The sequence below is a fragment of the Quercus robur genome, chromosome 12 (assembly GCF_932294415.1).
Source record: "Quercus robur chromosome 12, dhQueRobu3.1, whole genome shotgun sequence".
Classification (NCBI taxonomy): domain Eukaryota; kingdom Viridiplantae; phylum Streptophyta; class Magnoliopsida; order Fagales; family Fagaceae; genus Quercus; species Quercus robur.
The window spans coordinates 9,286,596-9,357,255 of NC_065545.1; the positions used below are offsets into that span (position 1 = coordinate 9,286,596).

General features: G+C 37.3%; 7 protein-coding genes and 3 non-coding genes across 14 annotated transcripts; 3 read left to right on the plus strand and 7 right to left on the minus strand.

Moving 5' to 3' along the window:
- Positions 1-1,989: 1,989 nt before the first annotated feature.
- TRNAF-GAA (transfer RNA phenylalanine (anticodon GAA)) lies at positions 1,990-2,062 on the minus strand. Its single transcript has one exon. It is a non-coding gene; the product is annotated as a tRNA-Phe (tRNA).
- Positions 2,063-2,114: 52 nt separating this feature from the next.
- Positions 2,115-5,522, plus strand: LOC126709603 (autophagy-related protein 8i-like). Its single transcript, XM_050409900.1, has 5 exons — positions 2,115-2,296; positions 2,430-2,485; positions 3,903-3,955; positions 4,988-5,106; positions 5,213-5,522. Exons 1-5 carry the CDS (start codon positions 2,257-2,259, stop codon positions 5,311-5,313), a joined length of 369 nt encoding a protein of 122 aa, XP_050265857.1. The 5' UTR covers positions 2,115-2,256; the 3' UTR covers positions 5,314-5,522.
- An 843-nt stretch (positions 5,523-6,365) lies between these two features.
- On the minus strand, positions 6,366-10,906 carry LOC126710610 (E3 ubiquitin-protein ligase HEL2-like). Its single transcript, XM_050411160.1, has 7 exons — positions 10,434-10,906; positions 9,470-9,772; positions 9,112-9,320; positions 8,970-9,018; positions 8,761-8,850; positions 8,524-8,586; positions 6,366-8,326 (listed from the first exon to the last, which is right to left on the minus strand). The coding sequence occupies exons 1-7, from the start codon at positions 10,599-10,601 to the stop codon at positions 6,710-6,712; spliced, it is 2,499 nt and encodes an 832-aa protein (XP_050267117.1). The 5' UTR covers positions 10,602-10,906; the 3' UTR covers positions 6,366-6,709.
- A 12,752-nt stretch (positions 10,907-23,658) lies between these two features.
- On the minus strand, positions 23,659-25,933 carry LOC126708552 (uncharacterized). Its single transcript, XM_050408336.1, has one exon. It carries the CDS (start codon positions 25,870-25,872, stop codon positions 23,785-23,787), a length of 2,088 nt encoding a protein of 695 aa, XP_050264293.1. The 5' UTR covers positions 25,873-25,933; the 3' UTR covers positions 23,659-23,784.
- A 104-nt stretch (positions 25,934-26,037) lies between these two features.
- On the plus strand, positions 26,038-26,110 carry TRNAA-UGC (transfer RNA alanine (anticodon UGC)). Its single transcript has one exon. It is a non-coding gene; the product is annotated as a tRNA-Ala (tRNA).
- Positions 26,111-26,883: 773 nt separating this feature from the next.
- Positions 26,884-33,494, minus strand: LOC126709411 (uncharacterized). Of its 5 annotated transcripts, none has more exons than XM_050409637.1 (9): positions 33,321-33,494; positions 33,179-33,244; positions 32,717-33,076; positions 32,383-32,635; positions 32,174-32,231; positions 28,015-28,101; positions 27,739-27,873; positions 27,489-27,627; positions 26,884-27,225 (listed from the first exon to the last, which is right to left on the minus strand). In XM_050409637.1, the coding sequence occupies exons 1-9, from the start codon at positions 33,395-33,397 to the stop codon at positions 26,997-26,999; spliced, it is 1,404 nt and encodes a 467-aa protein (XP_050265594.1). In that variant the 5' UTR covers positions 33,398-33,494; the 3' UTR covers positions 26,884-26,996. The 5 variants fall into 5 exon arrangements, with proteins under 5 accessions (XP_050265594.1, XP_050265593.1, XP_050265591.1 ...); XM_050409636.1 differs by lacking the exon at positions 28,015-28,101 and adding an exon at positions 31,132-31,218 and having other exon boundaries at positions 33,321-33,492; XM_050409634.1 differs by lacking the exons at positions 27,739-27,873; positions 28,015-28,101 and adding exons at positions 30,841-30,975; positions 31,132-31,218 and having other exon boundaries at positions 33,321-33,492.
- TRNAA-UGC (transfer RNA alanine (anticodon UGC)) lies at positions 29,157-29,229 on the plus strand. The gene has a single exon. It is a non-coding gene; the product is annotated as a tRNA-Ala (tRNA).
- A 2,864-nt stretch (positions 33,495-36,358) lies between the features above and the next one.
- On the minus strand, positions 36,359-39,863 carry LOC126710316 (uncharacterized). The gene is made up of 8 exons (XM_050410720.1): positions 39,451-39,863; positions 39,220-39,253; positions 38,708-38,860; positions 38,156-38,245; positions 37,214-37,279; positions 36,808-36,902; positions 36,647-36,694; positions 36,359-36,560 (listed from the first exon to the last, which is right to left on the minus strand). The coding sequence occupies exons 1-8, from the start codon at positions 39,720-39,722 to the stop codon at positions 36,443-36,445; spliced, it is 876 nt and encodes a 291-aa protein (XP_050266677.1). The 5' UTR covers positions 39,723-39,863; the 3' UTR covers positions 36,359-36,442.
- Positions 39,864-60,827: 20,964 nt separating this feature from the next.
- LOC126710315 (uncharacterized) lies at positions 60,828-64,566 on the minus strand. Its single transcript, XM_050410719.1, has 8 exons — positions 64,098-64,566; positions 63,025-63,058; positions 62,569-62,805; positions 62,087-62,176; positions 61,855-61,920; positions 61,468-61,559; positions 61,304-61,351; positions 60,828-61,223 (listed from the first exon to the last, which is right to left on the minus strand). Exons 1-8 carry the CDS (start codon positions 64,433-64,435, stop codon positions 61,106-61,108), a joined length of 1,023 nt encoding a protein of 340 aa, XP_050266676.1. The 5' UTR covers positions 64,436-64,566; the 3' UTR covers positions 60,828-61,105.
- A 3,979-nt stretch (positions 64,567-68,545) lies between these two features.
- On the minus strand, positions 68,546-69,810 carry LOC126710080 (short-chain dehydrogenase reductase 3b-like). Its single transcript, XM_050410461.1, has 2 exons — positions 69,662-69,810; positions 68,546-69,532 (listed from the first exon to the last, which is right to left on the minus strand). The coding sequence occupies exons 1-2, from the start codon at positions 69,673-69,675 to the stop codon at positions 68,758-68,760; spliced, it is 789 nt and encodes a 262-aa protein (XP_050266418.1). The 5' UTR covers positions 69,676-69,810; the 3' UTR covers positions 68,546-68,757.
- Between the last annotated feature and the right edge of the window lie 850 nt (positions 69,811-70,660).

Genomic DNA, 70,660 nt, shown 5'->3' on the forward strand with positions numbered 1-70,660 from the left:
TAAAACTCTCAAACAAGAGAATGGAAGAATATTCTAAAATTATTCTTTTTATTCCTTTCCATTCCATTCCATTTCATTCCCTCCTCCCAAGCGGAGCCTTAGTATAGGAAAAAGTTTGGTTTCAAATATGTTTGAAGTTATCTTACTCTAATCTATTACATGGCAATTGAAAAAACAATTTATGTGTAGTTTGGTTACATGACTTTTGTAGGGACGAAATGCCCAGATAAGGATATTGGGCTGTGGGCCGCACCTGAGGACATCAAATAGCCTGAGGACAAATAATTACTAGTGAAGGCAGGAGGATTATTAGGCCAAGGAAGAGGTCTGGTCAAAATGAACAGGTGACATTGTCCGAGGAGTAACCCCTTCTCGACCAACAGAGTGGAAGCCTAAAGTCCAACCACCCATCAAGTACTGGGCAGTAGACAACCGTGATTGGGAGGATAAACTTTAGAAAAAAATGAGTCAACAGAGAATTGAAAAATATCTGGGAAGAAAGCTACTACCAACGCATTGAATACTCTGCATCTAACCCCCTAGCCGCATTAACGTGGAAGTGATACCTGAACAGTAACTTTCAGCCTTACAGCTACCCACAAAGACTTCAAAAAGGTGTTGATGGGACAAGTATCAAGGGGATTAGTAATTTGATCTACACGTGGAGGGCTAAGATGAAAAAGGGGAAGGGAATATATAAGGGAAGGACTCCATTACAAAGGAAAACGAGGAGAAAACCAGAGAAAAAAAAATCATTGTGTAAACAAGAACTTGAATATTTATATGTCTAAGAGAAATATATAAGAACATACTTACCTCAGACTCGACCGATGAGTATTTTTCCTTTTCAAATTATTTGTCTTGTTCATTCTAACACCAACTAGCTTATTGTGATCTACATTCTAACTCATTGAACGTTCAGTAACAAGCCCACTCTCTAACAAATTTATTGTTTTTGACTCATTGGGCCATTGTCCAAATCTCTTGGGTTGTAAACCAAAACATGTCCTTACAACTTTTTTAATGAATTCTTTAAATAATACATATTAGATAATCTTATAATTTTGTAACGTAATGAGTTTGAAAAGATAAATCTAAACATATTTAGAGTCAAACTCTGTCCTATAGAGAATAGTTTCAAATTAAATTCTAGAGTTTATGAATGGTAAACTTTAAAAATTGTAGTAATCAAAATTTTAATTAAACTCAACTCAAAGTATCCTTGGTTTTACATGATATAGCCTTAGAAGTATAGAAATTTGAGTTAAAACTAGAGAAACAAAAAGATTTAAGTGCTAACAGTCTTGAACTTCAAGGCTTAATTTGAAACCATGTTAGATATTTATATGGACAAAGTTTGGCAACAAATTTGGTTGTAGTTTAAGGTTACAACTCCACTTAATATCTTTTTATTAGATGTAAATTTTGACAAATTCACTATTGGGTTACACTTTTTTCTTATATTCTTCATACTTGCAAAATTTCTAGTATATCAAAGATTAAGGTATGTCATCAATCAAATGTTTAAATTTTAAGTTTTTGTAATCTAAAATTATGCATAAAAAATAAGTTTATAGATCGAATAGAAAATTACATTCGATTGACATGAAATTTGACATACGTATTAAGAGTATAAATAATATGCAATTCAAAGATTAGATTTTAAAATATGTAGCCATGTTAATTTTTTTTAAGTGGAGTTGTAGCTTTAGGATACAAACCAAGTTTGTAACAAAACTTTGTACTGTTTAATAAAATAAATAAAAGCTACTTGTGAACTACTATTTGAGTTCAACTGGTAAGATGCTTGCTTAGACTCTTGTAAAAAGTAAATAAAACTATCAAGATTGAAACTTGAGTAGTTAACAAACCAAGTTTAAATTTTGAGAGAGAGAGAAAGAGAGAAGCCTAGCTTTCTTAATAATTTTTCAAAATCCTAAAGTTTGGTATGAAAAAGAGGTTTGGTGAAAAAAACTAATAAACTAAAATTGCGGTGAGCGTGGATCGAACACGCGACCTTCAGATCTTCAGTCTGACGCTCTCCCAACTGAGCTATCCCCGCTTGACGAAAGAAACATTCTTAACATCTAATACATTTTAATATTCCTTAACTTGTACTATCTCACTCTTTCACCTATTCACGTCTTCTTCTTCTTCTTCTTTATCAATTTATCATTATCCCTGAGCAGAAGAGCAAGTACTCTCTGATTCTGAACACGCATTTATTAACACAAAGACAAGCACCCGAAAGCCCAGATGGGAAAAACCATTTCTTTCAAGGACGAGTTCACTTTCGGTCTGTTTTGTTCCATTCTTACTTGCCTTCTCTTCCTCTTCAAAATCTTTTTTTTTTTTTTTTTTTTTGTTTTTGTTTATGTATTATATTCATTCTGAGATGTTTGTTTGTTTCATATGAATCCCATTTGCAGAGCAAAGGTACGAGGAATCACGTGACATCATTGCCAAGTACCCAAACCGAGTCCCTGTATGTTTTCTTATTTTCCCAAAACTCATCAATTTCTATTTGGTTGATTCATATTATTTTTGTACCCCACCACCCAAAATATGAACTTTGAATCAGTTTCAATTATAATTCTCTTCCTCTAGATTTTCCAGATTACTCTATCGAAATTTTCTTAAATTCTAACCGCATTTAATATTTTCAGAATTCCACTAACAATATTCTTAAAATAATAAAATAATATTACAAACAAAATAATTAAGATTATTGTTAATAGAATGCTACTATAGCAAAATTTAGACTATTAAATCACTTAATAATGGTTAAAATTTAAGGAAATCTATTCAGTAGAGATCCTTAAGAAATCTAGAAGATCCAAATCCCTTGTAGTTGTATATAAATTTGGGAAATGCTAATGGCATCGGGTAATGGTTAACAATCCATTTAAAGAAAGTTCTTATGAGAAAAGAAAAAAAATAATATTTTGATAACTTTTTCCATTTTCATTAAAAGTGGTGTCAAAACTTTTCTAAAATAGATTGTTAACCATTGTCCTAAGAGCACCTGTTAACGTGACCCTATAAATTTTTATTGCTAGGATTTAGCTGAGGCCTTGGAACAAGGAGCTAAGAATTATTTCTAGCTTAATTAAGCAAAAATCTAATTTATATTTAAGCATGAAATTTGGTGTGCCTTGTTCCTAAGAATCCGGTTGTGTTAGTTGTGTTATTCAATACTTCAGGGGCAATGGTCTCTCTTCTCACATGAACCATTGACCCCATTATTATAAATTTAATTAGCAAGACCCATTATTATGTGAGAGGAGGAAGAATTGTTGTGTAAGTAATGAATAATTTCTCATATTTTAGTCTAAGAAGCATCGACAATCCAAAATTATGTTGGACAGCCGGAGACACTGTGCATGTGTGTCTGTATTTTTTTGATAAGTATATGTGTCCTCAATGTATTGAAAGGAAAAAATATAAATTTTTTATTTAAAAAAGGATTAAATACGTTTTTAAAGATTTTGACGGTTTTGATTTATTTTGTAAACTAAAAATAAACATGAACTATTCTGAAATAAATAAAATATACCTAACTGTATATTAATTAATTAATTTGTGTATCTCCGTTATGTCTAACTTAATTTTTCAAGAATTGTCATGTCCCGTCTGGTGTTTCATGTCCATGCTTATTTGTACAGATTCAATTGTCTTTATACAAATAAGGCAATTAACCATTAGCAGTCTGTATGCTTAACTAGTATTCACAAAAGGGTGTGCAGCTGTTTGGCTCAAAGTTTGTGTGTTTGAAAACTTCAAACACAATTAAAATACACTCGCTTTCCCCCCCCCCCCCCCCCCCCCCCCCAAAGCTTCTTAAAGTGTAGATATAAATTTACCCCTTCTCCAAGTCATTACTTATTGATTATACATTGCAGTTAATTGTGGAAAGGTATTCAAAAAGCAGACTTCCTGAGATGGAAAAGAAAAAGTAAGTTTCAGCTTTGGCTTTGCTTTCTTGAAGTTCATAAGTTTTTTTCTTTTGTTTATATGCATACTGGGATACACTTTGTTTCAACTTTCAAGATAAATCTCCTTAGTGTGTATTTCTATTGGCTTATTTGCTGAAAATAAGTATAAGTACAATTGTAACTAGAAAAAAAAAATCAGGCTTTAAATGGCTGTACATAAGCAAAAAGTTAAATAAACTCCTGAAAAAAGCTAAACCAAACACACACTACTTCTAGATTAGAATCTCTGCCTGCTGATGTAGCTAAAACTGATCATGTTTATTAGTGCTTTTGGTTGATTAAGTTGTAGTAGTATTAAAGTATTGGCATGCTTATTCAAATCCCTATTTGCTATTTGTTGTTTGCTTTTAGTGAAAGAGAAAGAACCTTTCATTCTCAAGTGTTATCTGGTATCTCAAATCCTTTGGCCTGTTTCCAGACCGGGTCTTACTAGTTCTCAACTTGCAGTATTTTCTTCTATTTGGATACCGGAGAGAGGATTTCAATTTACTGGTCACAAAAATCTAAATATAGAAACCGGAGCATAGGCTTTATAGGAGTACATATTTCAATTTCAGTTTCTTTCCATTTATTAACAGCATGTAGACTAAAATGAACTTGGTTTTTTAGAATGATTTTATGGATATCACATATTGACATACCATTTGTTATCACTGGGCAAGTCATGGAGTCTTGATAGAAGAAGTCAGAGATTTGGGTAAATAAATGAATACTTGTATTTGGAAGGCATGATGAAACCTGTTTTGTTAAAAATGATTGTCTTTTTCCAAAATTTCTGATCTTATGGGAAACCACCTTAGCATCGCTAGACGAATCAACCACATATTTCTGGGCATTGGAGCACTGGGTTTGATATGGTTATAGGGAAAGGTTGGAATATTATTAAAGATCGATTGAGTATAACTTAAACTTGTGTTGCCAATTTTTTGTGCTTATACTGATAATTAGTTTAGCATCTCTATCATACCTCTTTCTTTGCTCTTTGGTGATAGATTCCTGGTTCCCCGAGACATGTCCGTGGGGCAATTCATTCACATTCTGAGTGACAGACTTCATCTAGCCCCTGGAAAAGCTCTCTTTGTATTTGTGAAGAATACCTTACCTCAAACTGGTATAATTTATAAATCCTGTGTTGCTTGCCTTTAATTGAATTTTTTTGCTAGAAGTCTTTTCTGTGTGTGTGTTCTGATTTGCTCTATTATGACTTTGATCTGCAGCAACTTTGATGGACTCTGTTTATGAATCCTTCAAGGATGAGGATGGATTTCTATACATGTGTTACAGCACTGAGAATACCTTCGGCTATGCTACAATTTAGATTTGGGAACACTGAACTCTATACATTGTTGTAATTAAACAGTCGCCTCCCCTCAATGAAGATTATTCTTTAAACTGTACCTTATATAAGATTATTCTTTAAAGCAGCATCTGATGTATCATGTTATGTATGTGTGTGTATGTAGTTTTATGACGTCATTTATTATTTACATTTTAAGAACGTAAAAAATGACAACTTAATTTTGTGCATACAGACCTTTTAATGCTTAGAAATTGCAATTGTTATTCAGTGGAAAGAATCATAAGTTTTGTGTCAATAGATGTTGAGGATGCACTTCACTCCTGCTGAATGTTGTGTATTGTAGTTATGGGTGGTGAATAATTGGGTCAAGGTCCACAAAGGTCAAAATGTAATATGCTTTTACAAATATATTGGATCTCCAGACTGGTTAATAGATTTTGTATAGTTGTGCAGCTGCTATTGTAAAGCAAATTAGTCACTGTGCTTATTTTTAACCAGTAAGTTTTGAAAGATCAACCAAATTTCAGTTAATTATGATATTGTGAAAAGCTGAAATGAAGTTGCTATCAAGGCTTTGTTTGACTCTACCAGCCATAGTGACCCTCATTGGACATTTAGTTAATAGGATTGGTTTTTGGTGGACTGCGTTCTTGAAATTTTTGTGTCCCTCAGAGAAAATATCCAACTATTTATTCTGTTTTTTCCAGGGGATGGCAAGGGCCATATAGGCATATACTATTCCTTAACATAAACCACAAGGCCACGAGTATAATGTTTTGCCTGCACTCTTGTGCTGGAGGAGCTACTACCCTTTCTTTGCCAATGAATAATAGCTCCAATGGCACCCTCGTTAAGATGATTGGATCCACAAAGAGATGAACAGGTAGATAAAGGTCCTAGCCTTCCTACGGGTAGGTTACCCAACACTTATTTCTTTTGCCTGGCATTCCCAGAGAAGTCCCACACAATGCAATTTCATTCATAAAAATATAAAATAAATGATAGAAACATATCACACATGGAACGGTCCTCAATGTAAATTAAATACAGAAACGCCATTGCGAAGTATAAGATTTTCAACCTTTGCACAATATATATTCAAAAGAATTATTGTATATCAACATAACACTTGTGGTTATCAAGAAAGACCAAGAGGTGAAAAAGAAACACCCCCACCATTCAGGCAGCATTGTCTTTGCCTTAAAGATTAGCATGCCACAAAATCAGACTTACGGCTAAACAAGACAATCCAACCCAATTCAAAAAAAAAAAGACGACAATCAAGGCAAGAAATAGAATCCTTGTTGTCTTTTGCCTGATCAAAATATAATTCAGATACTGTATATGATTCTTGTACTTCTGCATGATAACTACTACCAGAATTCAGTAGTTTTAGAATCTCTTGGAAAATTTGCTAGGGGAAGAGTTTTTGACCTCCACCATTTCGCCAGACACCACGCACTGGCAACCCTCCAGTGAGGTTCTGGACATCCACTGCTTCCGGATCTGAGTCAGGATCTTTATTTTTGAGGTCCAAAAGTGATGCCACAGAGCCATCACCTAATCGAGCTCTGAGGAACTTTGAGGATTTCTTTCGTTGCTTACTCCCTCCACCACCATCTCCTATATTTTGATTAGATACACTAACAGCCGATGGGGAATCATTCTGGCCCCTCAGCTTCATTAAAGGTTGACTACCAGTACTTAACTCCATGTGCTGCTCAAAAACCGATTCCTGTGATTTGCCTTTGGATGCTCGGTACCCATCCTTGGATAACATCTCCGCCTCCTGTTCTAAGGGCTTATAGCTTGATTGCAGTTGCTTTACGGTGCTTAAAATGCTATTTGCTAATTTATCCTTTGAATTACTATCTTCAGCAACTACAGACTTCCCTTTACCTTTCTTAGAGCCTTTACTGTCTTTCAAGTGGGCACTACCACGGCCCCAACCATTACCTTGTGGACCATTGCTTCGCAAACTAGCATTATAGGTCTCAACAAGCTCTTTCTGTTTCCGAGGATCAGGACAGAGTCGAGCCAAGTCAACAACAAGATGTGACAGGCCAAACTGCTGCACATAATACAGATATCTTCCCGTGTCAATTAAACCCTGCCGATATTGTCCAGATATGTCTTTAAAAGCAGCGTATCTGTCTTCATCAAATTCAAGAGCAGCACGCATCTTTTCCACCAAAGACCTGTTTGCAACTTGAACATCCTCCACACTTGGCAAGGCCTGGCTACTTGTGGGCAACTTGTTAATTTGTGCTGCAGAAACTGGAGGAAAATCAGATATTGAAGGTTCCACAGATCCTCTCTCCACAAGATCCGGGGCTGATGTGGAGTGGCTGATCCTACTAGTGTTGCCCAAGTCCCTTGAAGAGCCAGCTGACAATTGTGCATGGGTCGAACGAGGTTGAGCCAAACTTGCATAGGTTGATTTTGTCAGTCCATTACCAGTGGAGGTATTGGTCTGACCAGAACTATGTGACATTACAGGTCCTGAATTTGTTGCAGGCCTAAATTGGGTAGAAGTACTTGCTGGTACCACTGGCCCCCGGGTAGCAGCTGGCCAACCCTGAACTGAATTAAGAACAGTCACATTTCTTTGGCGGCGGAGATGTGCTGCCATATTGTTACTAGGCAAACCTTCTGAGTCCTGTTTTGGTTTTTGTTGACTGCTGTTGGGTGCCATACGGAGGGGAGGAAAAGAAGATCCTACCAAAGGAGCATTTCTTGACCCTTGCCCCAAGGCTTGAAGGTACCTTGAAGATGATTCAGAATCCGTTGTGGCTAATGATTCAAATGGCTGAATGATTGGATCAATATCACTTGCATCCCCAGGGTCAGGGGCAACTTGCCCATTGGACGAAGATGATGGATCATGAGATGTACGGTCTGCATTAGCTATCTCCAAACTTGCTTCAATGGCCATAGAAAGTTGATCTTCAGAAGAATCACGTCGAAATGTTCGTCCTCTTCCACGACGACGATCTTGCTCACTACTTCGATACCGAAAGCTAGTTGGTATCTGTGAGGAAAAAGAATAAAAGAAAATAAATAACTAGCCAACGGGAAAAAAAAACTGCAAAAAAGAATATATTCTTCATTGAATAAAAAAGCAGCAATACATGACACTGTGATCCAAAGATCAGAAAAAAAAAATATATATATATATATATATATAGATAAATTATGATGTGCCAACAATTGATAGATTATACATGCCTGCAGGGCAGCATTACGCTTGGAACGTGACATTCGTCCTCCATGTTCAAGAGTATTGTGTCTCTGAAATATCAAAAAGGAAAGCAAGTCAAGCTATTGAAATTAATCCAGAATACCAACTACAATAATATAGCTAAACCATTTCATAAAAATTCAAAATAAAAAACAGGCATATGGGTGTACACATGCAGTGCACACCACAATGCTACATTCACATGCAATATGATAATATATTACCTTCAAATCTGCTTCGGATTGATAAACAATAAACTTTTTGGCAAGGCAGGCCTCATCTTCACATAAGAAATGCTCTTGACGGAAGTGGATCTGTGACAGAGAGCAGCCATTTGTTTATACAGGTATTCTCAAGCTAAAAACAACAATGAAGTGTGGACTTCACAAATTTATTACTAAAAGAAGGGAAAAAAAAAGAACAAGCATCTTGCCTCGAGGTCATCGTAATTCTTGTAATACTCATAGTGTCCAGGATGTTGCCTACATTCAGCAGAATAAAAATCATGAACATTACTAGTCTTCATTGCAATCAAAGCATAGGATTGTCTTCTATGTAGCAGATTGCTTGTTTACCTTTGGCATATATGGCAGGTATAATGTTCAGTAGACATATGGGAGTAAAGTTCGTTTTCCCCATAGAATGGTGATCTGCAAAATTCACACGTAGGATGCCCCATAAAACCACCCCTTTCACTCTCACTTCCATCCACCTCAGAGTCTCCAGTGTTTATATGCTGTTTCAGTTGTACTTTAGTATATAGCTTTTGTTCACAAATAAATACCTGTATCACACAAAGGAAGCCAATGAGGTCCTCATGCAAACCATATAAGAAAAAGATGGCTTTTTCAAAAACCCAAAATCATAATTTTTTTTTTTTTTTGGTAAGTAAAAACCCGAAATCATATAGGAAGTCAGGTATATGCATTTCACCTTCCTCCCTTCCAAACAAAGACTACACATAAACAACTTATGTTGATGGAATAAATGACCCTTCAACTGTTCAATGTTCCTGAACTTTGCTCGACGCTTTGGGCCATCATTTGGTTGCCCCTCCACATTATCACATACACTGCAGGAAAGCCTGCACATTGCCTTGATCATGTTGTAGTGGTCCACATCATCAAAAAACGCTTGTGTATCCTCATGGTACCAGTATGATCCCACTTTACCCTCCTTTACATCGGAGGGCAAGATGGAAAAGTCATTAATCAACCTGGTGTAATCTCCTAAAGCCTGCAACAATAATAAATTCACATGGATTTTAGAATAGATTGAACAGCTGCATGGACAAGGAGTAGAAAAAAAGAGCATTAAATCAACCTCAATCTATCTTTCTAGGTAAAAAAGAAAATTCTCCTAAAATAATGAACCTTCAATTATTAAACTGTAAGAAGCCTCTTGTCATTTAAGCGACAAAATCAGCTAATAATAAACCAAACCCAACGCGCAAAAGTGCATAGATGATAGAACCCAGAACAAGGAGAATAACAAATTCAGCATAAAAAGTTGGGAAGCTCAACATTGAGCAATAGCATCAATAACACAATCATAGTAAAAACACTGGAATTAATCAGAACAAAAATCAACACCACCACATGTCTAAAACCCACCTAGTTCAATGCTTGATTATAAATTTGACAGAAATATAAAGTAGAAAATTTTTCCCTGAAAGCTAACTGAAATTAAAGGAAACAAAAATAAAGTGTGCAGCAATGCAATATGAAAACACACAATGCAGTAAGAGAAACAGTTCGTAACTACAACTGCATCAACATGGTGAAATTGAAATTCAAAGCTACAAATCAAGAATCTAAACAAAATTCATAACAGAAAAAAAAAAAAAAAAAAAAAAAAAAAAAAAAAGAAAGAAAGAAAGAAGGAGAGGAAACTTGACCTTGGTGACGAAAACGATGTCGGACTCGGACTTGCAGATACAGCAACGGCGATCCTCGCAGATGATGCGGAGGCGAGCGACGCAGGTGGAGCAGACCTCTTTGTGGCCACAAGCTCCGTACGCAACCCATTCAAGAGCATCGGCACACACAGCACAGCTATCGTCCATGTCTTTCCCTTCCCCCTCTTTCTCACAAAACCCTAATCGGACGTTGAAGACGAAGATGGAGATCTAAATTTCTAGGGTTCAAAGAAAGGGGCGGCTCTGAACAAAAGACCCAAATTTTACTTTTAGATTTTTTTTTTTTAGTGTTTGAAGAAAGTGATTTTTGTGTGTTGTTTATCTATATATATATATATAGAGATTAAGGTTTATGATTGACGGAATCGGAGTTGAAGTTGGATTCGATGGGGTTGAATATGGGTGGAGTGCTAACGTCTGCTCTGAGAACCTGAGGATTTCAAAGGACAATGACATTATATATATTAATTTTCAACTCTCTTTTTCTTTTTCTTTTTTTTTCTAAGGCGGCGGATTTGGGCTGCAGCTGAGGGCAATTGGGCTTTTATTATGATAAAGAGAACTCCCATTAGGAGTAGGATTTCCATTGCTCCCTTTCTTTTTCCTTTTTTTGGGTAGTACAAAATAGTATTTAAAGTCGGTCTTGTTGCTGAGATTAGGGAATGAGAATGTGTAAGTGGGTAATTTGGAAGAAAATATCTAAGACCACGAAATTTTTTATAACTTTTTGTCATAATTGTGATGTAACAAAGTGTGATTAGTGAAAAAAATAGTAAGTTTATATGTAAGTAATGGTTAACCACTCATAGTCTGTCATGTCAAAGTTTTGATATAAAAATTGTAAAATAATTTGTGGTCCTAAAACTACTCAAATTAGAATTAAATTTGTTTAAAGTCCATGAGTAATTCTTAAGTATTCTCGAAGTAACTCACCATGAATATGAGAGAAGAAAACACCATTTATCTATACTTTGAGAGTGTCTAAGAATTTTTCATGACCATGAGCATGTTAAAGAAATTAAGAAAAAAAATCCAGCATGCTAAAATGCTATTAAATATTAGGAATTTTAGGCAAATCATTTATCATTGATACAAAAATTCGGAGCACGAAGAATGGTGCTTTCTTTTCTTACATTCATGGTAGAGTCCACTCATTAAATTCATAACGAGATCCACCATGACTACGAAAGAAAAGAACACCATTTATCTATACACTAGGAGTGCCTAATAATTTTTTATGACCATGAGCATGTTAAAGAAATTAAGAAAAAAAAATTTCAGCATGCTAAAATGCTATTAAATATTAGAAATTTTAGGCAAATCATTTATCATTGATACAAAAAATCAAATATTATCTAGTGTTATTTAAAAGAATAATTAGGCGTTACAGCTTACTTCTTTTTTCTTTTTCTTTTTTGGGATGATTGAGAGATTTAGCATTTAGGGGGCATAAAAAACCCCTAGTTGCTATTTTACCAACTAACAAGCCAAAAGTAATCATTATTCGAGTATGTATTGCTAAAAAAATTTAGCAACCGTGAACAGTGGGTTCTTAAATATAGAACCTACTGTATCTTGGATGTAAAACCAAAAAAATAATATTCCATTCTCTCTCTCTCTCTCTCTCAAACTGGTGTAGATCAGCAGCTCTCTAGTCTTTCTCTTTCTCTCGATTTTCTCCATCATAACCTCACCATAGGTGTAGATTGGCAATGTTGTGGTGGAGGTTCGGTGGGTTTGGTGTGGGTCTATGGTGGTGGGTCTTGGTGGTTTGTAGTGGTGGTTCAGTTTTTTTTTTTTTTTTTTTTTAATAGGTTGTGGGTGATGTTGGTGAGTAGAAAGTGGGGAAGAGTTGTTGAGTAGAGGAGAGAAAAATATATATTTTATTGGGTAGTTTATATTATTTAATTGGGTTGTATATAAAATAAGAACCGAGATGTTGAATGTATTGCAAAATGAGTTGCTAAAATAAATAAAGCAGTATTTGAGAATGTAAAATATGTATTTTTTTATATCCTTGGATGTGAATGCTTTAACTAGCTCTTCAATTTTAAATATTTTCTTTTGCTTCTAGTGAATCAAAAGGTAATCTGATGAATCTCCCACGTTTGCCAGACAATAAACTACAATAAGCCAATAAGGCTAAAACCATGATTGAAGAAAAAATATATATACAAATTAAGCTAAAACCCAGTTGGCTTATTTAGGAAGACTAGTAATTGCGTAGATTTTGATGATTATTAGGCTAACAAATCTTAAACCAAAATTCAAAGTTTCAAAAAAGAAAATGCTTTAAACAAGTACTGCTATTGAATTCTACTACCTTTCTAGCAAGTTTGCTAGACAAAATGTACACTTTTAAAAAATAAAAAATAAAATTTAAAGAACAACCTTTCTAGCAAGTTTTCATTTAAATATATATATATATATATATATTTTTTTTATTCAGTTTTCATTTAAATATATGAGGTTAGCCGACAATGACCTACATTCTTACTATTGTAGTGATAAAGGGCCCGTTTGGTTTGCCAACTCAAAACATAGTGTTCAGTGTTTAAACACTGAACACTAGTGTCCAAATTTAAGAACAACCCGTTTGGTGACTCATCTTGAAATAGGATTGTTTGAAAATTAGTACTCAAAAACCAGTGTTTGAAACACTATTTTTGAAACATGGTCTGGGCATATTTTAAACAATGAACAGCGTTTTTTGATGGCATTATTGTAATAAAATTGACACTGGATTTTCACTGTGAACAATCCCAGATCAATATCACAACCACCTTTTTCGCCTAGCAACATTCATTTCACTAGTCATTTGCCTAGCAACAATCACCCACAACACGGACCCATATCACTGCTACACCACCAGCCACCCCAGCAAATCACAACAACAATCCCAAAACAAAAATTCGAAGAAAAACCCACCATCAATTCATGCCAATCTTTAAAGTGATCGGACTTGCCACTGCCACTGAACCCCAACAAACCACCAATCACCACCACCATGCCACACGCCAACCGGAAAAGCCATTAAATCATAAACCAACAAACCCATTAAATCAGAAAACCAACAAACCCATTATTTTGGTACCCACGCGATCAAAATCCAATCTCCACAGAACCCACGCGATCAAAACTCCAACGGAATGGAGCCCACACCTATCTAAACTCGATCTCCACGGAACATCGGAACCCACTCGATCAAAACCCCATTGGAACGAAACCCATGCAATCAAAACCCGATCTCCATATACGTTGATCAAAACTCCGATCTCCATAGAACCCACGTTGATTAAAACTCCATTGGAAGCCACCTGATCTTCTTCCGCCGATCAAAACCCCATCGAAACCCACCCAAAATCAAAACCCACCTCGCCACGCCGATCGGTGAACGGAGCCGTGAATCTTCTTTGGCGTCGATGGAGATGAGGACGTGCGTGGGTTTGGCGTCGGCTGATCGGCTGATCGGTAAACGGAGCCGTGGATCTTCTTTGGCGTCGATGGAGATGAGGACATGCGTGGGTTTGGCGTCGGCTGATCGGTGAATGGAGCCGTGGATCTTCTTTGGCGTGGGTTTGGCTTTTTTGTTTTCTGCTCTGAGGGAAGACTGAAGACTGAAGAGAAAGGGATAAAGACAGAAGAAAAGGAAAAGAAGGGATAAAAAACGGATTAAAAAATTATTATTTAATACGTTAGTCAGCTTTTTTTTATCAAACAAAACATACATACCAAACACATATTTTACATTTTTTAAACACTGAAAAACATTGTTTAAACAATGATACCAAACACATTTTTTTGTTTTATTCACACTAAAAACACGTTGTTCAACAACACTTTTTAAACCACAATTTTTACATCTTTTTAAACAACAATTTTTAAAAACTACAACCAAAAAAATATTCTAAAAACATAATGCTCATTTGACTGTTGATAGACATAGAAAAGAGAGGTTTATGGAAGTAGGTGGCTGGTGTTGTCGTGTTGGGTATGCTTGAAAGAAAGTTTTGGTTTGCCGGAGAAGAAAAGAATATATAAAACAAAGAGAGGAGAGAGTAGAGAGACATCCGACGAAACAAAACGCGTCATACAAAAATTTGCACTTTAATCCCAAAAGGAAAAAACAGAAAAGAAAAGAAGCTTTAATCATCACCTTTTATAGGACTATAATGGAATTCCACTTATAGGACTATAATGGAATTCCACTTAAATTTAAAAGTTAGGATATGATGATGGATTAAATCTCAGTAAGCCACTTGTCCAAACAATGGCTTTGGAAGACTTGCAAAATACGACACTCAATTTGAGTAGAAATGATGTGTTGTTGGCCTAAACTTCTCAAAAGTTTAAGTTAAAACTCACCGGACCCAATATGTAAACTGAAGATGGTAAAATATAGAGCCTGATGGGCCTACCTTAATGGGCCTGACGGATCGGAACTGGTGGGCCTGAATAAAGATGATCCCCTGCACCTTGAAGGCCCATTGCTGACAGACGTAGTAAGGGCCCATGATCCGAAGTCCATATCGCCTAGAAAAGCCTTAAGATCCAAAAATGGAAATCCTTACTCACCACGCTCAGAGGAATTTGTATTAGAGTCCCACATGGAAAAGATTTGGAAACCAAGAAGAAAAGTCAACCCTTTGTCACTATAAAAGGCCTACCACCCTCAGAAATCGAGGTACGCTTTAATTGACCCTCTCTAACGCTCTAAGTAAAACAGAAGAATTCTAATTTGACCGTCGGAGAGCTTTTGGCCGGCACCACACCGGTGCTCTCTGAAGGACTTCTTTCGATTGCTTCTGTCGTGCAGGTTCGCTTCGAGTCGCGAGTACGTTGTGACCCATTGGTGACAATTTTCGACGTCATTAGTTGGCGCCGTCTACCTGTAGAGAAAGGCGATCAAGATATAGACATAAAAAAGGACGGATATGAAAAGCATTACAAAATTAAGACGGGTGCATACACGATTGATTTATCACTGCCCAGGTTGTGTCGACGGGCATGTACTCCGTCTCCCCTGGACGGCTCATCCATCTGTCACCCTCCAGGAAGAAGTAGCGACTCTTCCAGTCTCTATTTGAGTCTGGGGTCTCAAAGATCACCTTCAACAAGGGGCTCCGACTAGCAAAACTATACATCCCCCTTGATCCAGAAATCTCGTCTGGACGGTAACAGTGAAGAAATTCACGGACCGTCAGTTTCCTTTCCCCATCCGACATTGCACCGTAAAGAATCTCCATGGCTATGAAGACCCTCAAGGCGTTAGGGGATATTTGGGTGACAGACAACCCCAGATAGTGCAAAAGTTCCCTATGAAGTGTAGAAAGCGGGAATCGAAGTCCAGCCTTCAACGCCTGCTCGTACACTCCGACACTGTCTACCCCTTCATAGTAACACTTCTCCGACACATATGGTAGACGGATGGAAACATAGTCCGGGATTTGGAAGTTGGTTCTGAAAGTGCTGAAATGTTTCTCCCTGATGACGGATGTAAACCTATGCACCGTCCACTCTGGCAACATGATGAACTGCCTTAGTCCATCAGCACCTACAACGGACTCCAGTGCTTGATCCCCGTCATCATCAGAACCCTCTATTTCAACTATCTCCACATCCTCATTTGTTGAGGATGAAGAAGAGGCAGACGGACTCCTATCTTCGCCGGGGCTCTCTTGGTCTTTATGACCGGACGGGTATACATCCTCGTATTCCGTCCCATCACGAACCACCGACTGGTTACTTGACGCACTAGACATTTCCTACAATTGACGATGAAACCTAAGACCGACGGGTTTGAAAGTATTGACGGGTATGGAAAGCCTAACAACAATGCATGGACGGAAATGTAACTTGATTATAGTATTAGAAGTACTTACCACACTTAGCAGAGGAGAGGTGACGGTTGGTGTAATCAGTAGATGTTCGTCCTCGACGGATTACTCTGACAAGGTTGACGGCTTCGCTCTGACAAACGATTTCTGATTGAAAATTGAAAAAATGAGAGAGTGAGGCGCCTTATATATATAGGAGATGCACGGAAGACGAAGCGACGCTTCGATCCTATACAATGGCCATTCAGAGAGTGACACGTGGCATGCTTAATAAATGCTGACAACCTGTCAGTACGCACCAACAGATTTGTACCCATCATGTAACCGTCAACTTGATGAATCTTTCTCTGACGGGTTGATCCATCTGGAACCGTCATCCTATCTTGCATGAATCCGTCATAAAATGCCCGTCATACCCATACGTTAGGATCGTCACCCCATTGATCCTTTGACCTAAAAGGTGACGGACCATTGGGGTGAAGGGGGCAACTGATGACGTCGAAAATTGTCACCAATGAGTCACACCGTACTCGCGACTCGAAGCGAACCTGCACGACAGAAGCAATCGAAAGAAGTCCTTCAGAGAGCCCCCCCAGTGGAACATCTACACCGACGGATCATCCAATCGGCGAGTTGGAGGAGCCGGCATAGTATTGCTGTCACCTGAAGGAGACAAGATTGAATGTATGGTCCGTCTCGACTTCCCCATTACCAACAATGAAGCAGAATACGAAGCGGTGGCGGCAGGACTTGACCTAGCCAAAGCAGCCGGAGCTGAAAGTGTGGTCGTGTATTGCGACTCTCAAGTCGTGACCAATCAAGTAAACGGAGATTATGAATGCAAAGGGGAAAGGTTGAAGAGATATCTTGATCAAGTAAGGGCGAGAGTTGACGGGCTAAAAACAATGGTCGTCCAGATCCCCAGGGGAGAAAATGAGCTCGCCGATCGGCTAGCCAAAGCCGCTTCAGCAGAACATATGATGACACTGGGTAATGTACTTTCCTTTGTTCAAATCTTTCCACTAATAGACCCCGACAACATGCAGGAGATACGCTCCGAAAGAAACTGGACTACACAGATAATTTCATACTTAAAGGACGGGATACTGCCAGAAGAGAAGGAGGCAGCGAGAAAGCTAAAAGTCCAAGCGGCAAGGTTCATCTTGATAAAAGACATTCTTTACAAGAAAGGTTTCTCCCGTCCTTATCTAAGATGTCTCGGGGTTGAAGAGGCAGACTACGTAATGAGGGAAGTACACGAAGGAATATGCGGGAACCATTCCGGATCGCGGTCGTTAGTGCACAAACTGGTACGAGCTGGGTATTACTGGCCAACCATGCAGAAGGATGCCGAGTCTTACGTTAAAAGCTGCGACAAATGCCAAAGGTTCAGCAATTTCATCGGACAACCAGCTGAAGAGCTAACCCCTATAACGGCTCCATGGCCGTTCGCTCAGTGGGGACTAGATATTATGGGACCTTTCCCAACGGCGGTAAGGCAGCTGAAGTTCTTGGTAGTGGGTATTGACTACTTCACAAAATGGGTAGAGGCAGAAGCCTTGGCCACCATTACAGAAAAGAACATTAGAAGTTTTGTCTGGCGGTGCATCGTATGCAGGTTCGGTATTCCTAGAGTTCTTGTCTCAGATAACGGGAGGCAGTTCGACAACGGCCACTTCCGGGATTTCTGCACTCAGCTAGGAATAAAAAACCACTACTCATCACCCGCCCATCCTCAGGCTAATGGCCAGGTTGAAGTCACGAACCGATCCTTGTTAAAGATTATCAAGACTCGGCTCGAGGGGGCAAAGGGCATATGGCCCGAAGAATTGCCGAGCATACTATGGGCATACAGGACAACGGCGAGGACTCCGACAGGAGAGACGCCATTTCGACTGACATACGGGAGCGAGGCGGTCATCCCAGCAGAAGTTGGACTCATAAGTTACAGGGTTCACAACCATGACGAAAGCAGGAATGACGAATCCATGAGGCTACAGCTGGACCTGATAGATGAGGTTAGGTCGGTGGCGGAGCAAAGGATCGCTAGATACAAGAATCGCATGTCCAGACATTACAACACCCGGGTCCGACACAGAAACTTCCAAGTTGGAAACCTCGTACTCAGGAAGGTCATGGGTGCAACTAAAGACCCTGCACAGGGAAAACTCGGCCCCAACTGGGAATGACCTTATAGAGTTACGTCATGGAAAAGGAAAGGAACGTACCACCTGGAGACAACAGATGGAGAGAAGCTACCGCATCCATGGAATGCCGAGCATTTGAGGAAATACTACCAGTAGTAGTGACACGGCAACCAGTTTTTGTTTGAGCTTTTTATAAGTTTCTCTTTTAACTGTCTTTTTTGCTACAATCTTGTCGTGCCCTTTTTAAGCCCAAAGGGGGCAGGCACTTTTTCCTTTACGCATTTCTATAATCAAATATTACTTTGATCTTCTACTTGGATGTCATTATAATTGTCTACAAAATTAACGGAAACTAAATAAAGTCCACAAGATGGACGGATACAAATGCAGTCCACAAGATGGACGGATCATTCTACGGGGATGATAACCTCTTACAGGGATGATCATTCAAGTCCACAAGATGGACGGATATAAATGCAGTCCATAAGATGGACGGATCGCCCTACAAGGACGATCGCCCTCAGTCCACAAAATTGACGGACAAAATGTCCACAAGATGGACGGATCATCCTGCGGGGGTGATATCACCCTACAAGGACGATCACTGTCAGTCCATAAAATGGACAGACACAAAATAAAGTCCACAAGATGGACGGATCATCCTACAAGGATAGTAGCCAAAGTCCACAAGATGGACGGACCACCCTACAGGGATGATATCATCCTACAGGGATGATATGATCCTACAGGGATGATAACTCAAGTCCACAAGATGGACGGATACAATCGAAAGTCCACAAGACGGACGCATCGTCCTACAAGGACGATCACTGTAAGTCCTTAAATGGACGGACATAAAATAAAGTCCACAAGGCCGATGGGCCATCCTACAGGGATGATGACATCCTACAGGGATGATAACTCAAGTCCACAAGGTGGACGGAAATAATAGAGGAACGTGCCCGCGAAGTGGACGGACCACTGACTACGTTAAAATTTTTTACTAGTCCATTAAATAGGCGGTACATTTAAAAGTGATATACAACGCCACGAAGTGGACGGATCCTCATAATGAACCTCTAAAAATAGACGGAGAAGGAAAATCCTCACGGATGTAAATGCTCAATCAACACAAAATAACAAGTCTGCAACGTGGACGGAGTATCACGGATAAACAAATATTCTCATAAAAATCCTTCCTCAAGAAGGAGGACGGACTTTTAAACAAGTTCCAAACAATGATAGAAAGCATATGAACATTAAGCCAAAAGCCCAGAAGGCAAGTGTTTAATACAATTAAAGAGGACGGATTGTTCTGAAAAGTAAATTAAAAAAAAAAAAAAAAAAAAAAGAGGACGGATTGTTCTCAAAATAAATTACATAGAGATTAATCTTTCTTTGGTTCTGCGACTTGGACATCCTTCGACGGGACGGATTCTCCGTCTCCTTGAACAGTGTCTTCGCCAAAAAGGTCCTCCGTATTTTCGGAGGCGACGGGGAGGGCAGAAGTCTGGGCTTGGTCCTCAAGTTTGACCATTGACAAATCCAGCTCTGGGTAGGCCTTCTTGACCTGACGGAGAGAATCATCGAAGCCTTGAAGGAAAGACTCTGACAGCTCGCCCAAGCAGGACTCTGAGTTGCGGTACTCCTCGACGGCTACCTCTTTCACATGACGGATCTCTTCCTTCAGTTCTTTAATCTCCACCTCCTTTTTCTCTATGACCGTCAACGCATCAACCGTCTTCTCCTCCAGCTCTTTCCTTGCCTTCTCAGAAAGCTCCAGCTTCTTCTCCATATTGGACCTCCATTTATGAAGTTGACCAAGCTCTTCCTCCGTCTGCTCCGCCTTGGCACGCACCCGGTCCAAGGTACTCTCACGGTTGAGACACCGGTCCAGTAAACCCTTCATCATGACCAAGGACTGCAAACAAGAAAAGAGCCCGTCACATAATGTAAATAACAACGAACAAGAAAAACAAACATATTTGACGGACATAACCAACCTGAGCAACGGCAAAGAGGCCCGTCTCCCCCATGGCCTCCGTCGAGTGGTTTCCAAGATCTTCATAGTCTTTCGCCGTGATGATAGACGACAGCTTCTCCAAGGCATACTTGGAGTCGTCGCGGAGAAGGGAAGGAGGTCTCTCTTGCTTACCGTCTGGGGCCGTCATCAATCCTTTTCCCGTCCCCTTCTTAGCTGGGGTGACGGTCTTGTTACCCTCAGCCATTAAACCAACCACAGGTTCAAGAGAGACCTTTGGTTGCTTAAATGGACGGTCGGATTTTGATGTCGGTTTCCTCTTCGGGGTTGAAGCCGACACCCTAGGTACCACCTCGCCGGATTCCCTCTTCTTGACGGCTTGAGACTTGATTAAAGCTCTCCATTTTGCGTCTTCCATCTCTGCAAATAATGACGGATGAAATTAAAACTAAGTAAAGTCAGTTAAATGGCAAAGTAAAGTCGACGGGCTTACGTCTATGAACTCGCTCGTCGTATCTAATTGCCTCTTGGGTGGGCTCAGGACCGTCGCAGTACCAATGTATGGTCTTCGGGTTTACCAACTTAGCCCAAGTCCTTTCCTCCGGCGTAGTTTTTCTGCAAATCTTTTCAAGAAAACTAAATTCCTCAAGGCTGACTTGTGGGCGCCGTCTACCTGCAGAGAAAGGCGATCAAGATATAGACATAAAAAAGGACGGATACGAAAAGCATTACAAAATTAAGACGAGTGCATACACGATTGATTTATCACTGCCCAGGTTGTGTCGACAGGCATGTACTCCGTCTCCCCTGGACGGCTCATCCATCTGTCACCCTCCAGGAAGAAGTAGCGACTCTTCCAGTCTCTATTTGAGTCTGGGGTCTCAAAGATCACCTTCAACAAGGGGCTCCGACTAGCAAAACTATACATCCCCCTTGATCCAGAAATCTCGTCTGGACGGTAACAGTGAAGAAATTCACGGACCGTCAGTTTCCTTTCCCCATCCGACATTGCACCGTAAAGAATCTCCATGGCTATGAAGACCCTCCAGGCGTTAGGGGATATCTGGGTGACGGACAACCCCAGATAGTGCAAAGGTTCCCTATGAAGTGTAGAAAGCGGGAATCGAAGTCCAGCCTTCAACGCCTGCTCGTACACTCCGACACCGTCTACCCCTTCATAGTAACACTTCTCCGACACATATGGTAGACGGATGGAAACATAGTCCGGGATTTGGAAGTTGGTTTTGAAAGTGCTGAAATGTTTCTCCCTGATGACGGATGTAAACCTATGCACCGTCCACTCTGGCAACATGATGAACTGCCTTAGTCCATCAGCACCTACAACGGACTCTAGTGCTTGATCCCCGTCGTCATCAGAACCCTCTATTTCAACTATCTCCACATCCTCATTTGTTGAGGATGAAGAAGAGGCAGACGGACTCCTATCTTCGCCGGGGCTCTCTTGGTCTTTATGACCGGACGGGTATACATCCTTGTATTCCGTCCCATCACGAACCACCGACTGGTTACTTGATGCACTAGACATTTCCTACAATTGACGATGAAACCTAAGACCGACGGGTTTGAAAGTATTGACGGGTATGGAAAGCCTAACAACAATGCATGGACGGAAATGTAACTTGATTATAGTATTAGAAGTACTTACCACACTTAGCAGAGGAGAGGTGACGGTTGGTGTAATCAGTAGATGTTCGTCCTCGACGGATTGCTCTGACAAGGTTGACGGCTTCGCTCTGACAAACGATTTCTGATTGAAAATTGAAAAAATGAGAGAGTGAGGCGCCTTATATATATAGGAGATGCACGGAAGACGAAGCGACGCTTCGATCCTATACAACGGCCATTCAGAGAGTGACACGTGGCATGCTTAATAAATGCTGACAACCTGTCAGTACGCACCAACAGATTTGTACCCATCATGTAACCGTCAACTTGATGAATCTTCCTCTGACGGGTTGATCCATCTGGAACCGTCATCCTATCTTGCATGAATCCGTCATAAAATGCCCGTCATACCCATACGTTAGGATCGTCACCCCATTGATCCTTTGACCTAAAAGGTGACGGATCATTGGGGTGAAAGGGGCAACTGAAGATGGTAAAATATAGAGCCTGATGGGCCTACCTTAATGGGCCTGACGGATCGGAACTGGTGGGCCTGAATAAAGATGATCCCCTGCACCTTGAAGGCCCATTGCTGACAGACGTAGTAAGGGCCCATAATCCGAAGTCCATATCGCCTAGAAAAGCCTTAAGATCCAAAAATGGAAATCCTTGCTCACTACGCTCAGACGAATTTGTATTAGAGTCCCACATGGAAAAGATTTGGAAACCAAGAAGAAAAGTCAACCCTTTGTCACTATAAAATGCCTACCACCCTCAAAAATCGAGGTACGCTTTAATTGACCCTCTCTAACGCTCTAAGTAAAACAGAAGAATTCTAACTTGACCGTCGGAGAGCTTTTGGCCGGCACCACACCGGTGCTCTCTGAAGGACTTCTTTCGATTGCTTCTGTCGTGCAGGTTCGCTTCGAGTTGCGAGTACGGTGTGACCCATTGGTGACAATTTTCGACGTCATCATAAACAATAATGAAAACATGATGTTGTTTCCTATTTAAAACTGTAATTTAGATACATCACACAAGGGTTACTTGCTCTTATCCATTCCCCAGGTAGTGTTTTTGTGTCTTCTATGTTCTACTAATGACTGACTTCCATTCTGCTGTGAAGTTCTTTCTTATCTCATTGATAATTCTGGCCATAAGGGGGGGGAGTAAATGCAATGGCATGCGAGTTTTATTCCAGGACAATTGCTCTGATAATTTCACCCTATAATATAACCACTTTTTCTGCACTGAGAAAATGTCAAATATGATTTCTTACTAATTCCAACCAAACTGTTTCTCATAAGACCTCATTATATATGGTACAAAATCTCTTTCTATTGGCTGATTGTTGCATGGTGCAAAGCTGAAACCCAACAACGAATTGGGAAATTTTGATAAATTCTATTTAATGCAACGAATACTTCTTTCCGATTGGATAGCAAAAAGCCAATAGTGTTCGGATCAAACTTTGTGTGGATATATTCAAATGCACTTGGTAGATTTGATCACGATAGTCCAGTCCTGTATGCTTTTTCAATGATTTTAACAATCAGAGGATTAATTCTAGCACTCGTATTCAGCAAATTGGCATTTCTTCAAACAATTATTCGTATCAAAATACATGGATTTTCATTTATTTGTTTTGCTGAATCGAAATTTTATTCACGATACAAGAAAAAAGACAAAAGAAAAATCACACACAACAACACACGTTGCTCAATAAGATGAAAAGTCCATTAGATATCGCATGATATCCAAAGTGGTTCCTCAAACTCGCCTCTCAACTCATCTTCATCTTCATCCTCACTCCTCAAACACAAACGCTCCAAATCCAGCTCCTCACCCCCCGTGTACCACGCTGGAGTGCCATTTTCATAAGCATTACACGTCAGCCTCCTCAGACCGCTCCCATCCAATCTCACCAAGTACAGATCTCCATATGGCTGAAACTGATTGGGCCACGACACCGGCTCAGCCGTCACCCCACCCAAATTAGCCGTAAATAACAGCCACTCCCCATCTTCACTAAAGCACACGTGGTTTATCCTCTCACTGACCACGTCATCCGATCCTTCTGATCCCGCCACGTGGATCCTACGCAAATCAGAGCCGTCCGGTTTAACCACGTAGATGCCGAACGTAGCCACGTCGTCAGGGTTATGTCTGTTAGATGAGAAGGCTATGAGATCTCCTTTAGGTGACCAACTGGGCATTGTATCAATCCACGGCCCCTCCGTTAACCTCCGTAAGCCGCCGTCAACAAACTCGCCGTTAACGGCGTCAACTATGTACAAATTTTTGAACCCAGACCGTCCAGACCGAAACACAATAGACTTGCCGTCAGGGGAACATGACGGAAAAGCGTTATTCCCCGTTTCCTCCTTCGTCAAAATCTTAACGTCGCACTTGACGTCTACACCATCACCGTTGAGATCCGATGGGTCGAATTTGATCCTTGCGATCTGGACCGTTGCTTTTGCTGACTGGAATATCGGTCCCACCGAGGTGTAGATGACGTGTTTCTCTGTGGGACTCCATGCGTTGTAAAATGCTGTACGGCCTTTGAGTAGGGTCCACCGCTTAGAACCGTTTGATTTGAAGACTTTGACGCCTGAGTTGGTATCGAAGTTGGGATTAAACGCGACGAAATCGCCGTTGGGAGAGAAAGAAGGAAACGAAGCGTTTATTCTGAGCATTTTGATTGGTTTTATCGGAGACAAAACCGGGTTCAGGTTTGGAATCGTTGACTCGCCCTGACTTGACCCGGTGCCTCGGAACCGGTGGTACCCGATGAACTTTGAACCCGGGGAGACAAACGGGTTGTAATGGTGGAGATTCGGGTTCAGTGTCTCTGTGACCGGGTGAAAAGTCTCTGACTCGATGTCGAATATCTCCACGTGGCGGAAATTCTTGCCGCGCCTCCGAGTGGCAACGGCGAGTCTTTTCCCGTCGTGTATCGCCGCCGGAGTGAAGCAGTGGAGCCCCGGAGGTGTGACCCGAGTGGCAGTGTTTGGAGGGCCGGAATGTTTGAGATTTCCCAGGACATCAACCCGGAAAATGCTCCACCAACCATCTTCAGCTTGGCGGTGAAAGTAGATGACTGAGTCACCGAACCAGGTGGGCCAGCCACCTCGTTCGCAAACAGTGACACGGTTATCCGGGTCGGATTCTGGGAACACAACTATATCAGTGTTTAGCTCGTGGAACTCACCGCCCCAAGAACGAGACCCGTACGAAGCAACGGCTATAAACTTTCCAGACTGAGAAATAGCTGGACTGTAATCAACAGAACCTAACGGAGTCAAACGGGTAAGGTCCAGTTCATCGATCCGGGTCGAGTAGAGAGCGGACCAGCTCTTGAAGAGCCGGCCGGGATCTTCGTGAGCGGAGATGAAATAGACTCGGTCGTTATTCACGACGGGACGGTCGTGGAAAAGACTTGAGGGCACGAAAGGTAAAGATTTGGGAGAGGACAACCCGGGTCGGGTAAGATAAAAACGGGGCGAACCGGTTCGTTCGGAGACGAAGACGATGGTTTGGTTGTCATCGAGGAATTGGGCATTGAAATTGACAGAGATACCGTCAGTGAGGCGGTGCTCTGGGCCGAGAGTGGTGGGTTGTTGGGGTTGGAGTTGGAGAGAGAAGATGTCGAAGCCATAGTTGGACCTTCCGACTGTGCTGAAGATGATAGTGCCCTTGGGAATGGGATGATCCATTTGAGAGTGAGTGTGGTGAGAGTGGAGACTAAAATAATTATTAGTATTGATAAGGAGAAGCGGGGAGGCTGATGAACCAGTGGTGATACGCATGAGGTGACGTAGCATTTGTCGTCTTTTCTTGACTAATCAGTAAATCCACTCTGATCAAATCTTGCAATGTATGAATTTTCAAAGAGAAAAAATGGATTGGAACGAAATCCTCAAGAGATGGGAACTTGTTTCCCAAGGCAAAAGCGTTTTATAATTACGTTTAAGAGAGATTATCAGCAAGGGGATGTAGCTCACATGGTAGAGCGCTCGCTTTGCATGCGAGAGGTACGGGGTTCGATACCCCGCATCTCCATCTATCTATTTTTTACCCTTTATCTCTTGAGTCTTTTATTCTTGTGAGGAGAGATGTGTTCAAAAAGCCAAATTGAATTTGGCCAAGCCCTTTTTCAAGTCAGCATATGACTAATGGGCCTTCAGATAAGGCCATAAGGGTGACACATCTGCTCATGCTCATCCATCTGAATCTGAATCTGAAAAGTGCAGGCAGATTACTAGATTACGATTCTACTAAGCTTATGAAAGAAAGTTGAAGAATGAAATGGGCGAATAGCTAACCAAATTATAGCCATGAGGAAATTAGTTTTAGACTTGCTCCACTTTTATAATGGCAGAGATAGCCAGTCACATTTTACAAGCTCCCTAATTTTTGCAATATAAAGTAAAAGCTCCCTAATTTAAGAGGAAAGTAAGCAAAGTGTATCAATTGTAGGCTGTTCAAAGAGATTAGAGACTCACTTACTTGTGCAGTATAAAGTTGAACATATTTCACTAAGATTGTGTAACCAGTGAAACATATTTTGTCAGAGTTTTATGGTCAGAACAATACTGCTTTGTGCTTTTCGTCTTTAGTTTTTCTAGAAGGCTAAGATGCTGCTGGAGAGTATGCAATCTGCCGAAGCAGATTGTACCTTGTTCTACCTTGTCCTGGTTAGCTAAACTTTTGCAATACTCGTGTCAATTACCAAATTTCATCCCAAAATTTTTTTGTCAAATTGTCCCTAGCCAAGTCCAAACTGAAGAGATGAATGTTATCGTGTAAATGTATTTCATTCACTTGCCAAGCAATTCTCAGAACTATACTCCTCATTTCAAAACTTGAATAAGAGTGTCATACAGTAACACATTTTAGCAAAATTGGAAATAATACGACCTTACATAAAAGAAAAAACAAAGACATCTCAAAATTGATTAGTATGTCTAGCAATCAGTAAATGGTTTTCAGGAGAAATGCTTGATGGAACATATTTGACAAACTCTGTTTCTAAACCACATTCCTTAACCCACATCAATCTTCCCATGTCAATAATCTGCTTGCACATAAACCCCAAGACTGCCCTTTCAACTGCTTTCATGTTCCTCACAATGTCTTCAACTCCACTTGCATCTCCACCACATTCTTTATTTTCACTGTCATAGCATGAAAAAAAAGTAACTGCGTCAATTATTTAAAATGAAACCCCAACCCAAATTTTTTTCCAAAATTCCTACAAGAAGACTTGAAGAATGAATCTACATTATGACAATTTCAAACTAATTACACTGACTCTAGATATGAAAAAAGCAACTTGGTCAATTGCTTAATATGAAACACCAACCCAAATTTTTTCCCAAAATTCCTACATGAAAACTTGAAGAATGAATCTACATTATGACAATTTCAAACTCATTACATTGACTCTAGATGCAATTTGACATCAGGAACTTCAGGAAGATCTGAACCATGGTCAGCATCTACCGCCCAGCTGGTAAACCATGTAATTACATGAAATTCTTCCTTGGTGATCCCCAAATGTGATAAATATTTTTTACCTGCAGGGTGGCCAGGGTCACAGAGCTAGTGAGCTCATAATAAATTGATCTAAAATTAATAAACATGGCCAGCTATTGCTTCATATTTTCAGGGCAGGATAAATTGATTACTTGTATAGTGTTTCCACTGGCAAAGATGATGGCAACATGTTGCTATAGCTAGACCTCTCAGATTCCGATTAGCACTGCAGTGTTCGACACTATCCTGACTAAAATGTTCAGCAAGGCAACATCTTAGAGTCAAATCTGCAGCCAAAAGTTATAAAAGATGAACTTATTTTGTCACTCAATCCTTCATTAATGACAGTTATTTACATAAAATGCAGTGATTATCCTATGAATTTCATAGTCAAGGTTGTATGGAAATTGCATAAGTATAACAATTACCTGTAGCAGGCCCACAAAGATGTTTACCAATAGCCAGGTAAGGAGATCCTCGTAAAGACTCAACGGCATTCAAGTTTAAATCCTCAACTGCAACAGTTGAAATTTCACAATGTAACAAGGTATGCACGCACAATAAATTGTTATCTTGTTATATTTTATACATAGCAAGAATTCAGCATGTAGATATATGCCATCACTTTGTGACGTAAAACTTTCAGAAGGAACTTAAATCTATAGAAGTTTTTTGCTGGTGAGTATAACATAATACTACCCTCAATAGAGTGGAAATTCGACCCAAGATAACTACAGCTAAGACAATATGGTAGGATATAACTAAGAATCTAAGAATCCTCAAACAATGCAAGTAGGTATCAGACTGCAATATGAAGCTTCCACAACTTAAATTCTATGTAAGAAAAATGCTTCATGCTGTTTAAACAACTAGATGTTACATTTGTTAATCCATAATGCCAAGTACTTTCCAAATGCAAGTGCTCATGGCAGTGGTAAACAGACTATAGCATCACTAAAACACCACCACCTTCATTGCCAGAGTTGCTACACAAGAACAAAAGCTATTCACACCATCACAACACTAAATAAAGTTGTCAACACTGTTTTCACCACCACCATTATCACCAATACTCATTCCTCTCTTAAGTAGTGTAAATTGACTAAACCTAAATACAAGCTGCATAAAAGAAGCTAGTGATACACAATGTATTATTCATGAAGTGTACTTAGCCTTCAAAATATACTATATACATGTTCATGCTCTAGCAAGTACCCATGGTTTGTGAGTTTGCATAAAATCATTGGAAACAACTGAATTCTAAATGCATTACATTACCTTACCTTGTAACTTGGGTTATGCAAAGTACAAATTTCAAAGATTTGAGTCTTTCTTAAACATAGGAGTATAATCTTAGTTAAATGTTCCAGAATAAAGATGTCCTATCAAAATATGTTTTCCAGCATTTGTCGTCTTTTCTTGACTAATCAGTAAAGCCACTCTGATCAAATCTTGCAATGTATGAATTTTCAAAGAGAAAAATGGATTGGAACGAAATCCTCAAGAGATGGGAACTTGTTTCCCAAGGCAAAAGTGTTTTATAATTGCGTTTAAGAGAGATTATCAGCATGGGGATGTAGCTCACATGGTAGAGCGCTCGCTTTGCATGCGAGAGGTACGGGGTTCGATACCCCGCATCTCCATCTATCTATTTTTTCCCCTTTGTCTCTTATTCTTGTGAGGAGAGATGGGTTCAAAAAGCCTAATTGAATTTGGCCAAGCCCTTTTTAAAGTCAGCATATGACTAATGGGCCTTCAGATAAGGCCATAAGGGTGACACATCTGCTCATGCTCATCCATCTGAATCTGAAAAGTGCAGGCAGATTACTAGACTACGATTCTACTAAGCTTATGAAAGAAAGTTGATGAATGAAATGGGCGAATAGCTAACCAAATTATAGCCATGAGGAAATTAGTTTTAGACTTGCTCCACTTTTATAATGGCAGAGATAGCCAGTCACATTTTACAAGCTCCCTAACTTTTGCAATATAAAGTAAAAGCTCCCTAATTTAAGAGGAAAGTAAGCAAAGTGTATCAATTGTAGGCTGTTCAAAGAGATTAGAGACTCACTTACATGTGCAGTATAAAGTTGAACATATTTCACTAAGATTGTGTAACCAGTGAAACATATTTTGTCAGAGTTATATGATCAGAACGATACTGCTTTGTGCTTTTCCTCTTTAGTTTTTCTAGAAGGCTAACATGCTGCTGGAGAGTATGCAATCTACCAAAGCAGATTGTACCTTGTTCTACCTTGTGCTGATTAGCTATACTTTTGCAATACTCGTGTCAATTACCAAATTTCATCCCAAAAAAAATTTGTCAAATTGTCCCTAGCCAAGTCCAAACTGAAGAGATGAATGTTATCGTGTAAATGTATTTCATTCACTTGCCAAGCAATTCTCAGAACTCTACTCCTCATTTCAAAACTTGAATAAGAGTGTCATACAAAAACACATTCTAGCAAAATTGGAAATCATACAACCTTACATAAAAGAAAAAACAAAGACATCTCAAAATTGATTAGTATGTCTGGCAATCAGTAAATGGTTTTCAGGAGAAATGCTTGATGGAACATATTTGACAAACTCTGTTTCTAAACCACATTCCTTGACCCACATCAATCTTCCCATGTCAATAATCTGCTTGCACATAAACCCCAAGACTGCCCTTTCAACTGCTTTCATGTTCCTCACAATGTCTTCAACTCCACTTGCATCTCCACCACATTCTTTATTTTCACTGTCATAGCATGAAAAAAGTAACTGCGTCAATTGCTTAAAATGAAACACCAACCCAAATTTTTTTCCAAAATTCCTACAAGAAAACTTGAAGAATGAATCTACATTATGACAATTTCAAACTAATTACACAGACTCTAGAAATGAAAAAAGTAACTTGGTCAATTGCTTAAAATGAAACACCGACACAAATTTTTTCCCAAAATTTCTACAAGAAAACTTGAAGAATGAATCTACATTATGACAATTTCAAACTCATTACATTGACTCTAGTTGCAATTTGACATCAGGAACTTCAGGAAGATCTGAACCATGGTCAGCATCTACCGCCCAACTGGTAAACCATGTAATTGCATGAAATTCTTCCTTGGTGATCCCCAAATGTGATAAATATTTTTTACCTGCAGGGTGGCCAGGGTCACAGAGCTAGTGAGCTCATAATAAATTGATCTAAAATTAATAAACATGGCCAGCTACTGCTTCATATTTTCAGGGCAGGATAAATTGATTACTTGTATAGTGTTTCCACTGGCAAAGATGATGGCAACATGTTGCTATAGCTAGACCTCTCAGATTCCGATTAGCACTGCAGTGTTCGACACTATCCTGACTAAAATGTTCAGCAAGGCAACATCTTAGAGTCAAATCTGCAGCCAAAAGTTATAAAAGATGAACTTATTTTGTCACTCAATCCTTCATTAATGTCACTCAATCCTTCATTAATGACAGTTATTTACATAAAATGCAGTGATTATCCTATGAATTTCATAGTCAAGGTTGTATGGAAATTGCATAACAATTACCTGTAGCAGGCCCACAAAGATGTTTACCAATAGCCAGGTAAGGAGATCCTCGTAAAGACTCAACAGCATTCAAGTTTAAATCCTCAACTGCAACCGTTGAAATTTCACAATGTAACAAGGTATGCACGCACAATAAATTGTTATCTTGTTAGATTTTATACATAGCAAGAATTCAGCATGTAGATATATGCCATCACTTTGTGACATAAAACTTTCAGAAGGAACTTAAATCTATAGAAGTTTATTGCTGGTGAGTATAACATAATACTACCCTCAATAGAGTGGAAATTCGAACCAAGATAACTACAGCTAAGACAATATAGAAGGATATAACTAAGAATCTAAGAATCCTCAAACAATGCAAATAGGTATCAGACAGCAATATGAAGCTTACACAACTTAAATTCTATGTAAGAAAAATGCTTCATGCTGTTTAAACAGCTAGATGTTACATTTGTTAATCCATAATGCTAAGTACTTTCCAAATGCAAGTGCTCATGGCAGTGGTAAACAGACTATAGCATCACTAAAACACCACCACCTTCATTGCCAGGGTTGCTACAAAAGAACAAAAGCTATTCAAACCATCACAACACTAAATAAAGTTGTCAACACTGTTTTCACCACCACCATTATCACCAATACTCATTCCTCTCTTGAGTGGTGTAAATTGACTAAACCCAAATACAAGCTGCATAAAAGAAGCTAGTGGTACGCAATGTATTATTCATGAAGTACACTTAGCCTTCAAAATATACTATATACATGTTCATGCTCAAGCAAGTACCCATGGTTTGTGAGTTTGCATAAAATCATTGGAAACAATTGAATTCTAAATGCATTACATTACCTAACCTTGTAACTTGGGTTATGCAAAGTACAAATTTCAAAGATTTGAGTCTTTCTTAAACATAGGAGTATAATCTTAGTTAAATGTTCCAGAATAAACATGTCCTATCAAAATGATCATAAAATACAGAAATGATCTAATAAGGGAAGTACAAAATATGTTTTCCAACAACAATATTCCAGAGATCCTTACTGTCAATTCTCAAACGCTCTAATATCAAGCTCTCTTTCTGTCGCAAGGATCGATCAGCCTATGAGTAGCAAGCATTGGCACAACATAAAATTAATATCTCTTATCAATCTCAGTTCAAAGAGTTCACGAACAACTCCAAATTAAGTTATAAGAAATTACAGCCAACATTAGTCTTAATGTAAGAAACAACCAAGTCCAACCAAACTAACCTTCAGCTTGTATGACTTCCGCTCAACTAGAAAAACCCTTTTGATCCCATAACAATCAGCAAGCATTTGTGTCAAATACCCTCTTCCTGCACCAAATTCAACCACTGCAGAGACACCATTTTTCTCATCTTCAGATGCCTCCTCACAATCACATTGTTCCCTCCCAATAGCATTCTTCAACACCCCAAATTCTTCCAAGTTCCCTAGAATCGATGCCTGTTGCATAACATGTTTCTCCTGAAATGGCAATTTCCTGCAAACAACTCATCTTACAAAACCACACCAACCCCACAAAAGCAAAATATATAAAAGCAAAAAAAGCAAACTCTTTTACCTATCTATTTCTCTCTTCATCCATACATTGCAAGCTTCTGGCATCTTATATGAGTCCCGGATATCCTTACATATTAACCCATGAACAGCCTCAATCTTCTCAATCAATTTACAGAAATCAGGCGCACTCATTCCATAAACAGCACGTCTCTTCATTTCAGAAGATATATTATCCAAAGACTCCGAACCAGGCTTATTTATTGCAACCAAATCTTCAACCTTTTCTTCTTCTTCATCATCATCATTATCTCTGCCAGCATTGATACCCTTTTGATAAAAGGGTTGGAGAGTCAAGGATTGAACTTGTTTGAGTAATGGGCATCTCTTAACATGCCAATCAAGATTTTCTTTGAGCACAGAGCTATTGAATTCACACAAATACCATGCTTAGAGTAAAAAAAAAAAAACCTTTCAGCAGAGAATGAAAATAAGAAGTGGAAGAAGAAGGGAAGAGAGAGATTACTGAGAAGGGTCAAGTGGGCATGGAATCCACTGGCCATTGGACCTGGGGTTGTGGTTGCCACAGAACCTGCATACACAATTTGATTAAGCAAGAGTTTGAGAAATCAAAGACAGAAAAGAACAGAGAGAGATGTTGGTTATACAAGGAATCGTGGAGAGGGAGGTTGGCACAGAATCTGTTCTTTTTGGGAAGCCAGAATTTGCAGCGCCTCTCCTCCATAACCGAAGCTTTTTAGAGTCCAATAGCTTTAGTTTGGAACTCGGTCTCCTGTTGCTGCCGAAAACGTTCTTTTACTTTGCGTTTCCCCTGTTTTCTCTTTCAGTTTACATTTGTTACAAAAAGACAAAAACTCCGAATAACAGGGTTTGTTGTGTCGACCTTTTTAATGTCGTCGTCTTAATAAACTTCAGCCCAAACATTTCGTTTCCCTACGTTGCTCCGATTTTTTTTTTTTTAAGCGAGCAACTTTTCATTATAATGTTTTAACTTTGTTAAGGAAAACTAATTATATTACTGGAAAAAAAAAAGGTTTATGGGTATGTTTAGATACTGCTTATTTTGCTGAAAACTGAAAACAATAAAAAAATAATTTTCGATTACATTGTTCATATGACTTGATACACTGTTCATGTCACATTAACAGTGCACCAAGTACTGGTAAAAAAAAAAGAAAAGGGCTGAAATGCAAAACGTCCAAACATGGATGTGATCCAAACACTCACTACATATCAAAAAATAATCTTATGAGATGATATTATTAGATATCTCTTTCATAGATATGTGTGAGTCTCATATATGTGAGTCTCACATATTGTGAGAAAGAGGTCTCATAATAAAATTGTCTTCTAAAATACATTCTTGTATTTTCTCAACCAAAAAAAAATAAAAATAAAAATAAAAATAAAAATGAGATACCTTCTTGTACACGTTGACTCAAGTTCTTCATTTTTAAGAAATCTCTTCAGTAACAACAAATAATAAACCATTTTATAACAATCTATCGCAAACATTTTAAGGTAAAAAACACCTTTGGGGTTTCAATTCTTCCTTTTAAGTCCATGAGATTTTCATATCAACCAAATTGAGCACGGAAACTAAATTACTTTAGCTCTTATGGAAAGAAAAATCATATGAATTTCAAATCTTTACGTTAAGAAGACTCACCAATGGATTCATGCCACTAATTACATTAGTGTCATGTGATTTTTCCATCCATTAAAGCTAAAAGAAGTTAGTCCCATAAATCAATTTGAAAGATATGGAAATCTCATAGAGTTACAAAGAAGAATTGAAACTGATGGTGTTTTTGCTTTTAAACCACATTTTAAGAATTGAAACGCAGAAGCTTGGCAGTGATGTTGATTGATTTAGAATCATTGATACAGTGCATTTTAGGCTCTTCTTGATAGTCTTTTAGGGTTTTGGAGAAAGGAAACTGAAACAATTTGTTTTGGAGATAGAGAAAAAAGAAGTTGGAAATTTTTGGAGTTTAAAAATGGTACAAGTTTCTTGTAGTTTTATTTTCTTATTTGTTCAAGAAATATGTTCACTGTTGCTTAAGCAAAGCAAAATTGGTTTGCATTTCCAATTGAAACCATTTGCAACCCTTACTTAGTAATAAAAACCTTATTCATTTTGATTACTACATTATGTTCATCTAATTTCTTGGTTTGAATTGAAACTGGTATAGCTGTTTCACACAGGACAACTAGAACAAAATTGAAATAACGGAAAAATAAAATATATGACCTAGGAGTCAGTATCTAGGCCTTGCTTGGAGTCAACATCGAGTGGGGAAGCCACTAGGAGTCAGCAACTAGGGTAGACCTGGAGTCAGCACCAGACCAAAAGAAACCAAACGGCCATTTTTTCATTCATCAAAATATCAACTATCTCCTTAAGGAGTACAATAGGTTGCTTATAAAAGATTACTAAACCTAGTTCTAATTGGATCGGAAACCCTAATTTCCTTATTACAAAAATAACCTTGCTTCCAAATTAAAATACTAATAGCCCAATAAACTAATAGGACCTAAAACATAAAAATACAATTGACTTGCAAACATAAATAATACTAAGTACAATTGACTTGCAAACATAAATAATACCAAGTAATAATCTTCTTGCGTCTCCCGCATCACTGCTACTACTACTACTACTGGCTGTAGTAATTGTGGATCAATTCACTTCTGTTGTGGTAATTATGCTAATAATGGACACAGCTCACATTGGGATCCTAAAGTGTTTCTAGGTGTTGTATAATTTGACGTTTCAGTCTTGGTCATCAGCTCTTGCTTAGTTAACTTTAGCCAAGTCTTCGCTTCATGCTATTATCCTGTTCCAATTTCACTGTGATCATTGACTACTTTTAAAACATTTCTTTAAAAATTGTCCTCCAGCAGGTGTGCAAATTTAAGATGTTTGATATGCTTGCAAGTCTTCACTTAATGCCTCTTCTTGTTAGATGGTTTTGATATTCAATCCATATCTTGAAGCTCAAACCTAATGATCCCTTCACAACAACATCGCCACTTTGCCTTCGAAAACGTGGCTTAGCGGTCTATCTGGTAAAGCAGCCACTACTTTGGTAGATTAGGAGGATTTTCAAGGATGCATTGGGATTGGATCATTGGAAACGTGAAATAGCCAATGTCAAGAAGCACCAAGCACAGCAATTAACATGTTTGAATTATCTTATACATTCAAGATTTATACATGGTGAGAGGGAGTTTGCATATATTGGATGCATGAAATATCTTATAGTGTTAAGAAGTAACGTCAATTTTTACATTCTTTCTTCTTTTTCAAGTAAAAATAGGGTCGATTCGTTCCTAGGAATTAAACCTCTGAGAAGTCATTGGACCATTAGACCATTGTTATCAAATCTTAAAATCCAACAAAGACATTTAGGGTTCAAATATTTTCTTCCTCCACTATCAAATTATCAAACATTTGTGATTAACATCAATGATTTTCATCTTAAAATTGTGTATAGACTAAAGGGATCCTTCCAGACTTTTTGCAGCAACATTCACTAACCATATACTGATGCATAGAAAAAAAAATGGAGAAAAATTTGTGCTTACATCGAAACTCTGGTCCAATACCATCTCAATCTCAAAGATTAAAAAAAAAAAAAAAAAAAAAAAAAATCTATAATTAAGACTAGTCCATAGAAAGGAAAAGAAAAACCATGGGATTTAGTTTTATTAATTTTTGGGTATGTTTTAGATTTAGATTTATTTTGTATCACAGAACAAAGAGCTAAAATGACCTCACAAATGCTTGAGGGAACAATCCAGGCAGAACTGAAATTTTAATTTTTTCAATCTGTAGATATATCCAATAACACAGGACGTGAACCAACGCCAAGGAAAAATACCTGTAAATCAAACACATTTGTTAGTTTCATCATATCTACAATTCAAGGGGAAAGCAAGTTGGATAAAGACGATGTAGATAAAATACCATAGGGGAGCCCATGGCGTATTAAGCTCGAGGAAAGGATATGGCCACCTGAGAGATTCAAAATATGTTACTAGCTCTAGAATCAATATCTGAGATATTAGAAAGAGTGTTTCCTTAATCCAACACAGCTACTGAAGGGGACAGAAGAAAATTATACATACCATTTATAAAAACCACATGCACGAATGACCCACTGGAAGGTAACATAGAGACAGCTCCACAGCACAAAATATGCAAACCCAGACCAAAGAAGTGGCTGAAAAACATTATGGAAATGGGATCATCAATCTTGTGAACTCAGATTACAGGAGAGTTAATTTAAAAATGTTCATTCATCCTCCACCCACTTCCCCCCCCCCCCCCCCTCCCCCCCAAAAAAAAGAGGTACTATTTCTATGCCAAAAATACTGGCTAGGCAATCTTAGCCATCTAATCTGACACCTTTACATAAGATGTAAGCTGTTTATATAAATATACTTTAATTTTGTGTGTGTGTTTTCCCGGACAATTTAAAAGCCTGTGAAAGTTCACTCCTAGCTTTCAGCTTCTAAATGTTCGAATACTTACAAGTCTATTGAGAGCTGTATCCAGAATAAGAAAAACAGCATTCAAACTATGGATGCCACCAATCAACTGCCAAGAAAACAAACACATAAACAGTGAGGAGAATATTCATTATAAACTAGTAAATAAAAATGATGATAAGAAGAACTCAAGCAACTTGTCTGCATTTTCTTATAAACAGTACAACTAAAGAAGAAAAAACTGTTCTGTGCATCAATCAAAGATGGAAACTTTTGAAAAAAACAAACAAATGCGTGTCATAGTAACCATGTATGTAAACAATCAGTTCCTAGCCTGCACACACAGCACACACACAGACACACTAATACATTTAAACTGCTGGTTGTAAATTCAAATTTACAAAACTTTAGTATTATTAATGTCAAATAGTGAAGAAGAGGGAAGAGAAGATCCAGAGTACGCAAACAAGCCATACAACATATAAAGTAAAGAAAATAAAGGCAATTATGTGCAACAAGCTATAACCGTATATTGCCTCAAAGATATTTTGAGGAAACAGCCAAACAGGATAAGTAACTAAGCAAAGGAATGCACAAGATATTTGGATTACACCATATAAAAAGCAGACAATCAAGACCTACAAAACATTTATAAGTTTAAATTACATAGATGAGTGAACAAAAGGCAAAAGGCAATGGCATATTTTTGGCCGTAGAATCAAAATGACCCTGAATTGATTCTTCATGGAAGGAGCTCAACCTCGAAGAAATATGCAGCTGAAATCAATGTAATTACATAATAATGCATTTAATTTTGCTAAGCTCCTATTGCGCCATGTTACTGGCAAATCAATTTGTCTTATTAAAACTTTGGCTATTCAATCCCCTAGTTCCATTTTGAGAGCAACTAAAGATTGTGATAGTATGAAGAACATTTTTTATGGGAAAAAAAAGGTCTGATTATTCACTAGAAGTGGACACTCACCAGGGTTATGCTAAACTGATCACCCAATAAAAATGGCACAAGAATACACCAAAACACAATGTCTGTTAGCATCACAGCACCTGCACAAGTCTGTTGAAAATAGAACATTAGCTTCAAACAAAAACTTGAAAAAGCAAATTTCAGAAACTGACAAAAGATTTAAAATATGAAGTTATTTTTGCCACTTAGTAGCACTCTGAGAACCAGTAATCTATTTAGCTTACAATTAATGTCTTGTGTAAAAAAATTATACCACAAACTAAGAAGAAGAGCAACCATTAAAGTTGGTAGGTAAAATATTCAAGTGAGAGTGAAGGCATCAGCCTAAAGGAACTACAAGGATTTAAAGCTATTCTAACAAGAACTTCAGTAACTACAGCCAATGAGTTATAGCTCAAGTGACACACCCTTCTCCCATATTAATGGGATGGAGGGTGAGGTAACTTATCAATTAAAAAAAAAAAAAGATATCCAGGAACTAAGAAAAATGAATCCATTACATTAGAGAAATTTCATCACTAGTTTCAAGTAAAGGCTTCAAAGATGACTAACCTGGTATGTAATTAGCATAAGATATCCCCAAAGTCCCACTTTTTGCTGAATCTCCTCCAATTCCCTTTGAACAGACTCAGCACTATCCCCATTTTTAGAATGAGGTTTCTTGGAGGACAACCGGCATCCATATGCAGATACAATGGTCCCCAGCTACATTATGTGTAAAACAAATGGGTATGGTTTTAGTTGATTTTTAATATTAAAAAAAAAAAAAAAAAAAAAACCCATAACTCCTATGCATATCTTGGAAACCAGAGCAATGAATTTAGGACAGCAACTAATGGAAATCCTTGGTGTAATGGCAAGCGATTCCACCAAAAGTGACAGGTCGCTGGTCCAAGTCTGGAAATCAACCTTTCCAATAAATTGGGGGTGAAGCTGCCTACCATGATCGCAAGAGTGAGAGCTTTGTGCTCTGAGTATGACCTTTTAACTAATGGAAATCCTTCATACAAGAAATACAACAACAAATATATAGGCTTGTTATAAACTTATAGCGCTTGACATACCGCAAAATAGACCATGACCAATGCAAAAGTCCACCTACAAATCAATTACATCAAAGAAATATAAAATTAAACAGCTTTAATTCTTTTTTTTTTTAAAAACCCATAATCTGAAATTCTTCAACAAGCATAAATGAAATGACAATGATTAAATTCTTGAAACCTAACCAACACATGAGATTCATAAGAAATGAAGTGTAAGTAAAAGCCAGAAATTGAGAAATATGGTCTCACTGGGTATAGAAAAAGAAGCAAAAAGCTCCCGCAAAGAAAACCATTTCGTATAACATCCAAGCCAAGCAAACGAAAGCGAAAGCTCGATAGTAAAGAAGCCAAACGGGACTGAAGTTTTTCCAGCACGGAGTCCACAAGTCAGCGTAATTGAAAGGCTGAGCTTCCAATTTTTTGACAAATCTCAGAGCCAACACAGCTGGGGCAGCGACGATGAAAGCACAAACTGGAACTTGCCATTGAACCCAGTATTGTGTGTCGTCCCAGATAGACATTTCTAAGAGACAAATATCTAAAACAAATGATCGAAGAACCTTAAAACAGTGGAAGGACGCGTAAGTTGCTGCAAATGAAAAGGAAGTTCAAAGACCGTTGAAAATATCACCAATGACCAAACAACATGAACATGACCAGTTAGGAAGCTCTTTGGGTTATTTTATAGGCCCATAAAAATAACTTCTGGTCCTTAATAAGTTACTTGTTTCTGGTCCACAACCCCCACAATTTAATTTTCTCCGAAACTAGGTGATATATATATATATATATATATGTATTATTTATACTATTTATAAAAGGATTTCACTCTTTGAATTGGACTTCTATGTGGTTTAGAAATATCTCTAAATTTTATATTTAACAGGGAAAAAATTTGAGAACAACCCGATAAAATATATTTTCAACTCCACTTAAAATCCTTACAGACTAAGATACTTGTTTTCAAAACAAACTTATCCAAAAAATTTTTAAAAAAGGGAAATTATGACACTAAACCAAAAAAAAAAGCCTCATCACACGCACTTATTGTATAAGGTCCTACATCTCACAAAAATGTGAAAGTGATTTACGTCCACCTATTGTATAAATTATTTATGATGTCTTTTATGAGATGAGTTCAAGTTACACCTTGTAAAGTTACACATTTTTTACGCCGTAGATTTTTAACGAGAAATGCTATGTCTACAACATTTCTACAACATTTTTACAACAAATCCTAAGTGGCAAGTTGTTACTGGTTGTTTTTGTTGGGGCAAAAAAGTAATCTTAGTGTTAGTTTTAAATTTGAACCAATAACAACTAATCACCCATGATTTGTTGTAAAAATGTTGTAAAAATGTTGTAGACGTAGCATCTCTCATTTTTAACAGATCTAACAGTTAAAAAAACACATCATTAAATGTTATAACTTTACACCTTTTTCTCCCTCCTTATTTAATGTTTTTCACTTGATTAAAGGTTACATGCCATTTTCAACAACCTGCTTTTTAAATGATTCATCCTAAAAGAGAAATTAAATAGATATTTGATTATGAAATTAAATTATTTGAAATAAAATTAATACAATTATGTATATGATTGAAGTATTGAACACAAAAGTGATCTGCTGCTTTTTAAAAGGTTTCGCATTACAAATGTAACAATAGTGAAAAATTATTATCCCTGCTCATGCTTTGGTTCTCCATATAAAGTAAATTGTTATGGTAATGGTGAAGAAAGTGCCACCTAACAGGGTTATTTAATTAATTAATTAAGAGTAGTTTTATTTTATTGAGCAAAAAAAAAAAGTATAATTCTAATTCATATATCTGATTCTCAAAAAAAAAAAAAAAAAAAATTATATGAAAAAATTTTGTCGGCAAAGGAATCCGAACGTACGTGGGCTTATCTTGTCCTTTGCCTCTTAAATTAAAGTATGCAATGATTTGCAATGTATGTATAGTATTATTCTAATTTTTTTTTTTTTTTAGAAAATAGTATTATTCTAAATTAAATTGATATTTTGAAAGCAATAATAAGTGAGGAGAGAGAATATTAGTATTAATTAGGTAATACTATTAATAAAGTAAAAAGTAATAACATTTAATGATAATTGTAAGAACATGATTTTTAGACCTGTTCCAAAATGTATGGAATCTTGGTCCAGTGAGTCCATTACAATAAATTTGTAGAGAGTGGGTCAAAATAAATAAGGAGAGAGAATATTAGTATTACTTAGGTAATACTATTAATAGAGTAAAAAGTAAAAACATTTAATGATAATTGTAAGAACACGATTTTCAGACCTGTTCCAAAATGTATGGAATTTTGGCCTAGTGAGCCCAGTACAATAAATTTGTAGAAAGTGGGTCAAAGAGTTACGCTTTAGTGCACGGATAATAGTTAGTATGGTGTTCATGCCAATCAAACATAGATGAACTAAGTTTATCAAAGAAAGTTTGTTCTCGGCACAATCCAAGGAGTTTTGTTCTAGTAAATATTGAATGAGAATGGTTACAGGAGTTCTTGAAATTGTTACAGTACTTTCTCTATTCATTCCAGGCCCTTTCTCCATGGTGGGTTTCTCCTATTATATAGTCCCCTTTGAACAATCTTGGCCTTCCATTTATTGATCTTCCAAACCTATACTTGAGTGCCTGTCCCATCAGACATCCTCTCTGGCATTCTGTGAGTTGTGGTAACTGAAATAGCACTGTTCAGGGGTTTTAGTCCACATAAATGCAGTGTTAACAGCTTTCTCTTAGATATTCTTGAGTTCCTATCCTTTATAACTTCCTGGAAGGTCACTCTGACTATTTAGAACTTATATATGACTGTGCTTTAGCTGGTTCGAGGAGATATTCCTCCTCGGACTCGGACTACCATGCTCTCGGCCAAAGTCCCACGCCCCATTGTATGATTTTTGGGCCCATGACCCCACAATAGCCCCTTAAAACTCCGGGTTTTTCTTTTCATCCGAGGAGAAAAGTGGGGTTTTGAATTCTTTAATGAGTGAGCCCTACTTGATCCTTTGATTTACACCCGTGGGAGTGCCGTTTCATATTCCTAATTTTGTACTGTAGATTGCTCCATTCAGAGCTACCAATCTGAGGAGTTGGTTATAATCTTGGGTCTGTCTTGACACTTAGTGAGAAACAAATAGATATCATGGAATGTTACTTTCCCTAAAGTATGTGGTTCGAGGAGCCAGGCATGACTAAGATTTAGTTTAAACACTTGAAAAGTTGTCATGGAGTGTTAACCTTCCCACATCATCTGGTTCGAGGACTGAGGCATGATTGAGTTCAGTTTAACCACTTCCAAAGATTCCAGTGCGTGTTAATTTCCCTAAAGCAGGAGGTCCGAGGACTCGGCATAGCTAAGGTTCTGTTTAACCGCTTCAAAAGATTCTAGTGCATGCTAATTTCCCCAAAGCAGGAGGTCCGATGACTCGGCATAGCTAAGGTTTTGTTTAACCGCTTCAAAAGATTCCAGTGCGTGCTAATTTCCCCAAAGTAGGAGGTTTGAGGACCCGGCATAGCTAAGGTTCTGTTTAACCGCTTCAAAAGATTATAGTGCGTGTTAATTTCCCCAAAGCAAGAGGTTCGAGGACCCGGCATAGTTAAGGTTTGTTTAACCGCTTAGCAGGAAGTCTGAGGGACCTAACGTAGCTAAGGTTCTGGTTTAACATTTATAAAGATGTCATTGAATTAGCCCCGCTGCGGAGCCCCAGACTGGATGGGAATACCTTGCACATCAAGGTTTTGTCTTTGGAGTGAACAGCCATTCTCTGGTTGAACTGGCTCACATGTTCTACAGGATTCGTTCGACCATTGTAGATGGTGAACGTGGGCTGATGGAATTGTCGAGGAAGTTTAGCCCCCTCTATTTTGCGCGTGAAGGGTGATTTGGAGATTTGATTCAACGCCTTCACCATAGCGTCATTTCCCGAGCCTTCTCGAGGTGGGCTCCTATTGATGGGGGCCTGATCCTGCCATCTTTAACTGTTGTACTCATTATTTGCACAAGCTCTTCTCACTGACGGCGCCAATTGTAGGGACACAATTTTCAGACCTGTTCCAAAATGTATGGAGTCTTGACCCAGTGAACCCAGTACAATAAATTTGTAGAGAGTGGGTCAAAGAGCTAGGTTTTAGTGCATGGATAATAGTTAGTATGGTGTTCATGCCAATCAAACATAGATGAACTAAGTTTATCAAAGAAAGTTTGTTCTTGGCACAATCCGAGGAGTTTTGTTCTAGTAAATATTGAATGAGAATGGTTATAGGAGTTCTTAAGTTTGTTCTTGGCCTTCCATTTGTTGATCATCCAAACTTATACTTGAGTGCCTGTCCCATCAGACATCCTTTCTGGCGTTCTGTGAGTTGCATAACCGAGGTAGCACTGTTCAGGGGTCTTAGTCCACATAAATGCGGTGTTAACAATTTTCCCTTAGATATTCTTGAGTTCCTATCCTTTAGAACTTCTTGGAAGGTCACTTTGACTATTTAGGACTTATATCTGACCGTGCTTTAGCTGGTCCGAGGAGATATTCCTCCTCGGACTCGGACTACCATGCTCTCGGCCAAAGCCCCACGCCCCATTGTATGATTTTTGGGCCTATGACCCCACAATAATTTTTTTCAATCGTTAGATCTCTTAGATATCTGGTGTAAAAAATGTGTAATTTTACTAAAGTTACACCAAGTATAACTTGAACATATCTCGTCTTTTATATATATATATATATATATATATATATATTTATGATGTAACTAATCATATATCATAATTGGTTAGTAATTTATTCTAAAAAAAATGGTTAGTAATTTTGATGGGAAAGATTATATATATAAAATGAGATGAATAAGTAGGAATATATGGAAAGATAGGATTCGAAATGAGGAAATTCGTTTAAAAATAATTGATGAAAAGATGAGAGAAAGTCGGTTGAGATGATTTGGTTATGTTTAAAGTGAAGAGAGTAATGAGTTGGTAAGAAAGAGTGAGTTGATCCATGTTTAAGGAACAAAAAAATGTAGAAGAAGACTAAGAATAACATTAGTAGAAATAATAATAATTAAAAAAAAATGCTAGTTAGGAAGATAACAAAGAGCATAACTTTAAATATGATAAAACGCATAAAAATAATTTGTATGGCCAACCCAATCTAATTTGTTGAAAATCCATAACCGACCCCAAATTTTGGGATTATTGCTTTATTGTTGTTATGTATATACTATGCAACATTTGTATGTGTTTTATTTGGTAAAAAATTTTTAAAATGTTTTAAAAATTTGGCGCAAAAGATAAAAAAAAAAAAGGGAACTAGATGACCTTACGAACATATTATAAATTTAAATGAAAATTCGAAACTAAAAGAGCAACTATATATAGGGTGATTTTGGCCAATCACTACTAAATTTGGGTTTTTTTTTTTTTTTTTTTTTTTTTTTTTTTTTTTTTTTTTTTCTGGTTCAATTAAATGTCTTTCCTAAGTTCCCCAAAATAATCTTACACCTACTATAAAGTGGTAAAAACTTACCTAGTAACAATTTTAGGCCAAATCATTCACTATTTGGTGTTATTTACTTATTTTAGTATATTCCAATTTAGTACTCTACTATTGTTATCTTAGGATAACTTCATATTTTTTATTTATTTTTTTAAGATGAATTCATATATATTATATATAAAATAAATCAAAGAATTAAATATTTAGTTAAATATTTGGTTATTTCAGTATATTCCAATTTAGTGTGGGTTTGGATTCACGTTTGAGTTTTGCGTTTGCGTTTTTTTTTTTTCCCTCCTGCTGCACGCGTTTTAGAGGGGACAAAATTCACTGTTTACATACTGTTTAACATTGTTCACGCACTGTTCTGGTATTGCTTATGCACTGTTTATGGGATCCACAGTTACTTTATTCAGAAAAAAAAAATTAAAATAGGTCCCATTGTACTATTCACATGTTTAAAAATTATTTTACTACAATATTTTCAATTTTCAGTTTTAGCAAAAATAAATTATATCCAAATAGACCCTTACGGTCTTTAGACGCAGGCTTGGGGCAGCAAGCAACAGCCCGGTCAGGCCTTTCAAATATGCCGCTCTTTATTGTTGTACACTTGTACCTAAGCCCTGTGTACGTTGGAAGTTTATATTAGTTAATTTGGTTATTATATATAAAATAAATCAAAGAATTAAATATTTAGTTAAATATTTGATTATTTCAGTATATTCCAATTTAGAGTCTTAGACGCAGGCTTGGGGTAGCAAGCAACAGCCCGGTCAGGCCTTTCAAATATGCCAGACTCTGTATTGTTGTACACTTGTACTTAAGCCCTGTGTACGTTGGAATGTGGGCACAAAGATCAAAGGTGCAATGGCTTCGTGATGGTGACAAAAACACTCGTTTCTTCCATAGTAAAGCTACGCAGAGGAGGAGAAGAAATTACATCAAAGGGTTATATGATGAAAATGGCCAATGGTGCACTCAACCAAGCCGTGTGACTGATACTGTGGTGAAATTTTATCAAAAACTCTTTACCTCTTGTGAGCCCATGGATTTTAAGGAGATTTTGGAGCAAATACCTATAAAGGTTACAGAAGACATGAATGTGGAGTTGCTAAAAGAGTTTACTATAGATGAGGTTGAAAATGCTTTAAAACAGATGGCACCTTTAAAAAATCACCTGGATCGGACGGTATGCCACCACTTTTTTACCAGAGCTATTGGTCTTTGGTAGGTCCCGATGTTACTAAAGCAATCTTGTTATATTTAAACTCAGGTACTCTGCCTAATGCACTCTGTCACTCCTTTATTACTTTAATTCCTAAAGTAAAAAATCCTGCATATGTTTCCCAGTATCGACCTATCTACCTTAGTAATGTTCTTTTTAGAGTTTTTTCAAAGGTGTTGGCAAACAGGTTGAAAAGGATTATGCCACAGCTTATTTCTGATCATCAAAGTGCTTTCATGGCGGATCGGTTAATTTCAGACAATATCATGGTGGCTTTTGAGACTCTACATTACATGAGGAACCACTCCTCGGGTAACACAGGGTACATGACTTTGAAGTTGGACATGAGTAAGGCTTATGATAGGATGGAGTGGCTATACATAGAGAAACTGATGCGGAAAATGGGTTTTGCTGAGGCATGGGTTAAATTGATGATGATGAGTATTTCTACTGCCATATACTCGGTTACCCCAACTAGAGGCCTTAGACAAGGCGATCCCCTCTCCCTTTATTTATTTTTATTGTGTACGGAGGGTTTTCATGGGTTATTAAAAAAAGCTGAAACAATGGGCGACATAAGGGGGGTTTCTATTTGCAAGAATGGTCCTAGACTAACCCACCTTCTTTTTGCAGACGATAGTCTTATTTTCTACAGGGCAAAAGAAAGTGAGTGTCAGAAATTATTGGAAGTCTTAACCAAGTATGAAGGTGCATCGGGGCAGCAAATAAATAGAGACAAAACCACTCTATTTTTCAGTAAATCAACCTCTCAGGCCATGCAAAACACAATCAAGACCATTCTTGGAGTACCAGTGGTGTAGCAATATGAAAAATACTTAGGCCTACCATCTTTCATTGGTCGAAGAAAAAAGGAGAGTTTTGACAATATAAAACAGAGGGTGTGGAAAAAGTTGCAAGGGTGGGAAGGAAAATTATTATCTCAAGTAGGAAGGGAGATTCTAATCAAGGCAGTGGCCCAAGCTTTGCCCACATACGCGATGTCGTGCTTCAAGCTACCAATCGGATTGTGCCATGATATTGAGACTTTGGTTTAAATTTTTTTTTTTGGGGACAAAGAAGGGAGGGCAGAAAGATCCATTGGACAAAGTGGGAGGAGCTTTGCAAACCGAAGACACAAGGGGGGATGAGTTTCAAAGATCTTTCAAAATTCAATGATGCCTTACTCGCAAAACAAACTTAGAGGCTCTTGCATGATAAAACATCTTTGTTTTATAGAGTTTTCAAAGCCAAGTATTTTCCCAATTGTACAATCATGGAAGCCACAGGTCCAAGTTTAGCCTCATATGCATGGAAAAGCATAATCAAGGGTAGGGAAGTGATACAAAGGGGTGCGGTTTGGAGGATTGGAGATGGACGCTCAGTTTCAATTTGGGGTGCACGTTGGCTGCCTGCAAAACACTCCCCAAAAATTATTTCACCTTGTATAGGAGCATTGGCAGAGGCTAAAGTTAGTGTTTTCTTGGATGCAGAAAACAAATCGTGGAAGGAAGATGTGTTAGATGAAAACTTGTTAAGTTTTGAAGCAGACATGATTAAAAAAATCCCCTTGAGCCACATGGACTAGGCAGACACCCTTACTTGGCCTTTCACCCCAACTGGGGACTACATGGTTAGGTCTGGATACATTTTCTTGCAACAAGAATGTCACTCATCTTAACCTGGTCAATCAGATCTTGAGTATCTGAAACCTTTTTGGAAGTCAATATGGAGTTTACAGGTTCCGAGTAAGGTAAAAATTTTTATTTGCAGAGCAGCAAAAAATTCTTTACCTACAAAGACGAACCTGGTGAAGCGGAAAGTCATTGACGATGACCTTTGTGAGCATTGCAAAGACCAAAAGGAGGACGTGATCCATGCACTATACCACTGCCCGAAATTATTGGACCTGTGGACTGGTGTGAAGCTCTGGAACCATAGTTGCCTGAAGCAGGCGACATCTTTTATTGATCTAATTGGTTGTGTTTTTGCAGAAAATAGGGATCCAACACTCTTCTCCATGGTGGCGTGGGCAATCTGGAACCGGAGAAATAATATTCGCATCGGAAAACCAGCAGCACCACTTAACAAGCTACTAACTCAGGCTCAAGACAGGTTGCGCGAATTTAAACTCTACAATTCCTCGACCATCACTCCAGCGGGTCGACCACCAACCAGTTGGCAAGCACCGGACAGCAACACTTACAAAGTTAACTTTGATGGCGCTCTATTTGCAGTAGATAATAGCGCCGGTTTGGGAGTGGTTATTCACAATTTAGAGGGCCAAGTCATGCTCTCCCTCTCGGAAAAAACCACACTTCCCTTTACAGCTATCGAAGTGGAAGCCATGGCAGCAAGGAGGGCTTTGAAGCTAGCACTAGAGACCGGGTTTCAGCAAATAACCTTGGAAGGGGATTCGCAGACACTTATCTCAGCACTAGAAAACAATACTCACTCTCTATCAAGCTTTGGACACATATTGAAGGACATTCAGTATCTCGCCTCTTGTTTTTCAAAAATAAATTACTCTCATGTGCATAGGCATTTTAATACTGTAGCTCATTCTTTAGCAAGAAGGGCAATTTCTTTATCTCAAATGCAAGTCTAGATGGAGGATGTACCACCAGATATTTTTCCTGTACTTCAGGCCGACTTGACTGGCCTTCCTACTTAATAAAAGTTTGGTCTTCTTCCTCAAAAAAAAAAAAAAAAATTATATATTTTTGTTAGGATATATTTCCTCAATTAAGGGATAATATTTAATAACTATTTAATTTAGATAAATTTTAGAATTTAAATTTCAACAAATTTAAATTCTATTCAAACTCAAAGTCTATTATAAACAATAATTTAAAACACATTTAAATTCTATTCAAATTGAAAGTTTATTATAAAAAATTCCTAAATTTAAATCCCACACAACAACCCATGTTTTCTTTATATAAAATAACAACAACCCTTATTTTGACTAAGGGAGAATATTTAACAATAATTTAAAACAAATTTAAATTCTATTCAAATTAAAAGTTTATTATAAAAAATTTTAAACTTAAATCCCGCACAACCCACATTTTTTGTTGTTGTTTTTTTCCTCGAGTTGCATGATTTAACAATAATTTAAAACAAATTTAAACTCTATTCAAACTAAAAGTCTATTATAAAAAATAAAAAAAATTATAAACTTAAATCTCACACAACAACCTACATTTTCTTTCTTAAAAAAAAAACCATGTTTTGACTAAGGGATAATATTTAACAATAATTTAAAATAAATTTAAATTATATTCAAACTAAAAGTTTATTATAAAAAAATTTTAAACTTAAATCCCACACAACCCATGTTTTTGTTTTTGTTTTTTTTCCTAAGGTTACATGATTTAACAATAATTTAAAACAAATTTAAATTCTATTTAAACTGAAAGTCTATTATAAAAAATTTCTAAACTTAAATCCCACACAACCCACACTTTTGTTTTTGTTTTTTTTTTTTTACTTTTTTTTCCTCAAGTTGCATCTTATTAAACTAATATTTTATTAGGATATTAAGGTACAAAGCTCTTATCTAATGGATATTGTGGGGACAATTTTTGCCTAGACCACGTGTTGCATTTGTAGTCATTTTTGGCTTGGAGAGTCCCACATTGGAAGGAAAGCCTTCCTTTTCATGCCATTGGTCACCATTGGTCATCCCTTATATGGCATGAAGAGGAAGGCTTTCCTTCCAATGTGGGACTCTCCAAGCCAAAAATGACTACAAGTGCAACACGTGGTCTAGGCAAAAATTGTCCCCACAGATATAATTTAACAATAATTTAATTTAGATAAAGTTTTAATTTTTTTTTTCCAAAATGCAACTTACGCTTATGTTTTAATCTAATAAATTCATATTAATTTGCGTGCAGGATATCATGCCAAAGGAAATTTACTATAAAGAAGGAAAACAACGGACACTCATTAATTTCTTGGTTCTCTTATGCAAGTTTTTATTTAATTTTTTATATTCTCAGTTTTTGAACTTTTTGTGTATGTTTTGATTTTCGGTTTTGGTATATATATATTATAATCCGAAATTTAGAGAAAATCTAATTAGATTTCAATTAAATTCTCAATTTTGAGTCACGTGTCCCATTTAATTTTAAATTTTTGTACCAAATGAATTATTAAGTGTAAAAATCAAAGAGTGCAAATAGAATTAGATTCTAAATTGGATTTCAATTGAAGTCCAATTTTGTGCCGCGTAATCTATTTTTAAAATTTTTGTGGCATGTGAATTATTAAGTGCAAAAACTGAAGAGTCTAACTCCAAATCCAATTATGTAATGAGAAACAATTTCATATTTGAGAAATGTATAGTTTAAAAATGGTGTAAGCTAATACCGTGTAATATTTGAACCTCTTCTCAAATTTTTTTTTAAAATTTTTTTATTTATTTTGAACCATGTGATTGTGATTGTTTTAATTGTACCTGTGCATATGCATATGGTTACACACAAGTATGTATATTATAAAAGTTGGATCCAAAACTGGTGGATGTACAAAATGATGACACATATTCTTTTACCTATGCATATAACACTAACATGTGTTATCTTCTAGAATGATGTATACTTACAATGCCATATGGCAATAAATTATGTGTCAAATATATCTACTCCTCTTACTCTTTTAAAAAAATGACTCCTCCTCTACCATTTTATCTAATATTTGATTTGAATTATATAATGTTATTTGAGATTTTTTAATATCTTTGTTGAGACATTGATTTCCTTCCATTATGACTCTTTTTTTAAGGCATTTCCGTCACTTATGGCACATAAAAAAAACAAAAATGAAAAATTACCAAAAATATTTTATTGAGTAAGATTGTAGCCTTAAACTACAAACAATTTTGTAACTAAACTTTGTCCAAAATATTTTGGACAAAATTTAGTTACAAAATTGGTTATAGCCTTAGTTAGGAGTAGCAATTCGTGTTCGAGTGTTGAGTTCGTGTCGTGTTGACTTATGAGTATCCGATTATATAGATCGACACTAACCCGACATGTCTATTAAACGGGTTAAGATTTCTCAACCCTAATGACCCATTTATTAAATGGGACAATCGTGTCAACATGTTTATCAGATTTTATCCAAATGAAAAAAAAAAAAAAAATAGTATTAACCAAATTGAATTATGAAAAACCAAAAAAATAAATATTTTTAATATAAAATTCAGAATTAACGAGTAACTGCATCACATATAATCATTCAAAATTAAAAGCATATATCAATATTACAAATAATCAATCATAATATGTTAAAGAAAATAGACTACAACAACTAATAAGTTTATATACCTAGGATTTAAAAGATATATCGATAAATTGTTATTTAATTTAATTGGCCAAATAGGTCAATCGGGTTCCATGAATTAGACACTAATTCAGCCCGTTTATTAAACGGGTCAGTCATGTCAACCTGAATATGACACTAAGCCATTAAGCCTCAACTCATAACCTGCTAATTTCGTGTCGTATCATGTTGGGTTCGTGGGTCGTGTCCAATTTTGCCACCTCTAGCCTTAGGCTATAACCTTACTCAATATATTTTTATTGGAGGTGAATTTTGATAAATCCACTTTTGGATTATATCTTCTTCTTATATCCTCCATACTTGCAAAATTTCTAGCAAATCAAAGATCAATAGCTATGTCATCAATAAATTGTTTAAATTGCAAGTTTTTGTAATTTAAAATTATGCACAAAATATATGTTTATAGATTATTTAGTAAATAATATCCGATTGACACAAAATTGGACATATGTATTAAAAACGTAAAAAACATGTAATTCAACAGTTAGATTTTCAAAATATGTAGTTGTGGGGGGGGGAGGGGGGGGGTAAAAGACCAGTAGGCCCATGTCGATGTTTATATTGGGCCAAAGGCCCAGCCCAAGGGAAAAATCCCTCCTTGGTCGCGGGGAGGAAAAACCCTTCCTCGGCCACGGGGAGAGCCCTCCTCGGCACATTGTAGCCAAGGATGGGAGAAGCGACCTGCCACTAGCAGTGACACTCTCTATCATCCCACGGAGCGGAAAGAGTACTAAAGCAGGAAAGGACAATGAAAGTATTTAAAGGAAAGACTGCCATTATCGCATTCAGTGCCATGCGCCTGACACGGCCATACTTCTCTGTCCTTACAATCACTCCTAACAACTGAAGGGAAGGGCTGATGGGACAAGTACCTACTCTAGGGGGCCCATTCAGGAGGAAGGAAACTACTATAAAAAGGGAATAAAGAGAGACAGAGGGGGCGGGGCGGAGACCCCCCAACACACCAGAGGCATCAAAAAAGGCTCCCCAGACCGTGACGAGGACCAACCCTCTCTGAGGAACCCGATCTGCCTCAATCTGATCGTAAAGAGCACTATGATGACCGTTGTTCATACGCTAAAGTCTAGCTCTTTGGTCCATTCTCTACAAATTCATTGTAAGGGGGTCAAGGTCTAAGGTCCCATTCATTTTGGGCTTGGCCTGAAAAACGTGACCCTACAGTAGTAATGTTTATTTTATTGAATAAGATTGTAGCCTAAATCTACAACCAATTTTGTAGGTAAACTTTCTCCATATATTTTTACTTCTAATAGTTACTAACATTTTTTTTTTTTTTTGGGTTGAGAATACTAAGTACTTTTAAAACACATACACACGGAGAGAGAGAGGAGAAGGTTTTAAAGAAACTGACAGTGATGTATATCCAAAATGGCCTAACTCTTGAATACATATAACAAGTTTTAAACATTTTTTACTCATACTCATTTTTCCAACGTGGGATTAGCCCACTGTTAATAGTTACTACTTAATAAACTAAAAAAATACCGTGTGAAACACGAGTTAATAGCTAGTATTATATTTAAAAGTTAAAGCGTAGCATTTATTATTACTATGCTTCTATTGAGTCACATCAACAACTACATCATTTACCCATTTTCGACATTCTCTCTCTTATTTTAAACTTTTTTTTTCTTTTTAATTTCCCAACTTATTGTTATACTTTCTCTAACTTTTCCCTTCCCTTTTACTTATTCATCTCCCTACTATTATTAACCTTAATATCAATTTTTCTCTATCCCTTTATCTTCCTTTATTTTTTAACATTCTTATTCCCCTCCTCTTAATATAAAATACAATTCTCTTTCCCATTCTGTACATAGTTTTTCCACAAACAAATGGTTATTTCTCTTTCTTTCTCTTTGACTCAAATTTTTTTTTTTTGCTGATTTTTTTTTTCTTGCATTTCTACTCTACTTTAGTTTGATGAATTTTTGTATTATTTGGAACTCTGCTTTGAGTTGATGTGATTATGTTTTAAGTTGTTATCTTTTTTATTATCTTTGATTTCATCAATGTTATCCTATTATGTTATAAATATAGTTGTAGGGATAAAGGGCCCAAATATGGGTATTGGGCCGTGGGTCGTGTTCGAGGACATCATGTAGTCCGAGGACAGGTAATAATGACAAAGGCCTACAGGACAACGGTCCATCGAAGGAGTTTGATCATGAGAAACTAGAAATGTTGTCCGAGGAGAAGTACTTCCTCAGCTAAATAGAATAGAGGTCATAAGTCCGACCTTCTGTCAAGAACAAGGCAACAGACGATCATACTGGCAAGGATAAACATCAGGTGGGGATAAGACAAAAGAGAGTTGGGAAATATCTGAGAAGAAAGCTGCTACCATCGCATTGAATGCTTTGCAGCTAACCCCCCGGCCGCATTAATGTGGAGGTGATACCTGAACAGTAACGTTCAGCCTTACATCTACCCACAAAGATTTCAGAAAGGTGCTGATGAGACAAGTATCAAAGCCAGCAATCTGATCTATACGTGGAGGGCTGAGATGAAGTAAGGAAGGAGAATATAAAGAAGAAAAATCCCATTACAAAAGGATCATTAGATAATCTGGAGAAAAAGCACTGTACACTAAGAACTATAATTTTGGTTAAGAGAAATGTATAAGAACAACCTTCCTCGGACTTCGCCGAGGAGGATTTCCCTTGCCTAAAACTATTTGTTTTATGCTTTCTAATAACAACTATCCTACTGTGATCATTAGACACCTAATTCATTGGAAGTTCAGTTTTAAGCCCACCCTCTACAAATTTATTATTTTGGGCTCTTTGGGCCATTAACCATTTCATTTAGGCTTTGGGAGCAAATTATGTCCTTACAATAGTATATATAATAATTTTCCTAAAACAAAATAGCATATAATAATATAATATTATTTTATTACATAACATAACTTGAATAACTTGATGTTTATTTCTATATATATATATATATATTTTTTTTTTTCTTCTTTTCATATTATTTTTAATAAATTTCTTATTATTCTCTCTTGAAAAAGTGGTTATTCTCTTTCTCTTTATTTTTTTCTTTCTTACTACTCTACTTTATATTGATGAATCATTGTGGTTTTTTAAATTTTATTTGGGTTCATACGTTTTAGTGTTGTATTTTTTAGTTTCTCATCACAAGTAGTCTCTCTTTCTCTCTACAATAGAATTTAGAGAATAAATTATATATATTCAATATAAGTTTGATATGAATTTTGATTATTATGATAATCTCTTTTAAGAGAATGAATAATTTATTTAAATAAAAATTATACATACTTACATACATTTATTTATTTTGCTTAAATGTATAATCAACTTATGCAATTCATTTAAAAGTAACAACGTTAAAACAAATGATAAACTGCCCTAAAGATTACATTTGTATATTCATAATCTTTATGTTTAGAAAGACTTTGACTTAAATTTAGTCGTACTAAAATGGATTGAAGTGCTATGCTAATTTGGCTCAACAAAATCGTAGCAATAATAATTGCTATACTTAAGATTTTAGCTACTACGAGTTTGGCATTTATATATATATTTTTATTAAATTTGGATTTAAAATAAGTACTTTCAACTAAAACATGTCTTTTCCTATTATATAAGTGCCAACCTGTCATACTCCCTTATTTAGCTCAAATGGTGATTTTTCCTCTCATACTAATAATTCTAGTTTTGCAGAAACTTCCTTATCTGATGTCACAAACCACGTAGGGCCTCAAACCACGTGCTTCACCCCATGTGGCCAAGTGGACACGTGCTGTACGCGTTGACTCAGGAAATAAAGAAAAACTTGATGTTCATGCAGGTCTCAAACGAGTTTCAAAGTCAGGTTTGGATCATCTTGAGTTACCCAAGAAGAAAAAGCAGGTTTCTTCAGATGACAAAGAAAATTTCTCAGCATTGGCAGCGGCTGGTTCCCAGCCCTGCCAGAAGCCATGAATTTGTTATGTTAGAACTGTCGGGGGCTTGGGAAGCAGCAGACAATTCAAGAGCTCGGGCAACTTAGTCCGGGCACACGATCCCTCAGCGGTGTTTTCAGCCGAAACATGGCTGGATGAAGCTAGGCTAGCTGATATTCACAATTCTTTGCACTCTGGTCATTATCATGGTGTTTCAAGAGTCTCTCATGGTGGCGGATTAGTTCTTTTTTGGAAGAGGGATTTAAATTTATCTTTAGAATCCTCTTCACTGAATCTCATTGATGTTTTGATTAATAAAGAGAGAGATAATGTGTGGCGTTTCACAGGCTTCTATGGGGGGCCGAAAACTCATAATAGAATTGAATCATGGAATTTGCTGAAGGATCTGCACAAACGTTTCAACGTGCCATGGTTATGTGCAGGTGATTTTAATGAATTACTGAAGTCAAATGAGAAGCAAGGAGGTCGATTACGTCCATATTGGCAAATGCAACAGTTTAGAGAGGCGTTGGATGCGTGCAGATTATTAGACTTGGGTTTTGTGGGACAGAAATTCACTTGGGTCAAACATTTTGCAAATGGTGATGTAGTGTGGGAACGGTTAGACAGAGCCATGAGCTCAGCAAGCTGGTTTGATCGTTTTCCGGCGACAAAGGTTCAAACTTTAGTTTGCGGGTCCTCGGATCATAGACCTCTTCCGATCTTGCCTGAAGGTTTTACTGTTAAGCCTCAAAGACCCTGGCGATTTGAGAATTTATGGCTAGAGAACGAGGGATGCCATGACACTGTGGCAGGAGCTTGGGGGATAGTTCCCTCGGGTCCATCGATGGTGCAAGTGATGGAAAAAATTAAAAACTGTTAGGTACGGCTGAGGCAGTGGAGTAAACACTCAGTGTGTAACATTATAAGAACTTTGGTGGATAAGAAAAAATCAATGCAGCAGGCCGAGGAAGCAGCAGTGAAAGGGGGTAACATAGATTTTTTCTACAGCTAAAAACAGAGGTGAATGATCTTATTAGGTTGGAGGAAACGCTATGGCAGCAACGGAGTCACACTCATTGGATGGTATCAGGCGACAGAAACACATCCTACTTTCACAATCGGGCTTCACAAAGATTTCGAAGAAACAACATTTCAAAGCTTCGGGCTTTGGATGGAAGGTTAGTCTCGGGTGATGAGAATGTTTCAGCTTTGATTGTGGAGTATTACCAGCTATTGTTCACTTCTTCAAATCCAAGTGATATTGAGGAGGTTGTGCAACTTACAAACAGAAGGGTGGATGATACCATGAATGTAGAACTGACCAGTGAGTTTACTAAGGCAGAAGTGGAAGTGGCTTTAAAACAGATGGCTCCCTTAAAAGCTCCTGGCCCAAATGGCATGCCCCTTATATTTTTCCAACATTACTGGGATAGCATTGGTGATGACGTAGTTAAGGCTGTTCTTTCTTGTCTCAATTCCAAAAAAAATTTGCCAGGTTTGTGTAGAGAGGGAAAATTCCCGACCTATCACAAGCTGACCCTCCTATTTATAGCAGAGAGACGAAGAATGGTAGATAGATAGTTGAGAATGGTAGTTGAGAATTTTTGGTGAGAACGGTAGATGGGTCGGGAATTTTCCCTCTCTACAAATGCCCCCTTGAGACTTGTTCATGCACACAGTTTCGGAGTGTGGTGTGTGAATGAGTTTAGTCGATCAAGAGCTTTGGATCGACTGCGAGTGATTGGGCCAACTAGAAATTTAGTCACTTACAGTTTGCATCATACTTTTATTACTCTTATCCCCAAAGTTAAAAGTCCAGAATATGTTCATGAATTCCGCCCTATAGCTTTATGTAATATTTTTTATAAACTTGTTTCTAAAGTTTTAGCAAACAGATTAAAAAGAGTGTTACCTCTGATTATTTCGGAATCACAAAGTGCATTCCAATCCAATAAAGCTATTTCAGATAACATCTTGGTTGCTTTTGAGAGTTTGCATCACATGAAGATGAAGAAAACTGGAAAGGTAGGGCATATGACTTTGAAGTTGGACATGAGTAAAGCTTATGACAAATTAGAATGGGTCTTCCTCCAACGTATTATGGAAAAAATGGGCTTTCATGCGACATGGATTGGTTGGATCATGGAATGTATCAGTTCCATGACTTACTCCATATTGGTGAATGGGGAGTCTAAAGGTCACATCACTTCGACTAGAGGTATTCGTCAGGGGGACCCCCTCTCCCCTTACCTTTTTCTCTTATGTTCATAAGGTTTAAGTGGTTTGACTCAAAATGTAGTTGATAATAGGCATGTGAAGGGCTTTTCTCTTTGTAGGAATGGACCAAAAATATCTCATTTATTTTTTGCAGATGATAGCCTTCTCTTTTGTCAAGCTAGGGTGGATGAGCTTGAAAAAATACAAAATATTTTGTGCAAATATGAGAAGGCATCGGGGCAAAAAATTAATAATGACAAGACGATCCTTTTCTTTAGTTCAAATGTGGCAAATTCTTTCAAGGGGCATGTAAAAAATTTGTTGGGTGTGCCGGAGATAAAAGAATATGAGAAGTATTTGGGTTTGCCAGCAGTGGTAGGAAGAAATAAAAGGGCTAGTTTGAATTACATTAAAGATAGAGTGTGGGCTAGGTTGCAAGGTTGGAAGGAAAAATTACTCTCCCAAACCGGCAAGGAGGTCCTATTGAAGGTTGTAGTGCAAGCCATTGCTACCTTTGTGATGAGTTGTTTTAGGCTTCCAGTGGGTTTATGTCATGATATTGTGATATTGATCCAAAAATTTTGGTGGGGGCAGCAAGGTGATAGGAGAAAGATTCATTGGAAGAAGTGGGAAGTTTTGTGCTAACCCAAAGTGGAAGGGGGTATGGGTTTTAAGGATTTATGCAAATTCAATGAAGCAATGTTGGCAAAACAAGTGTGGAGACTGATTCAGGACACAAGTTCTCTATTTTATAGAGTTTTCAAGGCAAAATATTTCCCAAATTGTTCCATTTTTGAAGCAAATTCCTTATCTGGATCGTTTGCCTGGAAAAGTATCCTAAAATCCAGGAATTTGATTGCTTGAGGCTCTAGATGGAGGATTGGGGATGGGAAGACTATTCGTATTTTTGAGGATGCTTGGTTGCTGAATTCAGAGGGAGGTAGAATTGTTACTCCACCAACTCTCTTATCTAGGGAAGCCTCAATGGACTGCCTCATTGATCCCCATTCAGGTTGGTGGAATACTCACCTGATCGACTTGTGTTTCTACCCACCTGAAGCAAAACTTATTAAATCACTGCCACTATGCTCTACCTTTCAACATGTTACACTGATATGGCCGAAGGAAAATTTAGGGAATTACTCAGTGAAAACGGGTTATAAGTTACTTTGTGATACACCTGATGTGGATTTGACAGATTCTGAGGACACTATGGCTCAACGGCAATTCTGGAAAAGTATTTGGAATTTGAGAGTTCTTGGAAAAATAAACCAATTCTCTTCCTACTTGAGAGAATTTGCTCAAGAAGACTATACTCACAGATTCTTTGTGTCATCTGTGTTCCAGGGAGTCCGAAAATGTATTACGTGCTATATGGGGCTGTGAAAAGGTTCAGCATGTGCGGCAGCAGAGTTTGGTTGGGTGGAAAGGTCTGCAACAGCACCGGGTTCCTTCCCAGAGCTGATATCTGGTATCGCTGTTTGCAGCCACAGCGTGGTCAATCTGGCACTATCTGAACAAGTCTCGCCTTCGGCAGAGCAGTTTGCCTTTGAATAGAATTGCGGGTATGCAAAGGATTACATCAGGGGCTTTAAAAATCTGCAGCAGTAGCAACAAATAGTATGCAGAAAAATCCAAACAAGGAAGTGGAGTCCTCCAGGCTCAGGTATGATGAAGACTAATTATGATGGAGCTATGTTTGGAGAATCTGATCAGGCAGGCCTTGGAGTGGTGATTCGCAATTCTGAAGGACGGGTTATGGTTGCCCTTTCGGAAAAAATCAAAAAACCACATTCAGCCCAATCTTTAGAACTGTTGGCAGCAAGAAGAGCAGTCACTTTCTGCATTGAAACGGGTTTTCAGAACTCCATCTTCGAAGGCAACTCTGAGTTGGTTATTAAATCGCTTCGGGGAAAGGGGTTGGTAAACTCACAAGATGGACACATAATTCAGGACATTTTGTCTTATGCAAACTCGCTTTAAAGTTTCTCTTTCTCTCATGTCAGTTGATAAGGAGATGCTGTAGTACATGCCTTAGCCTAGAAAGCTAGATTGTCTTTTCCTTTATTAGTCTGGATGGAGTTTGTTCCTCCAGACATTTCTTCTTTCATTGTATCTAATTTACCAGTCATTCAATAATAGAAAGTTCTTCCTTCTCAAAAAAAAAAAGAAAAAAAAAAGTGCATAAAAATAGATCAAAGTGGACCAAATGGAACAAAGGGACCTGATGGACAGATTAGGACCAAATGGACTGAATAGGAACTAGGTGGACTGAATAGGACCAAAGTGGACCAAAAAAGACCATAGGGGATTGATTAGGACCAAAGTGGACCGAATAAGAATGGACAGATTAGGACCAAAGTGGACAGAAAGGACCGAACAGGACCAAATTAGACCGAAATGGACCGAATAGAAGTAACGTGAACTGAATAGGACCGAAGTGGACAAAATAGACCGAATAGAACCAATGTGAACCGAATGGAACGAAAGCGGACAAAATGGACCACATAGAACCAAAGTGTACCGAATGGCCCGAATAGAACTGAAGTGGACCAAAGTGGAGAGAATAGGACCAAATAGAACCAAAGTGGGAAGAATGAACTGAATAAGACCAAAGTAAACAGAATAGAGTAAATAAGACCAGAGTAGATAGATGGACCGAATAGGACTACAGTGGACCAAATAGGACCAATGTGGACTGAAGTGGAAAAAATAGAACCAATGTGGACCGAATAATAACAAATTTGACTGAATAAGACCGAATGGACCAAATAGAACTTTAGTGGACAAAATGAACTAAATAGGACCGAATAGGACCAAATTGGGGGAGAGGGAGGGGGGATTTGAACCTTGAATGTTTTTAGAAACACCCAGAGATGCCAACCAATTGAGTTACAAGGCTCTTGGTCACATCAAGTTTAAAGATAGGCTAATTATTGTTTCACGTTCTTGGATATTTTTACATTAGATGACCACATTTTACACATAGTGTGAAAAAATATAGACATGATGTGAAAGAGTATGAACATTGTTGGATTTGAAGCAATCAAAGCCTATAAAGATATTATTGTATCATGTTTTCTGTGTTTGGAACTTGAAAGAGAATGTATGACGCTAGAAAAGGAAAGGTTTTTATACCATGTATCTAGATTGGAATGAACCAATATTGTTATACAAAATGTGTGTTGCTAACACAAGCCCCTCTCAAATCTTTCATCCAAAACCATGACTGGTTGGATTGAATTGGCTGTAGTAAGATACCTCATGTTTCTTGTTAACCTATGGACAATCAATCATGCTGAACAGATCTGGAACAGGAAGATCCACACTAATAGGACAGATCACATCTAGCACTTTTCTTTGCTTTGCCAATCAATTGGAAATTTTAGTTCAAAAATTCCACATTAATTTCTAAAGCAGGTCTGGTAAAGGCCAGTTCAAAGTACAAAGAGGAAAATCAAAAACAATATACCATAGGATATAGCTTCATTCTGGCAATAAAGCTTGGGCATTGGTTCAACTGTAATATGTCCAACAGTTACAGTATGAAGCACAATTTCTTGAGGGTTGGGTTTGACCATTCCCTCCTTTATATACACAAGCATAAATTCAAAATGAACACCATTTCTAATGTCACTCAATTTTGGAGAACAACAATAAGCTAACATGACCTAATAAAAGCATGGGGAAACAATCTGGGGAGAAATGAATTTTTTGCTTTTATGATCAGTGCATATGTCCCATAGCAGGGAATATGAACCACAGCCATGCAAAAGTACCTGTAAATTAAACACATTGATTAGATTCTTTCTAATTCAAGGTAAAAACAAGATGGATGAAAGTGGTGGAAACAATATACCATAAAGGAGCCCACGGTACATCTAACTCGAGGAAAGGATATGGCCACCTGGTAGAGACTCAAGTTAAGTTACAAGCTCTTGCATCAATATATCAGATTATATAGACCATATTTCCCTATATAACAATGCCAAAAAGAAGGGCAAAGTGATAAAATATGCTTACCATGAAAAACCACAGGCGTGAATGACCCACTGGAAAATAACATAGATACAACTCCAGAGCACAAAATATGCAAGCCGGAACCAAGGAAATGGCTGAAAAACAATATGGAATGTGGCATTAGGAAATCTGTGAAGACATTTTATAATAGAGGTAATGTTCAATTGCTGTTGCAAAAGTAGTCTGGGTTGGGAAATCCTAGCCTTTTGGTCTCACATTTCCAAGATGTAAGCTGATTTTATACTAGGTTACATATCTATATATGTTTACTTTTTCTCACAATTGAAAGATCATGTGATTGGTTTTGTGGTTACATAGAAAACATATATTAGGAATTCCCACAGGTCACTTAGATCAATAGGCTTCCCACTTGCTAGTTGTGATACTTACAAGGCTATTAAGTGAGGTATCCAGAAGAAGGAAAAAAGCATTCAGAGTATGCATGAAACCCATCAACTGCCAAACATAGAACAATAGGAAATCAGTGAGGATAATTTCAGTTGTTCACCCATCTACTTAGGGTGCTAGAGAGAATTAGAGGAAAAAAAATGCACATTAAAAGTTTTGAGAACATTTCTTCTATAAATGAGCAATAGAAAGGTTTCTAGAAGTGGACTCTCACCAGGTTGAGGCCAACATGTGCATCTGATAAAAATGGGACAATAACACACCAAAACACAATGTCTGTCAAGATAACAGCACCTCCACAAGTCTGTGAAAAATAATTCATTAGCTCCAACCAGAATTTAAAGTAGTATACTTGAAGATGATCCACTAATTGAAAGGTGTCAAAGCTTAAGCCATTCTGCTTCAAGGCATAAATGCATGATGCACACATGAGGTTTAGGCCATACTATGCCTTGTATATGACCAGAAATTGATTCATATAAACATGAAGTAATAAACTATGTCATGTGAGAATGTAACTACTTAAATGGGGAGTCAAAATGTTTTCACTCTAGCAATGGCATATTTGGGGATTAAATCTTAATTAGTCTAATAACATTTTGATTAACTAACTTAAGAATAAGAATTCAGAATTCTATGGCAATATGGTCTATAGTTTCCTAATAGGTTAGAAAGTTGAGATATGGATGGACAAACCTGATATGCAGTTTGCATTAGATATCCCCAAAATCCTGCTCTTTTCCGAATCTCCTCTTCAGTATAGTGGCTTTGCAACTTGATGGTACCCTTGGTCTCTCTTTCCCTGTAAGTAATAGAGTTTGTGGTTCTATTCTCTTCCAAATCCCTTCTCAGAAATTCAGCTCTTGCTCCATTGTCAGAACGAGGTTTTTGTGTGGATATCCAACATCCATATGCAGATACAATGGTCCCAAGCTACACACAGAAATTTATTGTATGTGTAAAGCAGGAGCTGCTTTGGAATGAGTATAGGTTTTATCAAAACAAAAAAGATAATAAATTTATATTGCTTCATGTTGCATCTATTTCTTTCACATATGCCAATCTATAATTACTTAGGGAACAAGTAAAAACTAATAAATACCCTTGCACTAAAGATTAGGGAAAATTATAAGGTTATGGTGCTTGACATACCGCAAAGTAGACCATAACTAATGCAAAAGTCCACCTACAGAACAATTAAAGAAAATTATAGCAGATTAGGCAGCTTTCACTGTAAATGAAATACAACTTGCATATATTCTAATACCTCCAATATCCATAAGAGAAAAAGTTAAGACAAACATTAAGTTTTGATTAACTCTTTAATAATCTAATGAGTGTATAATCTTCAACATTTTCTTGTTTTATTTTGTCAGCAGCAAAACGGAGGGTAAAACTCAAAAAATGAGGATGCAATCTCAGTGTGTAAATAGAAGGAAAAGTTTTAATGTAAGGAAACAATGTCATATAGATCTGAGCTAGGCAAAGGAAGAAAGCTCTAAAGTTTAAACAATCAGAGAAATATAGGGCAGCAGTTTCCCAAGAATCCCACTAATCATTAACTACAATGACTCTGTTTGTACTCTTTGGATAGTAGTTATGCTACTGTAGCTGTTGCAGTGATGATTAGAGTACAAATTTGCACTTACTATGAGAGCCAGAATCCAATACCTTCTTCATTGTCTGAATTTGACATTTCTGGGACTTAAAAGGCTTCAAAGTTATCCCATTGTTGGAAAGAAACTAATATTGAAACTATAGAACGAAATTAATAATGGAAGGACAGTGGGTTTGAGATTTAATAGGGAGGGCAGGTAATGTAAAGAGGGAAGAACATTGAAAATTTTAGGAGTGCTTGAAGTTGAATGATGAATTCATATTAAAAAAAAATAAAGGAAGAAAAATTCAAACTTCAAAGTTTTAAAAATAGCCACTCTAATATGACTGTCCATAATTCCTTAGGAACTTGAAAGGCAAGCAAAGTGTTGAAGACACATGTTTTGCCTAAGGTCACATTCTATTCTAAATTGGTATGGCGTGGAAGTTGTACTACCCTTATTAGTCAACACACATGAAATTTAGTGATTGCTATTAAAACTTCAAATAAGTAATGGTCGTATTGAAAAAACTAGAGAACCCCAATATAAAGTTATCAAATTATTCACCAAATAAGAACATAAATAAATTTTGCGTACTTCCAAGTATCAGCAAAAGGAAGAACTTACTCAGTGTAGTAAATAAAGATGGATGCATCCCAATCCACTATATCCCATGCTAAGAACCCAGCCATGGCCACAAATGACACGAAACGTGTGAGCAAGAGCCATCTGGGGTGCACCCCTCGCCAACAACTGGTCCATAGTTGAGAGGTGCTCACATGACCCCTAGGCAGTGCACTCACAAGCACATCACTGTCTGGTCTAGACACTAGAAGGCTCTCATATACGGTGTTATCATCAGTTCTTGAGCCTTCTTTCCTCCATAGCACCCACAAGGCACCAAAGAAGGCAATACCGACAATGCCAAAACAAACAAAATCATACCAATACACCTCTAGTGCCATGGTGACCAAAGTAGGCCCTTGAAAGTATCCGGTGCAATCTAGGCCTTCACATATGAAGACTGGGGGTTTCCAAAATCTGATATGAAGGCTTGAGATTGGATTACTCTAAAGCTTGTTTAGTTGGAGATGCTTTAGTTGATAGTTTGACATGGGAATGGTAGTTTTGACTGACAGGTTTAGAATGTTTAAATCACGCTTTATAAAGTTGTTATCAAAAGAAAAAGATGGTAAACGTTGACGTTTAGGACTATGGTCGGTGACAGTTTTATAAAGAAAAAAAAGAGTACATTCCAAATGTGATTAATCTTGTTTAGACTATTGCAACAATTGATTCGATTCTCTAAAAACTAGATTGGAATTGTGTGTTTGTTTGTTTTGAAAGATAAATTTGTCTTAATTATCCATAATCCCAATACAGGACATGCCTCAGTTTTAAGCATTCTACACTTTTTTTCACCAGGCAGGCGGCACCTTGCTCGTTTGGCAAGGCTTTGTCACTTGTCACTGAACAAGAAAAGGACAAGGATTCAAACACACACATGGTGTGTACTATGGATGTCATTAGGGGATGAATGTTTCTAATCAAACCCAAATTCAGACCCACACAAAATTCCTCAAAGGTGGGATATTAAGTCTGAGTTTGGATAGCGTCGGCAGGCGTTTGGTTTTTTCTGGGTCCTGCACATTGTTCACAGGACTCACAAGTACGAAAACGTAAAAAAAAAAAAAAAGAAAAAAAAAAAAAGTGGAGGTATTTTAAATTTTTACTGATTTTACAGCAAAACCCAGAACAAAATATAACAAAAGAGATATATATTCACAGGAAATGAAGGCATCTTAAATTTTCACAGAAAAACCCAGATCAAATAATAATAATAAGAAATGAGAAAGTCTAGACAGCAAAAACCCAGAACAAGATCAAATAAGAAATGAGAGAGAATAGACAGCAAAAAACCCAGAACTAAAAAGGTGATGGTTCACTTGGAATAAACTCAACGGGTCTTGCTGGGCACAGGTAAGCATCGACCCGTAATCCTTCCACTGCCAGGGGCGGGAAGTAGTCGCTGCTCTGTGAAACCAGCCTCACGCAGTTCCCTCCACTCTAGAAACCATTTAACCCAGAGCCTTCGCTCAAGCCACCTAGCTCAACCCTCGGCTTGGAATGGGCAGGCCAATTAATAGCCACCTCGCACCCGACCAGTTGAGTTGTCCCATGGTCCCATCATCTTAATGCCCCTGCACAGGTTACAAGCTCGCGCTATTGAGCTCGGCGATTCATGAAATGATTTATGCCTATTATAAAGTATAGTTTTTTCTTGTACTTGAGCGGTGTGGGACTGAGGTTTGTTTTCATTTTGGGGTGCAAACTTCTCATTTAACCCCCCCTCCATTTAAGTGATTAGTTCTGAGAAGTTCTAGCCCTTGATAGGTGGAGATATACATCAATTCTTTGTTTGATATCACTTTAATTTAACAAAGTTTTGCATCATTTAGGTGGCTCAAATTGGGTCACGCATACCATCCATTAGTTCAATGATAAAAAAAAAAGTCTGAGACATGGATGAATTGGGAGTTGGGAGCATTATCCATTATTGTGTAATTCCTGACCATTTCGGATTAGAAGGAAAAGGAAATGACGGTAAGATTACAATTAAAATGACAAAACGAAACGCAATAGTTCAAAATTTGTAACAAAACAATGTCCAAACTAGGATTTTAATTACAAATATTAAAAGAAGAGATACCCCATGTTTAGATATTTCCTTCCAAATTACCTGAATGGCTTCTATTAGTTTTACAACAAGATAATATGTTAGATGAATAAATTTCAATGGTACCTACCGTTCTTCACCTACTGTCAACTGCTAAGCTCTACAATTACAGCATTCCAAGTTTAGTTCCAGCATGAACAACTTTAGAGGAACCAAAGAGGCTTGTTAATTTGTCAATCCATATATTTTTTTATTATTATTATTGGTACGTAAAGCATTGGAGTGCTTATTTTTTTTGCTGAGAACATTGATGTGCTTTAAGGAAATCATCTACAATTTTATTGTACGCACATGACTTATTAATGTAATAATATATATGCACTATAATTAAATAACATTTTTCTACTATCCAAAAGATTAGAATTCCAAAAAAAATTTCTGAATGAATACAAAAGACATCTATTATTAAGGTAAAATGGACTAAATGGATCTGAAGCGGACCAAATGAATCTGAAGTGGAACAAAAGAATCTGAAGTGGAACAAAATGGACTGAAGTGGACCAAAATGAACTGAATGGACCTAAAGGAGTGGACTGAAATGCTAGATGTGGCTCATTAGGAGTGTAGCAACAAAAAATTTTATACTTCAGATTTTAGATATTAATAGATGAATTTGAAGATTCCAACAAATCCTTACCTTAGGAAAGGAAATGACCTCATTACAATAAAGGAGAAAAAGGCAGTTCCAACGATGGTAAAATCTCCACTCTAGGAGACATGTAAGAACATGGAAGACAATTTGCCGAACAATAAAAATAAAAAACAGTTTTCGATTGTGCTTGTTATGAGGTTAACCAATAACATGATTAATTGCACTATCAGAAAATTGAAGTCCCACGGCAACATTTTGCAGCAGCAACAACAAAAATCATCATGCTTGCACAGTTGGACATAAATGTACCCCTTTCAGACTCATGAATTCCTTCATAGTGGTTCCTCCAGGGGAAGCAACTTGGTCTTTGAGCTGGCCAGGATGCTTCCCCATCTTGGTTACCATGGATTCTGCTAAATAGAGCTTGAGTGGAACTTGAGAGGGATTACAAAAACTCTTGTCAGAAAAATATTATATCTATTTTTCAATTCAGTAGACAATTTGTTGCTATATTTATATGTAGCCTATCGTCAAAATCTGCATGCCACATAACCTAACTTTAAACGCCTGGATGTGGTCATTCACCCATTCCACCGGAGTAAGGACTAAAAAAAATTATGGCATGACAACTCTTGTAGGAATGATGTTAGAGATATATCAAACCTTACTGCATAAACTTTACAAATTGATATGTCACTAATTATCTAAAAAGAGAGAGAGAGAGTAATTTTAACATTTATTTATTATGTAATGAAGGGATACCAATCATATTTATTGAGTAGATTGGATTTAGTTTTTCTGAGTGATGTGGTTGGTGACTTGAAACGATGCAAAGAAGGTATGGACCTTATAAGACCAATGCTCGAACGATAATGAAGACATTGTAAAAGGGCAACACTATAGACTAAAACACCAAAAAAAAGGAGAAGAGAGAGATTCCTAAAATCTAGGTTCTAATGCCATCTTGGAATTAGAAATTACATCCTGAAATCATAATTATTATTGAATCACACTCTATAGCCTACATCTACATGTATAGGCATAGTCTAGGACTCTAGGTGTAGTAGTGCAGCAATTAGAATGTACAATGGACCCATCTGAGTTTAGACCGAAGGAGAACATAATATACTAACTAGTACCAACATAACAATTAAGGGTCTGAATTTGGTAAGGATAGAGTGTAAAACTCATGTTTTACACAATCTAATAAGAGATTGTCATATCAGTTTTTTACTTAAAAATCAATACATCCTATCACACATAATAACATCTCGCAATAAATTCACTGTTAAATTGGATTTTCAAATGGGTATTAAAATTGATTGAGTGTAGTTGGGCATATATTCTTTAATATGTAATATGATAATGTGACATATTAGAATTAGAGGGGTAAAACTTGGGTTTTACATCACATTCTTATAGAATTTAATCTCAACAATTAACGAGCAAGAAAGAGCAGTATGACTGTCGTTTTGACAGCAGGCAATATAATTCTTCCAATATGAAAAATAATTCTCAAACTTGTACTTCTGTCGAGATGTTGAGGTAATTAGTAATTCAATTTTTGGAAAGAGGCCCCAAGTCTTCAACAAATAAATATTTGGTTAGGGGGAAAGGGAAAAATGAGTTTTTGGCTTATTTATTTATTTACTAAATGTAATACACCATGATTCATAGCATGAAATATAGTTGGGAAACAAAAAATTTGGGTAAATGGTAATTAATTGGTTGAGGATAAAAAGATGCTTAACACAAAGGCAGACAAGATTGATGGATTTATGAAATGGAAAACAGAAATAAGATAACATGGCAGATTACAAGGAAAAGGCACATGGGAAGTGCTGGTAACAAGGTTTGACTTGAAAAGAAAATCCAGTTCAATTTGATAATATTACATTAATTAAAGCCAATCACACATAAAACATTGGCTCCTTAGGAACTGTGACAAACTAGTATTTTTAGATAGCTGAAAAACTGTGATTAACCACCGTGAATCCTCCATCCACAGCCAAGTTATGGCCACTGATGTAAGCTGATTCATCAGAAGCAAGAAACAAAGCAGCCTCTGCAACATGCCGCGCCTTCAACACTATACCCTTCAAGTTGGCCAAGGCACAACTATTGCTTTCTACCTGACTTGGTTCCAAATTATAAGCTCTACAAGAAAGAGGTGTTGCAACTCCAAATGGGGAAATTGAATTTACTCTAATCCCATAAGCACCAAGCTCACCACAAGCCGACTTGACTAGGCCAACAAGAGCATGTTTCGATGCAGTATAAGCATGTGGACCAGTTCCTCCAAGTGAGGCTGCTGCACTTGTGGTGCATATGATGGATCCGCGTATATTTCTAGCTACCATAACACGTGCCGCATGCTTAATTGTTGCAGCCACTCCACGAACATTTGTAGCCATGGTATTGTCCAAACCATCGATGTCAAGGTCTAGGATGCCAGTTAAGGGGCCAATGATTCCAGCATTGCTAAACAAGACATCTAAGCTACCATATTTCTCTAAGGTATAATTCACTGTTTCCTCAACTTGCTTCTCATCTCTTACATCACAATGGTGATAACTTGCTCTCTCTGGACCTATTGATGCAACAACTTGATGACCCAGTTCATCTTGAACATCAGCAACAACAACAAAAGCCCCATTCTCGGTGAATAATCTCACTGCCTCCTCACCAATCCCACTAGCTGCACCAGTGATAAGGGCCACCTTTCCTTCCAACCTGAAGATCATTGAGTAAAAACCATGTTATTTAGAGGAAAATAATGAAATCCTAAGCAAGAAAATTGGAATGTTATTTAGAGGTGAATGCACTGGAAGATCTAAGGGGGTCATTGAAAGAAAAACTTACCTTCGCTTAGACATTGGTGACCTTGTTCACTTCTCAAACTTCCGAATGAGCCTCTTCGATCTGCTGCTTATATTAACTTTGTCATATTATGCATTTATAAGACTTACAAGACTGCTGAGCTAAACAATGACGTGTGTAAAAAAGCCCTGCATTACTTTATTCAATGAATTGCGAACTGTGTGTTATCAATTGTGTATATATATAACTATTTTAATCTCTTTGGTTGTGGTGAAAGGAACAAAAAAAAGTTAAAGAAATAAGCTTAGTGATGCCCCATCAGCCATTCATTCAAGCCAACTGTACATACATATTTTAAACTTAATCATTGTATAACTGAAGTAAACTGTTTACACCAATTCAGCCAATCCATTATTCAGCCAAACCATTGCTTAATATATTTCTCTGACTTCAGTGTCTGCTTCTTAAAGAATTGCAATATTAATTATTTAGGCCTTATTACAACTGGATCTATTGTTTATTCATTTCAACTCTCCATGTTAGCATGCTCACATTAGCCATGCCGTTACAACAGATGATAGCCGTAGGGAGCAAGGAATTGTTTAGTTGAAAGATAAATACATGCATACAGTAGGAAATCTAACGGTACAGGGTACGACTTTTATTTATTTCTTATATAACAATCTGATTTCTGCATTTAGATATTCATAACAGAATAATCTTATGAAGAAAGACAATCTGTAAAAGAGTTGTTTAAAGTCCAAGCAGTCTACTACCCTTTCAACTTTAATTGTGTCATCGACAACTTGTATGGGATCCAATGCAAACCAAGTCTTCTAGACTCCGCAAATGGACACACCTATTCTCATATCCAATTTCACAATTTATTAATTTGTACGATTATGAGTGATCGATGAAAAGTGATGGGTCCATATAATCAGTAGTGGGGAGAAAATGTCTACTATTCAAAGTTACACAAGTTAATAAATTATGCAAATTGGGAGTGTGATTGAACATGCACTTGAAATATTCTTATGTCGT

Coding starts and splice junctions, on each gene's coding strand:
- LOC126708552 (XM_050408336.1), bottom strand. CDS start 25,872: ATGCTACGTCACCTCATGCGTATCACCACTGGTTCATCAGCCTCCCCG.
- LOC126709411 (XM_050409637.1), bottom strand. CDS start 33,397: ATGGAGGAGAGGCGCTGCAAATTCTGGCTTCCCAAAAAGAACAGATTC. Junction 32,636..32,716: donor ATGAAGAGAGAAATAGATAG/GTAAAAGAGTTT, acceptor AGTTGTTTGCAG/GAAATTGCCATTTCAGGAGA. Junction 27,226..27,488: donor AAATTGCATCTAGAGTCAAT/GTAATGAGTTTG, acceptor ATGCTATGACAG/TGAAAATAAAGAATGTGGTG.
- LOC126710315 (XM_050410719.1), bottom strand. CDS start 64,435: ATGGCACTAGAGGTGTATTGGTATGATTTTGTTTGTTTTGGCATTGTC. Junction 61,921..62,086: donor CACATGTTGGCCTCAACCTG/GTGAGAGTCCAC, acceptor TATGTTTGGCAG/TTGATGGGTTTCATGCATAC. Junction 61,224..61,303: donor GTACCGTGGGCTCCTTTATG/GTATATTGTTTC, acceptor TTTAATTTACAG/GTACTTTTGCATGGCTGTGG.
- LOC126710316 (XM_050410720.1), bottom strand. CDS start 39,722: ATGTCTATCTGGGACGACACACAATACTGGGTTCAATGGCAAGTTCCA. Junction 36,695..36,807: donor GCATGTGGTTTTTATAAATG/GTATGTATAATT, acceptor TGAATCTCTCAG/GTGGCCATATCCTTTCCTCG. Junction 36,561..36,646: donor ACGCCATGGGCTCCCCTATG/GTATTTTATCTA, acceptor TTTGATTTACAG/GTATTTTTCCTTGGCGTTGG.
- LOC126709603 (XM_050409900.1), top strand. CDS start 2,257: ATGGGAAAAACCATTTCTTTCAAGGACGAGTTCACTTTCG. Junction 2,486..3,902: donor AGTACCCAAACCGAGTCCCT/GTATGTTTTCTT, acceptor TATACATTGCAG/TTAATTGTGGAAAGGTATTC. Junction 5,107..5,212: donor GAATACCTTACCTCAAACTG/GTATAATTTATA, acceptor TTTGATCTGCAG/CAACTTTGATGGACTCTGTT.
- LOC126710610 (XM_050411160.1), bottom strand. CDS start 10,601: ATGGACGATAGCTGTGCTGTGTGTGCCGATGCTCTTGAATGGGTTGCG. Junction 9,019..9,111: donor ACCTGCCATATATGCCAAAG/GTAAACAAGCAA, acceptor TGCTGAATGTAG/GCAACATCCTGGACACTATG. Junction 8,587..8,760: donor AATCCGAAGCAGATTTGAAG/GTAATATATTAT, acceptor TTGATATTTCAG/AGACACAATACTCTTGAACA.